The sequence below is a fragment of the Populus alba genome, chromosome 7, assembly GCF_005239225.2.
Source record: "Populus alba chromosome 7, ASM523922v2, whole genome shotgun sequence".
NCBI lineage: Eukaryota > Viridiplantae > Streptophyta > Magnoliopsida > Malpighiales > Salicaceae > Populus > Populus alba.
Window position 1 is genome coordinate 8,363,962 of NC_133290.1, and position 60,948 is coordinate 8,424,909.

The window sequence follows — 60,948 nt, forward strand, 5'->3', positions numbered from 1 at the left end:
TGGGCTTAATTAAAACTTTGTTTTGAGCTAGAGTCCAAGGCTTGTTTGGATCAGGTTATGGGCTTTTCAGTTTAGGGTTTTGGGCCGGTTTTGAGTGGACCTCATATAAGTCCACATAAGGGGTCCATTAGGGTTAATTTTTCAAGAACTATTTAAACTCATGTACGCCAAAATTTTGGCAGCTTTGATGATTATTATTCTGAATTTTTTCAGTTTTAACGTGTGAGAGTGATTCTTGCATTCTTCAGTTCTTGAACGAACTGAATCTGACTTATCGAAGATTAACTGGCTTCGTGGTGTCATTCTACTCATTCCAATAGTGTTGGTGCCTTGGGGCAGGTTTCCATTGTGTCACACTCCTATCAGACTTGTTTCGGCTTTCCGGGATCAGATCTCAATCTTGATTGTGGGTTGCGTGACCACGTGATCACGAGGTTCGCATCAATTGGTATCAGAGCTAGACTCCGAAACAAGGTCATATCATTCTGTTATTTTTGTTTTCTTTCTTTTCTTTAGTGTTCCCTTAAGTTTCTCAATGTTTGCGTCCATCTTCTTGTTCTTCGAGTCTGCGTCATCTAAGCAATATATATATATATTATATTTCATTTGGTTACTGTCTCTAATCATATCAGTATATAAAATAATAATAAAAAAACAAATAAAGAGAGTTAAAGAGGGATTAGTTGAAATTTGTAGGATCATTCACTTTTTGCTGCAGAAACACAACTCTTGATGAACCATAACCAAACCACAACAGAATCAATTGAAACTTTATATTCAGTCTATTGGGAGTGAGATCACATCACATTTCCAATTTAGGCTTATTCTGATGTCTTTTACTTGAGGTTTTAATTCGAGATTCAATTCTGCCGCTGAAAACCTACTCCTAGTGAACCATAAAAAAACCACCTTGGAATCAATTGAAAGTTCATTTTCATTATATTGGCAGTGGGATAGCATCATATATCAAAATTTTCCTTATTCTGATATTGTTTGCTTAAGGTTTTAATTTGAGGTTCAATTCCGCCGCAAAAACACTACTCTTAGTGAACCATAAGCAAACCACCTTAGAATCAACTGAAACTTCATATTTTGTGTATTGGGGATTATATTGCACAACATATTAAATTGGGGCTTATTTTGATATCGGCTTCTGGAGGTTTTAAATGGAGGTTCAATTATGCCACAAACTGATCATACAAAGGGTTTTGGCACCTAGACATAATCTAATGCCCCATAAAGTTCGATTTGATGTTTGTTTAGTATCATAATACTATATATTAAATTCGAGGTCAGTTGGATATCGGTTTCTTTAGGTTCCTGAATTGGGTCTTGTTTTGTCGTAACGGGTCTGTTTGGTGTTATCTTTCAAAACTTGTTTTCTTTCTGTTGATTTCGTTCCTGCCATTATACTATAATCATATTTTGATATTTGGCTGTTGTTTGAGTCATTTTCATCACTTTCACATTTGTTTGTCTTTTTCGATAAGTTCTGGTCCAAACAAAAGTCAGATTCGTAATCTCGAATCTAAACCACAGTTCTTCTTATTATAAACTCTATTCTTCTCGTCGTCTTTTTTTTTTTTTTTATCTGTGTCATGTATTCACCAAGGGATAGGGAACAAAGGAGGATTGTAGATCAACGATGCGAAAAACTAAGCCATGGTTTAGGGGTTTTAGAACGAGAAGTTGACAAGTGTAAAAGATTATTCTATGATCTTCAAGCTTCATGGGAAAAAGAGGTACAATGCCAAAAGGATGAAAGACGAAGGAGAGTCGCTATGGTTATTATTCAAAAGTATCTATGCAAGTAGTTAGTACGGCGTGCTTATTTGAAATTTTTGTCAGTCACTACTTCTATACAGTGTTGTTGGAGGAAGGTGTTAGCAATAAGGGGATTCCGAAGGCTTAAACAAGAGGCTACTAAAGTCGCTATTAATCCTATTCAAGATTCGAGGGCGAATCTTCTTTAAGAGGGAGGGAATGATACGGTTCACCCCTGTGATACGACCCAAGTAAGGTCAGATTCAAATTTTGGCGTAAAAAGCGCAACAATCATAATTCTCAATCCGACCGTTGGATCGGGTTAATATTTTATGTGGACTCTCCAAACATGTTCTACTACCTTGAGTTACAAATTCAGGTTAATCGGAGTTTGAGAAGGAACCGCAATACTGGTCAACGAAGGCTGTACGGATTTTGTTATTTACTTCCGTTCGACTTGTGGGTTTTCTATTTGGTTAGGATTCTTTTCCTACAAGGATGTGACAGCTGGTTTTGGGAATTTCCTAGTTCCACAAGGATCTTTAATGAGCTGCAATATAATCTACAAGTGTGGCGGTGATTCATTAATGTTTCAGAATCCTTTTCTTATACGGATTCCTTATTCATCCTAGCTACACAAGGAAAGAAGGGATGGTGGTATTTAATGACAAATTAGTTATTTTTATTATTTTCTTTAATGTTTGGGCTTAATTAAAACTTTGTTTTGAGCTAGGGTCCAAGGCAAAGGAAAGGAAATGAAAAGCATAAACAAGATATTAATGAAAGCAAAACTTAAGAATTACAAAAAATATATAAAGAGAGAAATAAAGAGCATGAACTTGATCTGAACAACCAAGCCCTCAAATGCCTCCTTTTATAGGCCAAAATTCAGAATTATTGATTTGATGACTAATTGTTGAGTTGGTGGCTAACTTTTGACTTGGTGAAAATCATTATCTTCGTGTCTGAATAAAAAAAAAATGTTATCATCCCAACTGGGTCCACTAGAAAACATGAAAGTTGTAGGAAATTGACTTAGCTTTCCAGGAAAAAAAAATGGAGGTCATTTGGACTTCTAGAACTCCAGATATGGGCCAAACACTGAACAATGTTCGGGCTGCAGGACAAATTCAGACAAATTCGAACTTCTTCGTTGTTGCTATAATTTGAACTTGAAAAAGGGCTTCTTAGATCTTGATGAAAACATGAAAGTTGTAGGCCTATTTCTTACTGAATCTGTGTAAAAATGTGAGATCATTTGGACATCTAGAACTCAAGATATGACCCAATTACCGAACAGTGTTCCAGTTTGGACTGCACCAACATCTCTTTTCTAAGTTTCACCCTCTCTTTATCTTCACAAATTTTAGTAGTTGAATTCATCAATCAATCCTTTGATTTATGTGATAGGCCTGCATTTAAGATGAACATTTACCATATATTAGGGCATTTTATAGTATTAGACTTGTTATTATAAAACATGCTTTAGTTAAGGAGTTATTGATACTTTAAATGCAACATGATGATATAAAACCTTGATAAATATGCACTTTTAAGTACTAATCACCTCTCCTTTTGAATCCTCCTTTTCTTTTGCCATAACAACTCATCAAAATACATAAAATCCCTTTGATTTCTAGGCTGCCGAAAACCTTCCCAATAGCTTATGGTCCCATCCTTAAAACCACCATCACCATTATCATCAACGTCCTCAAAATCCTCATAATCATCCCACTTTGGCCTTTCAGCCCCAACCTTTCTCACATCTTGAGTACATGTTTCAGCCACATTACCATGTTTTGCCACCTTCTCAAGTCTATCACACACGTTCCCTATCGTGAAATTCATTCTTTCCATCATCTTCGTCATGACTTGCATTTGGAATTTAAGTTCTACATTAGGAGGGCACGGTGTGTTGTTTTGTTTTGACATAGTACCTGTAAAAATTGGTTAGTGGAAAAAAAATCCTCACATCGCTCGTGTTTCGCTCAAACACTTTTAATATCCTCACATGCTTACACCTCTCGTCCCACCTTCTTGTGGTTCTTGCAGAACTGAAACCAACACCAAATATAACTAATCTTAGCAGCGTAATCCAAGTATGTATATATGACTCAAGAGGCAATAAAAACCAGAAAAACAAGAAAAAAAACAAAACTGCGATGATAGTCTCGCGAGTAGCAAGCGAGTCTATCTGAAATATGAACTAAACTAAAGACTCGAATAAAAAAACAGAAACAAAATATGAAAAATGATGAAACAACACCCAGATATGTTGGATATGATGAAAATAAGCTTCAAGAAACGAAAACAACAGAAAGAAAGTGAATTTCAAAAGTTGACGCAAAACATACTCGTTTACGACGAGTTAAGTCCGAATCTGGAACCTAAAGTCAATGATGTCCAATTGAGCTAAAATTTTAGATATAGCGCTCTACCAACCCAAATAGACTTAATTGAAAATTGAGCAACTTACGACAATGTTTGATAGACTGACGTAAAAATATTATGAATCAGACCTAATTAGACTCGAATTTGAAACCCAAAGTAAACGATATCCAATTGACCCCAAAATCAATATGTGGTGTGATTAGGGTTCTAGTAATAACAGAATCAAATTTGAGCTCATTCTGAGTTGATTTGGTCAAATTTTCCTTTGTTTAGTTTTCTGCAGTAGAAACAAACGAATGCTTTCTTGAATGATTTTTTTTTCTTTTTTCTCTTTTTTTTTTTATTCCATTGATATATTTTGGTCAGGAACCAATCGAAATAACCTTTTTTTTCCTGATATGATACCAAATCAAGAGAAGAAGAAATTGGACACTAAGGAATTTGTTTTTTTTTTTTACGGAAACAATAAGAAACGAAAATTTCAGAAGGATATAACCTGATTAATGGAGTCAAGCTCTGATACCAAATGATGCGAACCTCGTGATCATGTGGTCACGCAACCCATACGCAAAGACACTAATTCCTGGAAAGCCAAGTAAATCAGGTTTGATAGGAGTGTGACACAAAGATAACTTGTACCTAGGCACCAGTACTATTGGAAAGTAAACCCCCACTCAACGAATATTGATTCGCAAACGAGAAGTATAAGGATGACGTCACGAAGCCAGTTGTTCTTCGATAAGTCGTTTTTAGTTCTTTAAAGAACCAAGAAAGAGAGAATATCCTAGCAACACATAAGTGCTGCAAAGAAGTCTATTGATCTAAAAATTGCGTAACCTTACATGTTTGGTTATACCTTTATTTAAACTGACTCTAGACTTAAAGAAACCCTAATGGACCCCTCTTAGGTGGACTTATATGAAGCCCACTTACAATTGACCTAAATAAGTAATAATAACTCAAAAACTAAGAAGAAAATAATAAAAATCCGAAAATTACCATCCTAAATATGCTAGAATCAAATTTGTGTTGCTGCCCCCTTTCCTTTGATGTCCTTGATTAGCTTGGATAAATTTCCTTCTTTGTTGCTGATTTAATTACTTTCCTTCCTATGTTATGAAAAACATTAAATAGTCCTCCCCTCTTTAGGAATAAGATATGGCCAACTTCCTTACTTAATTAGGAGAATAAATTGCTAGCTTTTTATCCTTGTAGCATTAGGAAAAAAACAAGCCTAACAAGGCTGGTATTGGGCCGGACATATCAACCCCTTGTTCCACACGAATTGGGCTCTTCTTGGACCTAAACTAGATGAATTAAAGGTTGTCCTTCATGCTCTTTAAATGTCTCAAGCCCTTCTAGATCCATCTTGCTCCATAAGTTCTGAACAAGCCCATTCAATGCTTCTTTAAACTTCTTTGCCCTAGCTCTTGTGATTGGCCCAATTGGCACCTCCAATGAATCGTTGGTATGATTACGCTTGGTGTTGGATTGATCCGCATCAGATTATATTGAGAATCGATTCATGGGTTCAAATAATTTGAATTTTTGTCGTTTTCTATTACATATACAGGGTAGTAGTACTGCTTTATTTAACAATTTTATGAAGAATTTCGGGACTCAGGCTCCTGTTATGCAGGGACAAGATTTTTAATTTCATTGAAATTCATAGGGATATAAAGTCTATGGCTAAAGGAAATCACTTATTGGGTGTGACCTGTACATGGTTTTGGCAAGTGTTAGATCTTTGCTTATTATAAATTTCTGTTGTGGGGTTATTCTAGTCCTTTTGCAAGGCCATGTTTGTTTCTTGTTTTATCAGTTCTTTTTTCTTTTTTGTATATATATATATATATATATATATATATATATATATATATATATATATATAAGGGGAAAAAAAGAAAAAGAAAGAAGAGGTATGAGCTCTTCACATGTCTGAAAATAGTTGCAACTTGATCTGCCCTGAACTGATAACAGATTATTTATTTTTTTGGTTGATGATTTTGTGATATTGGTGTTGAGAGGTATTTTTGGAGCTATACTGGATTATTGGCTTCAAACTGAGCAACCCAGATGAACAAATCTCAGTCTTTCGGCTACTACTCTATGGAAGCACAACATGCAAACAAGGTGCATAAGCTTTGATTCCATAGGGGCATCTGTTTCCCATAATTTACAAAAGGAATAAAAACTACAAGATTAGGGTCCGAAAAGAGAGTTGAAAGCATCAAGAAGTCTGTCCTCGAGAAGGAACATTCAATGCCCAACTTTGCTGCTCCATTTCCCTGATTTTTTCCTTTTCCTTCAGCTCGTATGATTAGAAACTAAGAAAATACAGGTCTCAAGTTAAAATGTTACATTGTACATTGAAAAATTAATGGGAGGACAGCACCTTCTCCTCTCCCTCTCTTGAAAATTGTAGCAGATACCATCATGGAAGTTTTGAGAAAGGATTCAGCCCATGGTACAACAGTATTAAGTGCCACCTTCATTAGGTGCTATTACGTTCCATTGGTGTGGCACAGGGAGCTAGAGTTTTTACAGGTAGATGAATCCCACCCCCTATGACAGACACAGAAGGCCCTTTGACTGTGCTTGCTCTACAAACCTTCATGTTTTTTTTTTTTAAATATTATTCAATCACTCAATTTTAATGAGTATGTTTGATTAAATACCATTCAATTTTCTATATATATATATATATATATATATATATATATATATATATATATATATATATATATATATATTTATAAAGAACAAAAATTATTCAATCACTCAATTTTAATAAGTATTGTTTGATTAAATACCAATCATTTTTTGTTTATTTCTTAGAAAGTTTATAGCATTATGTTTTTATAATATTAGGAGGTGTTTTTTATTTTTTATTTTTTACATCTCTTCAAAATGGTTTTCTTTTCTTAAATCTTATTCGGTGGCTTTTTTGTGCATGCCAAATTTTATTGTCATATGGTTAGAAAACAAATTCCAAAAAAGATTTAAGAACATTCTTTTCACAGTGGTTTTCCTTCTTTGCTTTTTTTTTTTTATATGTATATGTTCGGTCAAAACGGCGACGTTTTGGTTAAAACACACTGTTTTATTTGAATGAAACGATGTCATTTTAGCTTCTAAGGTTTTAATTTAGGGATTTGGTCAAAGTTCAATTTGGTCCTTCAACTTTTAATTTCTTTCAATTGTACCCCTAAATGACCATAAACTTTCAATTTTATGCAATTTTGCCCCTGTTGAACTTCAATGTTAGCCTTAAATTTTAAGTGTTTTTTTCACATTAGTCCTTAGTCTTGAATTTATGCAATTTGACCCTCAATTGACCATTAAACTTTTAATTTTATTCAATTTCACCCTTAATTTCAATTAATTGAGTCTCCATAGTTCGACATCTTTGAAAAAATGTTCATTGGCTATGAATTGCTTCAGTTTAACCCTTAATTAAACCAAAAACTTTGATTTTCTTATAATTTCACCCCTGATTTGAACCAACTGACTTTGTAAAAATTATGTTTCCTATAATTCTAAACTTCTCAATTAAGTCTAAATTGGGCTCCAAAACTTAATTTTTCACTAATTAAGCCCCTAATATAATTAATTTTATCTAGTTAAAGTATAATTAAGTCCTTACACCTAATAAGAAAGAGCAAGAAAGAAAGGATTTAGAGCATCTCTCTCTAAGCTTTCTCTCTCCCTTTTGAGAGTTTATTTCCCGGTAGTATCGTCTACCTTGTATTTTAGTCGGGTTGCTTTATCTGGCTGAAAATTGCTTTGTTTGATGTGCCTATGGCTAAATCAAAGAAAAAGACATCATTACTTTGATTTGCACAACAAGATTGTCCCTGCTAGATTCCTCGTTCTTCACCTCCTTCTTCTCGCAAAACTAGGGCTTAAACTCAAAAGAGTTTGCTTGTCTTGCAGGATTGCCAAACTCCCACCTTAATCATGTCTCCCTCACGAACCCTTGACCTTCGTTGTTCTAGCTCTGGTGGGATTTTCCCTAATATGGCTTCGTCTAGTCGTATTCCTCTAGGTGCTGACCCTAAAGGGTTGGGTCCTTCTTCAGACCATCTTCTAGTTGAATCTTGCTCAGAGGATCATGTCCCTGAGCCTAGTGACCACCATAATTCTAAACATTATAGTGTTGTTGCCCAACCTCCTCTAACTCCGTAACCCTCAGTGGTTTCTGCCTTCTTGGGTGTTTCTTCACCGAACGATGAGAATCCTCAAGATTGCAACGAGGGCACTATTAGGGTACATGCTTCTCCAAGTGGTCCTAGTTGGGTTTTACATGCTTCTCCTAATGGTCTTAGTTGGGTTTTACATTCAAGCCATGTTGTTCCTTCGCCAAGTACATCTCTACCCCTTGTTCATTCACACTCTACTTTAGTTCATTACCCATATTTCAACAATGCAGCATCGTGTCCCTTGTTGGCTGCTGATCTAGGGCACACTAGAGACATTTGAAAATTGTGTATTATAGGCTATGTTGCAGGTAAATTCCTTGGCTACACAACTCTAAACAACCTCATTTCCAGTGTATGGAACTATTTTTCTAAGTTAACTATCCATGATTGTGGATGGTTGATATACACTTTTCACTCTGAGGCTGATAAGTTTTTTGTTATATCTGGAGGTCCATAATATGTTTTTGGAAGGCCACTGGTCTTAAAATCTATGCCATAATTTTTTGATTTTGCAGCTACTAACATGTCTATAATCCTGGTTTGGGTTCGTTTTCCCAATCTCTCGCTCCAGTGTTGGTCCCTAACTTGTATGTCCAAGATTGCAAGTGTTCTTGACAAACCAATTTAGTGTGATCTCCTCACCTCCTTTATGTCAAGCTCTCCTATTCTAGAGTTCTTATTAAGGTGGATTTGCTCTCCGCTTTACCAACCACCATTAACATTATGTTGCCTAATGGAATGCCCTTTCTATAATCTGTTGTCTATGAATCGCTCCCTCAATTCTACAAGCATTGCCACTTACTTGTCCATGCTAAATCTTTGTGTAACAGGGAGGGACACATAAGAAAGGGAAGTATTATACACCTAACTCTATTTTTATGCAAGTAGGTCCAGCTGCTTCTGGTTTGGGGCCATCTGCAGAGATAGCTATAATGGATCATCAGCATTTGCAAGATAGTGGAATGCCTCAAGGTGAACCCTGTATGGATTCTATAAGTGCTGAGGTTGCCACAGTGGTTGATAATTGGGTGGAAATCAGAGGGAGAAAAAAAGGCTAAGCTTGCATCTGGTGCTCCAAATATGCCATCTCTAGTGTGTGTTTCTCTGAATGTAGTGCATCCTGCTATGGCTGAGAACAGGGATGTTAATCAAGGTCGGAGACATTACATGACTCGTAGCAGAGCTAGGAATCTAGCTGCTGACACTGCCATTATATCTACAAGTACAGGTTCAAGGTTTAAGCCTGTAGTTGTAGTAAGATTATGGAAAGGCTTGTGGACTCGAATCCTCCCTCTCCCTCATTATGATCCTCTTGTTTGGTTGTTGGACGTTATTATTGGTTGCTTTCTCTATAGGCTCAATATTTTGTTGTTAATGTTTGGTTTCTATTGTTATAATTTGTACATGATTGTATCCTCTTTTGAGTAGTGGTTTCCCACGCTTCTATTACTAGTTGTGTTGGATTGTATGTTTGCGTTGTAGATGGGTTCTTCTAGTCATGTGCTGATGACTATGTTAGTGTTCTAGGGAGCATGTTCTATTTATTTGTAAATGCTTGTATATTTTGACTTATTGGTTCCTAGCTTAGTTTCATTTTGGTCTATAAAATTTCTTACATTTGATCAAAAAAAGTCCTTACACCTAATTAAATCATTTAATTAGAGCCAAATTAATTCTTAAACATAATTAAACTTTAATTTGGCCACTGATTAAATCAAATTGGCCTATTAAAATCTAATTATATCTATAGGCTTAATTTTTATGCAGATTTGTCCAATAATCATGTAACTTGACCTTGAATCTGCATTGTCTCTCTAGTTTTGGGTGAAATGGAGTACAATTAGGCTCCCAATTCCATCCAAAATTACAGCTTGATTTTTTACATTTAAAATCCTCCCAACTTGCTTTTGCTAAAATCTTAGTCTTCTTGCTATTATTATTTTATTTTTTATCTTTGGAGAATAACCTAAAAATGGGTTATGACAGTTGTCATTTCTTTGCAATGCTTCGATAGAAAGTCTCGTAAGAGACTTTAGATTGTAAGCTTTGTAAAGAAGAAAAAAGAATGAGAGCTAACGGACTCACCAGATCAAAAAATGGTTAATCCTTCTGAAAGTGTTGAGGTGAGGGCTCAAGAGCGCACTCAGAAGAAAAAGAGATAGGGTTAGGAAGACCACTATCCGAAAGATGAGGAATGGAAAGCATATTAAAGGAAAATGAGATAGGGTTTGTAAAAAAAAAATGATCCTTGTGAAAAACTTAAAGAATTTTTGAAGTGGAATGGTTGTACCAGACAACTTGCCTATTGGTAGAATTCAAATATTTTGAAATGATCAAATTGTCATAGGTGACCTGTTTAGATGAAAAATACAAAGGTTTTTTTAAAGTGGTCTCAATGTAATGGGTGACCTATCCAGGTGGAAAAATACAAAGCTTTTTTTGAGTGGTTTCATTATAATGGGAAACCTTCCCAGGTGAAAAATACAAGGATTTTTAAGGTGGTTTCATTGTAATGGGCGACTGGTCTAAGTGAAAAATATGAAGATTTTTTTAAATGGTTTCATTGTGATGGGCGACATGCACATGTGAAATGCTAAGATTTTGCAAAATGGTTTCATTATGATTGACGATCTATCCAAGTGGAAAATGCAACTTATCTGGTGAAAGGATTTGGTTAGAGATGCCTTGAAGGGATGATATGATAAGGATTGAAGGTGCGCTATCTAAGAGATGAAAGCTCAAACAAGCACTCATAGGAAAAATAGATAGGGCTTGAAGGCGCATTATATGAGAGATAAAGGCTCAAAGGCGCATTATATAAGAGATAAGGGCTCAAAGGCGCGTTTAAAAGAAGAAGATAAGGCTTGAAGGTGCACTCAAGAAGAGATGAGATATAAAGATAGAGATAATGTTATAAAACATGTTATCTGAGAAGCAAGTGCTAGTGAACTCAAAAGAAAAAAATGAGATAGGGCTAGAAAGCATACTATCTAAGTAAGGGCTTAAAAAACCTACTAAAAAAGAGATAGCTTTAGAAAACACACTATTTGGGAGATGATGGCTCAAAGACGCACTTGAAAGGAGGTAATGTTAGAAAATGAACTACCTGAGAGGTGATGGCTCAAAGGCGTATTTGAAAGGAGGTAGATAGGACTAGAAAACACTTTATCTAAGTGACAATTGCTAAAACATATTCTAAAAAAAGATAGGGCCTAAAGGCGTACTATATAAGAAACGAGGGCTTATAAGTGAGCTCAAAAGAGATTTGTTCGTGAGACACTAATCTGTCAAAGATCAAAGTATAATCTATCATGATTAATATGCATGTAATTACTTAAGAAATATAGGTTCCTTTTCTTCATGGACTTTTCTCCTTTTTAAAAGTTTGAATCTTTATAGTAAGCTTTGATGGCTTTTCCCTTTTGCTTACTCGAGTCACAGTTTCTGATCTTGACCTCTAGGAAGAGTTTGATATCATCATACTTCTTTCCCTACAAACCCTTATCTCAAAGGTCATGAACTCTACCCTATTATGTGTTTTTTTGGAGTGCCCCCCTAGCTTGATCCTATCCCCAAGTCTTCAATTAAAGTTTTTTTTTTTTTTTGGAAGAGGCTATGCAAAAGAAGATTTGGTTATTTTCAAAGATGTTTTCATGGAAAATTTCTAGAATTTCAAAGCTATTCCAAACACAGAAACCATTTTGATGTTAATTTCAAGCAAATTATTCTAAAAAAATTCAAGTGATTCCTATGGGTAGGTTTAAAACTCCTTGTTCTGCCATTTTGGTAAAAGCATGAATTGATATTTTATTGGTCAAAGTGGTTCAAGCTTTAATTTAAAGGTTTTAGAGAACCACTCTCCAAAGCATTCGCTTTGTTTGTATGAATAATGGAGCTTGCTTCTCATGAGGAAGCATTGCCTATCGATCCAGATTGCCCATCTTTGATAAGAAAGGGCTTGGTTGGGCACATAATGTAGGCTTTAGCTCTTGGTTATGAAGAAAAAAGATATGTATGGGCTCGAAAGGTGTTTAAGGGATTTCAAGACTAAGAGTCACTAGTGCTTGTTTCCTGGCCTCTTTTGGTCCATGTATTTTTAAACCTTGCAAAATGGTTCATCGTATCCCCAGTTTCAGGCTTAGGTTTTTTCTCGTTATTTTTTTCATTTGGTTTTAAACATCGTTATATTAGTTATTTTTGTGGTATGCTCAAACCTTTTAGATCTTTTGGATTCTTCCATGCCCACCAACTTTGTTTGGACACTTTTAATCATTTAAGATTATTTTTTTTGCATATTTCTTGCACTTGCCCTCTAGTGTGAGGTGTGATCATAGTCAGGGTCATTTTCTAAAAAAAGACTTACTCGACTCAATAGGGATTGCAATGGATATTTTATAATTGTGAAAAGATAATCAAAGATGACCTTTCCTCATTTCAAATGCGTGCGTTTAGGATTGGTAAGCTTTGCTTTTCTATGCAAAATTATTTGTTCAACAAGCATTAGTGACCTTGTCTTTGGGTGTAAGATCACCTTTCAATAGTGTAAACACCCGAAAGAATATATATATATATATATATATATATATATATATATATATATATATATAATTGATGACTAGACCGTCGCTGCTGATTTTGGAGAGAAACAAATTAAACTATCTTAAAGAGCTGGGACGGAGGGGTAAAACCGGCTTTAGAGAGGCTGACATAATGATAAGAACACATCTAAACCAACCCCAAACAACCTACCTCATTTAATGGGGAGTATAAATACAAGGAGGAGAGAAGGTGACCCTTCCTCTTCCCAAAGTTGTCTACAACAGCTACATGTCTAGTTGCATGTTGCTTTTCCCTTCCTCCTTCCCAACAGAAACCTAAACCAAACCAGCAAAGAGTGTCATGTGAATGTGTAAGTGAGAGTTGAGACCTTGAGAGAAGATTGGACAGCTGCCTAGAGGGAAATGAAAAGGGGGCTAGAAAACATGAAAGGAAGAAAAAGGAGGAGAACCAACAAGAGAGGAGAAAGAATACTATCAAACCTTCCCCAAACTTACTTAGATTTGAAAGTTATAGGTCATGAAACTCCCTTGCTTTTGTCCTTAAGACTTAGAACCGGAAATGAAGAAGAAAACCCTAAGAAACTTGACCTAAGACCTAAGCTAGTTGTGAAGGAAACTAAAATTAACTAAGAGGACAAGGGAACATAAATAAAATGAGGCCAATTCCTAAAACATATAACAAAGAAAAATGAATAAAATGGAAAGAACAAATCATGGTAGAGGGTTGGCCTTAACTATGGGGTTGGCCAACATGCATGTGTGTGTTCTGCTGAAATTTGTTGAAAGATTTTATGTTGGAATTGATGGTTTTAATGTGTGTGTTCTGCTGGAACTTAGTGATAATTTATGTGATGGGGTTGTTACAACATGTGTATGTGTGTGTTCATGCCAAAAATGTGTGTTTTGCAGCGAATTTGTGAATTGCTACCAACATGTGTCGTCTACAATGAATTAGCATTCGCTGCTGAATGGCATGTTTGGCAGTGAATTTTTGATTCGCTACTGAAATTGAGTTATTTGCAGCGAAAATATGATTCACTATCGAAACTGAATTGCCTACAACGAATTAGTATTCACTGTTGAATCGTGAGTTCTGCAACAAATTTGTGATTCGCTACCGAATTGTGTGTTATGCAGTGAATTTGTGATTTGCTGTTAAAGTTGAGTTGTCTGTAATGAATCTGTGATTTGTTGCTAAAACTATGTCGTATGTAGCGAATTAGCATTCACTACCGAATTGTGTGTTCTGCAGCAAAATTGTGATTCGCTGCCGAAACTGAGTTGTCTGCAAGGAATTAGCATTCGCTGCCAAATTGCATGTTATTTAGCGAATTTGTAATTCGCTGCTGAAGTTAAGTTGTCTGCAATGAATCTGTGATTCGCTGCTGAAACTGAGTTGTTTATAGTGAATAAGCATTCGTTTCGAATTGTGTGTTTTGTAACAAATTTGTGATTTGCTGCTAAAATTGAGTTGCCTACAATGAATTAGTATTCACTGTTGAATTGTGTGTTCTACAGCGAAATTGTGATTCACTGTTGAACTTGTATTGTTTGCAGTGAATTTGTGACTCGCTACTAAAATTGAGTTTTCTGCAGCGAAGTATCAGTCGCTACCAAAAAACATGTTGGCTACATGAAGTAGCTTTCATTGTCGAAATTGTGGCCCCGACAGTGAAATAGTTTTCACTGTCGTATGGCAACCTGCAGTGAACCAGTTTTTGCTGCCTAATTGCACAACTTGTAGCAAACCAACTTTCGCTGTTGATTTCTACAATAAGCCTCCTAGGCAACAATGACTTAAATGCTAGTAACAATTTCATGGTATGATGGTGTAAAATGTGGAACACTTGAATGTGAATATATGAACTCTTGAAATAAGTATGGTGACGAATGTGATTGAAAGATACAAATGTACTGATTTGTGATCATTGATGTCTTAGGTTGTGCGGTCAGGATCGGACCATCGTCAAGACAAGAACAACCCTCATGTAGAGCAAGTAGGTGACTTTCACCTTCCTTTTTCATACGTTGAATAATGAAATACTTTATCATGAATATTATCGTATTGTGTTAGAACAAATATCAAATGGTCAAATGCTTAAATGTTGACATATGGTTGATTGGCTTTGGCTAATGGCATCCAAACGGATGACTGGGACAAACAATTGATTAGCTTCTATTAATGGCATCCAAATGGATGACCGGGACAAATGGTTTTTTAACTTCAGCTAATGGCATCCGAAGTGGATGACTATGACAAACGGTTGATTAACTTTGGTTGATGGCGTCCGAAATGGATGACTTAAGAGGATAGCCGAATTTAAGATTATGGTTGATTGCAAGAATTGGTGCATCTATATGCACTACAAGTTTTTTATACCAAGTACATGAAGGAACTATAAATGTCACAATTCAAACATGGGATAATGTTAATACTTCATTAAACTGCTAGATCATTTAATTATCATCATTATTATTAAGTAATTGCATTCTCTTAAATGTTTTGTACTGCAGCAGGGACATCATACCAACGAGGTGCCTAGGAAACCCAATACATGGTAACCTACTTTTGCAATGAATCATGTAGTTGCATTCTAAATCACGATGTATTTTGTATGAATCAATGTATTGAATGTATAAAAGCTATTATTAGATCCTTTTGTTTAAATTTGTGATGACTATTAGTAGTATAAGAATGCAAACTCATGTTTATATATATATTTTTAATGTGAACTTCTAATCATGCAAACATAATATTATGTGTTTATGCAAGATTCACTTTTAAATGAAATATTGACTGTTGTTGATATATGGATTGTATCTTGATGATGTGAGGGAACAGGTTCGCCGATTACCGACACGATGTGTGTCAAGTACCAAAACAAAATTAGCATTGTTTTGGGCTTGAAAAGCCAGGTTATTACAAATAAAGTCACTTGAATTCCCAAAACTCATTTGCTAAAACAAATACCAATTTGACTTTTGCTTTGTACTAAAACTTTCATTTCCCAACAGTTTTCGAGAAAACATAAGATTATGTATAGTTTTTTTTTTTAAAAAAGGAAACACTATAAAAGAGTGTTGGCCAAACTTCATTTTATTGATTGATGGGAATAATACATCAGGCATAATATTCCTTTACAACATCAGAGTTTACAGGTCTAAATAGATCTTCTCCATCTATATTGGTTAGAAGTAAGGCTCCTCTCGAAAGAGCTTTTCTCACCACATATGGTTCCTCATAGTTTGATGATCACTTACTCTAATCTTCTCTTGAGGCCAATGAGATCTTCTTCAACACTAAATCTCCTTCCTTAAACACCATGTGGAAAATGGTTGCTAGTCTCTTTTCATTGATCAAGTTTAACTACTCTAATCTTAACCTTGCCCACTCTAAATCTTTCTTAATTCATAGTGATGGAATCTCTGTTTCTAAGAGCATAACCACCTCTATCCCATATGGTTGCATTTATGGAAGTTCTGATGGTGGTACGGTATGCATGAAATGTGTACAAGATCATCTCATGCCAATTTTTGTAAGTGGCCACCTTTTTCTAAATGATCTTTTTGATATTCTTATTAGCCGCTTCGACTGCTCCATTCATTTTGGTTTGTAAGGGGACGAGTTAAGATGTTTAATCTTTTGGCTGGTGCAAAGTTCAGCAATCAACTTTCCATTAAAATTTTGAGTGTTATTAGTTACCAATCTTGTTAGTAAATCATAACAATAGACCAAATCCTTTTCAATTAATCTCTTGATTACTTTTCGTATTATATGGGCATAAGAATTGGCTTTTACCCATTTAGTGAAGTAATTGACAACCACTAAAATGAATTTGTGCCAGTTGCTTGTTTTAGGATTGATTGGCCCTATGACATCCAAACCCTATATATCAAAATGCCAAGGCAGGGTCATATTGAACAACAATATTAGAGGTGCATTTATCTTATCACCATATATTTGACACTTGTGGCACTTTTTGACATATCTAAATAGTCTCTCTCTATGGTCAACTAGAAATACCATGATCTTTGCATTTGCCTTGCCATCGTATAGCCATTAACGTGGGTGGCACAGATCCCCTCATAGACATCCTTCAAGGCTTGCACAATTTCATTTTAATTTAGACACCTAAGTAGAGTCTTATCAAATGACCTCTTATATAGGATTTCCCTATCCATGTAAAAGTTCATGGCCATTCTCCTCAAAGTCTTCTCATATGTCTTAGAAGCCTTTTGAGGGTATTCTCGGTGCTGGAGAAATCTCTTGATGTCATTGTACCACTGTTTCCCATATAGTGATTCTTTAATTGTGCAGCAGTGAGCTTGGAGGTTTCTAACTTCGATATCTATTGGTTGGATCCTGCCCTTAGTAACAACTTGTGCCATTGAAGCTAAGGTTACCAAGGTGTCAACAAATTGATTCTTCTTTATGCTCATGTGGGTGAATTTGATCTCTTTAAATTCATTGGCCAACTTTAGGAGATAGTGTTGATATGGCTTCAACTTCTTATCCTTGGTTTGTCATTTCCCTTTTATTTGACACATGTTTAGCATGAAATCCTCGAAGACTTCAAGCTTCTTAACTTTAAGTTCTAAAGCGGCTTCCAAATCAATGATGCAAGCCTCATACTCAACTGTATTATTGGTACATTCAAACTATAGCCTTACTAAAATAGGGTACTACTTCTTTTCTAGGAAAATTATTACTACTCCAACCCCATTTCATGATATATTTATTGCACCATCAAAGTAAAGGGTCTACCAATCACTCTCCCCACTGTCATTCTCGATTACCAGCACATCTTTATTAGGAAGGTCAAAATTTAATGGCTCATAGTCTTCATGGTATGATTTGTGAGATGATCGACAATTACACTCCCTTTTATAGCTTTTCTTGTCATAAAGACAATGTCGTATAATACCAACAACACTTGCCAACTTACTATTCTTCTTGAAAAGTAAGGCTTTTCGTAAATGTACTTGAATGGATCCACCTTCGAGATCGACCAGGTTGTATAGTACAACATATAATGTTTGAGTATTTTTGCAATCCACACCAAAGCGCAACATAGCCTTTCAATTGTTGTGTACCTAGACTCATAATCATTGAAATTTTTACTCAAGTAGTAAATGGCTTGCTCTTTCCTTCCTGGCATGTCATGGTAACCCAGCCTATAACTATTTCCTTCACTGTCAAATACAAGTTCAAAGGCCTTCCTAATGTTGGAGGTACTAACAATGGTGAATTTTACATGTACCTCTTTATCTTGTCAAATGCTTCTTGACAATCGTTGTCCTATACTCTAAGATTTTTCTTCCTGAGCAATCAGAAAATTGGCTCACGTGTCATCATTAGCTGAGATATGAACCGAGCTATATATAGTTTAGACGCCTAAGAAAACTTCTTGCTTCCTTCTCTATCTTGAGTGCTAACATTCCTTGGATGGCTTTAGCTTTATCTGATCAACTTCTATTCCTCGACTATTTACTATGAAATCCAACAATTTTCTCGTCCTTACCCCAAACGAGTATTTTGCAGGATTCAGTTTCAGCTAGTATTTTTGGAATAGGGTGACCATTGCTCTTTGATATATACCCCTGGCATTCTTCAATCTGAATGACATTTTATAGTAGAATGTTCCCCAAGGCATGACAAAGATGGTGTTCTCTTTGTCTTTTTTCTGTCATTCTAATCTGGTTGTAACCAGAGAATCCATCCATGAATGTGGCATTCTTTGCATCATTATCAACCAGAACATCTATGTGAGGTAAAGGAAAGTCATCATTTAGGCTTGCCTTATTCAAGTCTCTATAATCCACATACACCTGGATCTTGCCATCCTTTTTTGGGGACTACAACCATATTTGCTACTAATTAAGGATAATGGACCACATCCAGAAATCTTACATCCTATTATTTCTATATTTCTACCTTTACTTTGAGTAGCATATTTAGGCGCATTCGTTTGGTTTTCAGCTTAACTAGTTTACTTCTCTTTACCAAGGGAATCATATGTACCACTATGTCAGTGTCTAGACCAAACATATCTGCATAAGTCCAGGTAAAAACATCTGTATACTTATGTAAGAGAGAGACCAGCCTATTTCTTTCCTTGGCTGTAACAAGACTGCCAACTTTTTATTCCCTCTTTTCTTGCTTGGTTCCCAAATTAATAACTTCTAGCTCCTCACTAGTAGGTTTCCATGTTTTCAAAGTTTTCTATTAACCTAGTAAACTCTTTCATATATATTTTTTCCCATTCTTCATCGCCAATTGCAATAATATTATCAAAGTTTGGCCAATTATTCTTAGTGCAGTGGTTTTATGAATCATTGGGATTTTCAAGATTCCTGAAAGTGTAAAGTATGCTCGTGTAAGTGTTTTGTTTGCAAAGAGACAAAAGGGTGAAGGCATATTATAGACATAACAAAAATACATGATCTTACAAAAACAATCATTTAACATAGAAAGTCTTGCAACATTATAAGTTAAATTACCGACAATACTAGAACAAGTCAAAACATTCAACATGATCAAACAAGAGCAATTACTTTTTGAACACAATAGAAGCAGGCTCTATTTTCCAGTTCTGGTACACCTTCCATTCAGCTAATCTCTAAACAAAAATTCTTGTAGAGATCCTTGACTTCGCCCTTGATTTCCATCTTTACTTCCTATATTCATCCCTCTTCTTAGCACTCTAAGGTGCTAATGTGAAGATCTGTTATACCAGAACTAATCACTTTTATACATCTTGGAAAAGAGGCTTGGAGTAGTAGGATGACAAGTTCCTCTTCCTCCAGCTTTCTCCCTTCAATCCTTGACATTCTTGCCTCCCTTCTAATCTGGGCAACCCGCTTGTAATCATCTTTCTTGGGCTTATATCCGAGCTCAAACTTTTGATCTGCACATTTTAACCTTATCATATTGATTCGTTCAAGCATTCTAGTATCGGGATCATACTAGAAAGGAATCTCATTCTTTAAAAAGCATTTTGCAGCCATCCTTGTTGCTTCTAGAATTCTTGGCTTTCTCAATGATACTCTCAGGTACCCATTCAACATTCATGATTTCAAAGGTGTGAATATCCCCATCTCTATAGTCTTATACTTCGATTAAAGTTATGGCCATGTTTCTGATCATGGAAACTGTCTCCTCAACTTTAGCAGTTATCAACATCCCATTCATGATATATTTCAAACACTAGTGTAGTGAAAAAGCCATTGTTGTAGCTGCATGAATCCATAGCCTCCCCAATAATATGTTGTAGGAAAGGTGAATGTCCATTACTTACAACGTCTCCAAGAACATCTGTGGCCCTACATATAACTCCACTTCTAAGGTCCCCTATTATTTGCCTCGGTGAACCATCATATGCTATCTCTATCACGATACTAGGTTTCATATGCAACTTATTGACAAACATTTCTTTCAACATATGCCTAAATAACACATTCATTGCAAAACCATTATCGAATAGTACTTTTTTGATAAAAATGTCTTTACACCACACCATGATGTAAAGTGGCTTGTTATGCCTAGTACCATTAGGACCCATTTAATCTTTAATGAAGTATATATAATTTAAGGTCTAAATTATTTCTATTGAATGTTCTATGGCTTCTTGATTGATATCTTGAGGCATGTATGCCTCATTCAACACTTTCTGTAAGGCCTTTTTGTGTGGTTTGGAGCTCAAAATCAAAGACAATAGTGATATCCTAACAGAAGTTTTCTTAAGTTGTTCAACAACATTGTATTCACTGTCCTTTATCAGCTTTAAGAATTAATTGGTTTCTTTTTTCTATAATAGGTTTATTTATTTCTTTTGTCATATCAATCACTTCCTTTCCCCTTGGTTTTCCTTTTTTGCTCCATCTTTTCTAAAATGAAACATCTCCCACTACGGGTTAAACCTTAAATTTCTACTTGAAAAATAGATGGTTGTTGAGTGATTTGGAAGGAGTACCCGTAGTTATGGTAGGGCACTATAATCTCTTTTATATGTTATTGTTGGTTTAGTTAGGACTAACTTGGGTGGCCCACTTACAATGAACCGTACTCGACACACTATTATTAGGTGCCCCCATCAGAAACACCTCTTCACTCACTGCCTTTTCAACTTGAAGCAAACCTTGGTTCATCAACTACATTACTTCATTACGGGAGATGTTGTTGCTCATTTTTAGGTCCCCACATAAAAAAGAGAAAAAAAACTAATAAAAAAAATTATCAGAACAAAACCAAAAAATATATAATAGTGAGAAGAAGACACGGGGGCGCCCTAAAAATGATCAAAGATTGGTTGTGAAAGTTCAAAAATACAAAGATTGAAATTTGACAATATATTTTTTACTAATGAAAGCCCTATTAACAAAGAAAATTCAATTTGAGGAAAAAAGGTCCAAAATCAAATGTTTAAGGACTCAATTAAATTTTGTTGAAAGATAAATTAAGTTTATGAAGGGTTTGATTGCAAGAAAAATTGATTTTTAAGTCAATTCAGGCTTTAATTGGAAGAAATTAAATTTGAGAGTCAATTTGGTCAAAAATTGGAAGAATTAATAAGTTTGGGGACATAATTAAACTTTGATTTAATTAATTAATGCAATCAAGGACTTAATTGAAGAAATACCAAAGTTTGGGGCTGATTTGGGTCAAAATTGCAAGAAATTAATGTCCAAGGACCAAAGTTAAAAGGTAGTGATACTATAGGGAGCTTAAACTTTGATTTTTCCCAGTTGGTCTTAGGGCATTAGGTGTTGAGACACCCCTACGAGCTTAGCAACTCGGGTTGCAGATACTGATACGTAGATAGTGCAATGTTTGATTCCCTTAAGCTTTTCTCCTAAACTCATGTAACAAGCTTTGGTCCAATAGCTCCCAAGTCAGTTGACTTTAGGGTATTAGGTGTTAAAACACCCCTTCGGGCTTAATTGCTTAGGTTAAGGAGGCTACGAAACTAAACTTATCTACTTTTTTATTATCATCAATATTATCAAATTTATTTTTTTTGCAAATTATATACTATCCATTTCCCTTAGTTGTTACCTTCAACAAAAGAACATAATTAATGTACTAATCCAATGTGCAACCCACGATCATATGTTAAAGTGTGTGTGTGTGTGTGTGTGAATGAAGGTTTAAGAATACTTGTTAAATGAGTATATGAGCATAATCAAGTGATAACAATGCAAGAATTTGTAAACCTGAATATTTCAAGAAGTGTTATGATAAACCTTGTTAATGATACTTACTAAGATACGTCTCTAGAGTCAATAAAATTTCCTCCTTACTCTGGCATCCTAATAAGGATACTTACTAAGATGCGTCTTAAGAGTTAATAAAATTAACTCCTTACTCTACCATCCTAATAACAATTTTGTCAAATGGTTTTAATAATAGCAAAAACAGTTAGTAAGTTAGTTTTTTTTAATAATAGCAAAAACGAGACATTGTCTTCAATGTTTGAAGGTAGAAAGATAGAGTATATAAGACATCACCTGAAATAGCGAACAATGACAAACCTGAAACACACTTAAAAAAATATAAGAAGTAACAAAACAAAATAATATGCTATTAATAAAACCAAAAGACACAAGGTTTCACAAATGAAGGCTCAAATCTAATCTAAGCTTTTTACGGCTTTCCTTAGCTGACCAATTTAGGCGACTCATGCAGGGATCAATGATAGGGATAAAAGATTGTAGTTGGTCAATCAATTGTTCAGCAGTAGCAGCAAAGATTACGATTTGTCGTGTCGAAGATGTTAGAAATTCCTGTTCCACAACTTGATCAAGGAAAAACACCAATTTATCATAAAAACCATTAACATTTAACAAACCTATAGGTTTATGGTGAATGTGTAGTTGGGCCCAAGATGAAATATGAAAGATCTCTTCCAATGTGCCCAGACCACCTGGTAAGTCAATGAAGGCATCAGCATGGTTAAACATGGTATTTAGTCGATCAGACATTGTAGGGACTTGTAGTTCCTCTCCAATTGTTTTTTCAATGATGTCCCCATTTGCTAAAGCTTTGGGGACAACCCCCAAAACTTGACTGCCTCCTAAAAATGCAGCCATTGACACGCCTCCCATTAACCCAAGGTTGCCTCCCCCATACACTAAATGAATCTTTCTCTCAACTAGTACTCGACCAAGATGATTTGCTGATTCTAAAAACTCTTTTTCTTTCCCAGGACTGGATCAACCAAAAACACAAATATTTTGTATGTGATGACTTGAGAAACCTGCCATTTCTACACACTTCTATATTTGATGAATGTATGGGTTGAGTAGAAATGAAGGGAAGGAAGAGAAGAATTTATAGATGAGAAATTGAAAATGCAACCATATCACTTATATGTAGAGCATAAACAAGAGATTAATATAACATTAAATAAAACTTAAACATTACAAAATACAAAGAAAGAGAGCAAGAGCATAATCTTGATCTGAACACCAAGATGCCTAAATGCATGGCAAATGCCTCCTTTTATAGGCCAAAATTTGGAACTATTAATTTGATGAATAATTGTTGAGTGGGTAGCCACATCTTGACTTTGTGAAAATCATTATCTTCTTGTCTAAATAAAACGTCATTGCTAACATCAGAATTGGAACCATATATACTCATGAAACTTCTAGGAAATTCTCTTAGCTTTCCAGGAAAAAAAAGTTGAGGTCATTTAGACTTCTAGAACTCAAGATATGGGCTGAACACTGAACAGTGTCTGGGCTGCAGGATAGATTCAGACTTCTCCATTGTTGCTATAATTTAGACTTGAAAACGGCCTTCTTAGATCTTGGTGTCCACATGAAAGTTGTAGGCCTATGTCTTACCAAATTTGTGTAAAACTTTGAGATCATGTGGACATTTAGAACTCAAAATATGACCCAATTACCGAACAGTGTTCCAGTTTGTACTGCACCAACATCTCTTTTCTAAGCGTCACCCTTCTTTATCTTCAAAATTTCAGAAGTTGAATTCATCAATCAATCCTTTGATTTATGTGATAGGCCTGCATTTAAGATGAACATTTACTATATATTAAGGTATCTTAAAGTATTAGACTTGTTATTATAAAACATGTTTTAGTTAAAGAGTTATTGATACTTTAAGTACAAAATAATGATATAAAACCTTGATAAACATGCACTTTTAAGTACTAATCACCGATTCATAAATCGGTACCCAAAAATGAGTCATCGCCAATTTAAAAATTGAGAGCAAAATTGCATCACTGCCGATTCAGAAATATCAGCGAAAAATACGCCGCTGTCGATTCAGAAATCAGCAACCAAAAGTTTTGCCGCTATCGATTCTGAAATCGGCAGAAAAACTATATCGCTGCCCATTCAGAAATCGACAGCCAAACTCTGTCGTTGCCAAATCAGAAATCGGTAGCAAAATTGCAACGCTGTCGATTCAGAAATAGGCAGCCACAAACTGCATCATTGCCGATTCAAAAATCGACAGCGATGGTGGAGTCATTTCGATTTCACTTCTCTTTTTTTTTAGGTTTTTACAATTAAGGTCGGTTTTAGGAAGAGGAAGGTCACCTTCTCTCTTCTTCTCAACTCTCGACACACTATTCATTCAAAAGGGCTTGCATGTAGATGGTCTAGTCAGTTTTTCTTAGGGGGAAAAGAGGTTCAGTTGCAACAATGGCTGCAACTGTTTCTGGGGTAGAGGAAAAGTCACCCTTTCTCTCTTATTCTATTTATAGCCCCTATAAGTGTGTTTGGGTGTTTGGGCACTAAACCAAGGCTATCCTTGCCCCCTTTTAGGTTATATTAGGTTGGTTTTTATTCCAATTCTCCCCTAGGTTAGGCCGATCCAACAATAATTTTTTTTTGTTTTACAATGGCGTTGCCGATTCAGATATTGGCAACAAAAAACGATGTTGTTGTTGATTCAGAAATTGACAACCAAGTTGTGTCACTACTGATTCAAAAATCAACACTGAAGAACTACGTTGCTCCTGATTTAGAAATTAGCAGCCAAAAACTGTGGTGCTGATTCAGAAATCGACAGTCAAACTATGTCATTGTTGATTCAAAAATCAGCACCAAAGAACTGTCGCTGCCGATTATGAAATCAACCAAAAACCATGTCGATGCCGATTCAAAAATTAGCAACGACGGTGGAGTAATTTCTGGCTTTAATTTACTTTTTTGGGTGTTTACAAATAAATTGATACTAGCACCCCATGAAGTCTGATTACTTCATTTACAACAATTTCGCCAACTTATCCACCGAATCAGTAGTCTTCATAGGCAAAAAAAAAATAATAATTGTTAGCCGATCCATAACCACCCATATGACATCATTACCTTTCTTTCCCCTAAGTAATCCCTTCACAAAATCCATAGAAATATCTTCCCATTTCCATTTTGGGATCGATAATGACTGTAATTCCCCTGCAGGTCTCTGATGTTCTATCTTTACTTGCTAACAAATCCCGTAATTCAACATAAATTCTAATATTTTTCTCTTCATATTTGGCCACCAATAGTATTCCTTTAAATCTGTAACATCCCTTGTTCCGAGATAAAAACAACAATCTCATTTCATCCCTCGTTACAGATTTTAATATGATTTTTTTTCTATATATATTCATGGTCTTCGTATTAAAATCTACCAAAATTTCAATAGAGTCTCCCCTATACCTGAAGGTCCCAAGTTATCGACATTTAACCTGTTTACACTTCTAATAACTTGCATCTCCTAACTCAATCCCAATCCAATCATCCTAGGTTTCAACATGTCGCACGTGTGCGACGTTGCGGCGATCGCCCACCACCCCCCTTTCATGAAGGTGTGGTATGTATCTATCTATTGCAGAAAATATGGTGAGACAAGGAATTCATTGTCTCTTGGCGGTAAAAAATGTATCGGGAGTCGCCACCTAGTATTCTAGTTACTAGGAACCCTAACTGGTCTTTAGAGATCAGGTACGGAGATTGGTTGCGTAAAGGGAATGTATTAGCACCCCAACTACGCCTTACCTAAGGTAGACTGCATTGTTTTGTCTAATAAAATCTAAAGTCATGTTGCGGTTTCTTATTATTCAGAATAAGCATTACGTGTAATGTCATAACCCGGGTTCTATTGGTCGAAAAAAAGAATTAAATATCTGGAATACGCATTACGTGTAATGTCATGTCCTAGATACTAAGAGATAAAAAAAAATTGTTGTTTTTGAAATTTTGGTCAATGTTCTCTTGACTTTAATAAATTGGATATTAAAGCTAAAATGTATGTTAATCATTGATTTTTGGTATATAAAACATAATATGATTTTTTAGCTTAGAGACACTTGGCTGTATGCAAAAAAAATTTCTCTTTTTAATTTTTTTTGTATTTTTGAAAGTTTTGACAAAAAACGGGTATTTTAATATTGGATTTTTGTATTAATCGAAATGACATAAAAAAATACGCGGGAAACTTGTAAAGTTACAAACAAATAATTTTTGAAAAAAAAAATTACAAAAAAAAATATAAAAAAATGGGCTAGATCTGGCCCAACCATCCTGCCTGACCCGACCCATATACTGTGGGTTGGACTCAGCCCAACCACGTGGGCTGGGTTGATGTTCCAGCCCGTGACCAATAAAAGGGTTGGTTACTCGCACATCATGGTAACCAGCAAAAATATAATTAGCTAGTTATTGTGCACAACACAGTAACTAGCTAATTATCTTCATTACATTCTGCATGCAAATAAAGCTGAAGCGAAAAACAGATAGGGGAGGGGAGAAAGTTACCTGGAGCGATGGCAATGCTGGCGGCAACGGATGCGGTAGGGGTGGTGGTGTAGGCGGCGGTTGTTCTCCTTCCTTCTCTCCTCTGTCTTCTTCTTCGGTTCTCAGTTTTCTCTCCTTTGTCATCCCCAAATGTTCCCCCCCTTTTCTATAACACTTCTCTCAGGTGGTTCCCAGCTTCCCCTTCTCTCTTCAGTCTTTCTCTCTTTCGGTCTCTTTAACAAAATCCAGGTTCTCTCTCTCGGTCTCCCTTAAAAATCATTCCCAACTTCCTCTCTTTTTCTCTTTTCTTTCCCCCTCCCTCTCGGCACTCCCTCCTTTGGTATTTATAGACAGAGGAGGGGAGGGCCACCTTACCCCTGTCATGGCGCAGGGTAAGGTGAGCCGAGGAGTTGCTCGTAGGGTATGGCTCACTTGACTTTTTCATCATTGTGGCATGGTGGCAGGGTCTGTGTGGGCATGGGTTGTTGCTGGTTTTCTTGGGAAGTGGGGTGGAGAGAGAGAGGGAAATAGTGGCGTTGTAGGGGAACATAATAGTCTCTTTTCCCCCTGTCCTCTACACGTGCAGGGGAAGAAGAAGACTTATGGTGCCATTCAAAACGACACCATTTGCTTCTTTCTCCCTTTTTTTTTTGAATAGTACATGAAACGGCATCGTTTTGCCAAAAACACGTCGTTTCATTTAAAAGGAAATGGCGCCAAAATGCATCAATTTCATATTAGCCCTTCAATTTGTGCGCTTTTTCATTATAATCCTTGGTTTTGGATTTCTTCAATTAAGTCCTTAATTGGTCACCAGACTTCAATATGCATACAATTAAGCCCTTGATTTGACCCAATCAACTCTAAAAAATATAATTTGACCCCAGAACTTCAATTGTTTCCAATTAAAACTCAATTTGACTTAAAAATCAAATTTTCTTGCAATCAAACCCTCAAATAATTCAATTAAACCTTCAATAAAATTTAATTGAGTCCATAAACATCTGATTTTGTACTTTTCTTTCTCAAATAAAATTTCCTTAATTAATAGGGCTCTCACTAGTTAATGATATACTATCAAATTTCGATATTTGTATCTTTGAACATCCTTAACCAATTTTTTTTACTGTGCTTTTTTTTTTGGTGCTCTAGCATCCTCTTTTCATCGATATATTTTTTGATATATTATTATTATTATTATTATTATTATTATTATTATTATTAATTTAATTTTTTTAAAATAAATTTTTATTTTTCTCTTTTCTTATGCGGGGACCCAAAAATGGGTTACAACACAACCCCACAAATATTATCACACCTATCAACCACAATATTTATGATAAAAATATAAAAATATAACTAAATATCATTATGGATGGATAAAAATATAAACACACATACATGAAATATAGTTATATGAACTACAAAGTTAAATTCATTTAATCAAGTTTAAAAATTAATTATACAAATTAAGTTATACAAACATTTCCATGTTTACAAAATACAATGGTATATGATTGGTACTTAAAAGTGCACATTTATCAAGGTTTTATATCATCATTTTGCACTTAAAATATCAATAACTCCTTAAATAAAACAAGTTTTATAATAACAAGTCTAATACTATAAGATACCTTAATATATGGTAAATGTTCATCTTAAATGCAGGCATATCACATAAATCAAAGGATTGATTGATGAATTCAATTATTGAAATTTTGAAGATAAAGAAGGGTGAAGCTTAGAAAAGAGACGTTGGTGTAGTACAAGCTGGAACACTGTTCGGTAATTGGGTCATATATTGAGTTCTAGATGTCCAAATGATCTCACATTTTTACACAGATTTGGTAAGACATAGGCCTACAACTTTTATTTGGATATAAAGATCTAAGAAGGCCATTTTCAAGTCCAAATTATAGCAGCAACAGAGAAGTCCGAATCTGTCCTACAGCCCAAACACTGTTCAGTGTTCAGCCCATATCTTGAGTTCTAGAAGTCAAAATGACCTCATCTTTTTTCTTCTTTTTATTTTTCTGGAAAGCTAAGAGAATTTCCTAGAACTTTCATGCGCACATATGGACCCAGTTCTGATGCTAGCATTTTTTTTTATTTAGACAAGAAGATAAGGATTTTCACAAAGTCAAGAGTTGGCCACCCACTCAACAATTAGTCATCAAATCAATAATTCCGAATTTTGGCCTATAAAAGGAGGCATTTGCCATGTATTTAGGGGCTTGGTTGTTCAGATCAAGTTCATGCTCTTTATTTCTCTCTTTATATTTTTTTTGTAATTTTTAAGTTTTGCTTTCATTAATATCTTGTTTATGCTTTTCATTTCCTTTCCTTTCCTTAGTTAACTTGTATTTTTTTTATGTTCTTGTTTTGTTTATTTATGTTTCTCTTCTTCATTATGTTTAGCTAAGTTTATTATGTCAAGGTGAAAAGGTTACACTAATAGTGTAAGAATAAGTATGGTGTAAACTCAACATGGACCTTAATGTTTAATATTAACATGTCTTATCTTTTTATCTTACTAATTCTTAATACCTTGCTTGTTAAATGGTTAATCTAGATTTGTGTTGTATAGCACTTGGTACAACAAATGCTTAGCACTCTCATAGCCCAACCGTATGGTATTACCTACACCTGGGCTATGAAAGGAACTTGATTTGTTGTTAACATCAGTTAACATCATGAATTCCTGACAATATTTAAAAGTTTGGTGTTATGTAATTAAGATAATTAATATGATCATGTTAATAATTTATAATGAGCTATTAATAAGAAATCATCCGATTGGAACCTCCTTTGTGTGTGGTTTCCAGTTGAATAATAAGAGTTTATATTATACTTGTTTGAAATACCATTAGTGGATCCTCTAACCTTGACATTTGTTTTTATCATTGTTTAATCCTTACATTAATCTTTCATCTCAAAGTTCTCGTTAATTTTCTTCATCTTCTTCTTCTTTTATTATTATTATTATTATTATTATTATTTACATTTTGTTTATATTATATAATATATCTTTTTTATCTTTTTATAAAATCAGTATATAGGCTGGAAACCTGTGACCTGATCTTTTAGATCATTCTCAGGTATAACAACGCCACGTACTGATTATTATTATTATTATTATTATTATTATTACTACTACTACTACTATTGTTGTTGTTGTTGTGTTGTTTTTTATAATTTATACAATTAACATCTTTGTGGTTCGACCCCGGTCTTCCCGGGTTATTTATTACTTCGACACTCCTGCACTTGGGAGAAGACATCAATCTTTTGGTCGTGTCATGATTTTGGCGCCTTTGCCGGGGAGGTAAATTCTTGTACAAATTATAGTATTTATTTTGTTTTCTCTTTTCACTTTTCTTGTATCTAACTTTGTTTCTTTTGTTTTATTTTTTATTCTTTTGTTTTCTTCTTTCTTTTATTCTCTTTCTATACGTGCATGAGTGTTTAGTCACGTACATTAAGTGGTAAACTTTGTAGGGTATCCTCATCATTTTCAAAAAATATGGCCGAAGAAGATAACCAATCACTTCATAATGAGAATAACCGTGTTAGGACACTTAGACACCACATGAATCCTATAAAAACAAGTGCACCCTCACGCATAGTTTTCCCTCCTGATGCATTCCATTTTAACTTTAAGCCAGACATTATTCAACTTTTACCTTCTTTTCATGGCTTAGATCTAGAAAATCCATACTTGCATTTGAGAGAATTTGAAGAAGTTTGTAACACCTATAATGACTTAAATTGTAGCATAAATACCATTAGATTAAAGCTTTTTCCTTTTTCATTAAAAGATAAAGCTAAAACATGGCTACAAAATCTTAGGTTAGGATCCATTCGTGCTTGGGATGAAATGCAACAACAATTTTTAAAGAAGTTTTTTCCATCTCATAGAACTAACTTTTTCAAAAGACAAATCACCACTTTCACTTAAAAACCAAGTGAAACATTTTACCAATATTGGGATAGGTATCGAGACTTGCTTAATACTTGCCCTCATCATGGTTTTGAAACATGGAGATTGGTTTCACAATTTTATGAAGGGTTAACACCTAAATACAGGCAAATGGTTGAATTAATGTGTAATGAAACTTTTGAAGATAAAGACCCTAATGAAGCAATGGAGTACCTAGACTTGCTAGCTGAAAATACGCAAAATTGGGACACTACAGGCACTTATGAGGCACCAATTATAACCCAACCTCATACATCTAGTGGAGGTATGTATAACCTTAGGGAAGATCATGACCTCCAAGCCAAGATTGCATCTTTAGCTAGAAAAGTCGAGGCACTAGAATTGAAAAAGAGAGGTCAATTAAAATCTGTTCAAGACATTGTGTGTCAAATCTGTGAAACAAATGAACGTGCAACCAATGACTGTCCAACTTTGCCTTCTTTCAAGGAATGCCTCCATGAACAAGCCCATGCTTTAAACAGTTTCCAAATGCCCAATCATAACCCATACTCGCAAACATACAATCCTGGTTGGAGAAATCACCCAAATTTTAGTTGGAAGAGTGATAACAATAATGCACAAACTTCACAGCCATCGTTTCAAGCACACCATAATTTCCAAAATTCTCATGGATATGCACCTCCTTATGCTCCACCTCCTAGAAGAAATCTTGAGGAAACATTGCATTCATTCATTGAAAAGCAAGAGATAATCAACACTCAACTTGCTCAAAGCATGATAGGTTTTAAAGATACTCTTGCAAAGTTAACATCTGCTCTCAGTTTTCAAGAGAACGGTAAGTTTTCATCTCAACCACAACAAAATCCAAAGGAGAAATACAATGTAAATGCAAGTAGTTCCAGAAGTCAACACATGGATCAAGTCAAATCAGATATCAATCTTCGCAGTGGTAAGGTTATTGAAAAACCCACTCTTGAACCTTGTGAGAAAGATGATGAATCAATCTCTGAGGGTAAGGAAGGGGTTGAATCTGAACATTGTAAAGAAAAGACTGATTTCCCACCAGCACTTCCATTTCCTCATGCGATGACCAAATAGGAAGCAATCGATGATGAAAAAGGCATCGAAAATGTTGTGGTGGATCATTTGTCAAAGTTGACAATAGATTCGACATCTGACATCATACCAATCAATGATTACTTTCCTAATGAATCTTTACTTTCTCTTAGTTCAATGCCTTGGTTTGCTAAAAATAACAATTTTCTTGCTTCAGGATTTTTGCCAGCTCATTTGGATAACCAAGATAAAAGAAAGTTTTTGAGCGACGTGCAAAACCTTTATTAGGATGACCCTTACTTATTCAAATATTGTCCTAATCAAATATTTCAAAGATGCATTCCTGACAATGAGGTAAGTAGTGTCATTAAATTTTGTCACTCTAAAGCATGTGGAGATCATTTCTCGTAAAAAAAGACGACTGCAAAAATCTTACAAAATGGATTTTATTGGCCCACCATGTTCAAGGACTCATATGCATTCTGCAAAACCTGTGAAAATTGTCAAAAGGTAGGATTTATTTCAAAACATAGAGAGTTTAGATAATCTTTATTGACTCTTAAGTCTCATCATAGTGGAGATGTGCATCGGGCAATTCATGATTTATGACCCCATTTTCATAAAGAACAAGCTCATCATAGTCTTGGGAATCTGACTATATAAAAAAAAGACCTTGTTTGCCAGTTTTTAAGAAAATTGGATGGGAAGCCTATCCCTAACCCATAGAGGGTGTTTAAGCCGTTCTTGGACGTAAAACCAAGGAAAGATGTGAGCCATAATCACTACTACATGTACATCCATATTTGTTTTTTCAAAAAAAAAAAAAGGGAGAAAGAGAGAGATACTCCAACTGGCTTCCATATACGTGATATGATTGCATTTTCTTTTTCTCATCTATAAAACCTTCTTCTTCTTCCCTTCATTTCTACTCAACCCATACATTCATCAAATATAGAAGTGCGTAAGTCAAGCTCTCAGTCAGTCGGCTTTAGAGAGAGACACTCTCGGGTTTAGAGTGAGAAATCTTCTGTGTGCTGCACAGTGATCTGCTTCTCACCACAAGCGCCGATTCTCTTCTTTGCTTCGACGATCTATAAATACAGCTCTTATGGCCAAATCAAAGAAGCTCCATATGGAACGACAATCAGGAGGCGGTGGCGATTTCAAGCTTCAGACTTTGGCTCGTGACTCTTTCTGACAACACCAATCAACTCTTCGGAGCATGTCTCCCACACAATCGGACTCCGAGTCATCCCCTCAAGCTCTTCCTCCTAGACCCAGACTAACATTTGGGGAATTTGCCTCCACCCCTCGAGCGGTTAGGGTTTCTTCTCATCCTTCCAACTCCAGTTCGGCTTCTTCGTGTGCACGCAGAGGGGATTCAAAGGTGGTTCCTCAGAAGGATCCCATGGCTTGCTCTAATGGTTCTAGGGTTTTGCAGCCGGATGGATTGGCCTCTGGTTCGCCACCTTGTGTCAACCTCCCAATAGCTCAACTGGTTGTTAATCAGGATGCCCCAGACTCCCTTCCTCAATCTAGTCTTGTTCATTTCCCCATACTTACTTCCACAGCTTCTTATAAGTTTTCGGCCTCTGATTTATCACCATCTGATGAATCGTTGAAATATTGCCTCATTGGATATATTGCGGGTAAAAACCCTGGGTATTCCAGTTTATCTCAATTTATGGTTCGTAATTGGCACCATCATGCTAACCTTGTTCTACATGATTCGGGGTGGTTGATCTTTGAATTTCTTTCAGAAACTGCCATGTTAAGCACATTGCATATGGGTCCTTATTCTGTGTTTGGTCGGCCTCTGATTCTCCAAATCATGCCAGAATTCTTTGACTTTACACCCCCTGCTTTTACTCATGTTCCCATCTGGGTTCGGTTCCCCAACCTGCCCATCCGTTGCTGGACTCCCTTGTGTCTTTCCAAGCTTGCCAGTGTGTTAGGCAAGCCATTGCGGTGTGATGCTTCCACAATCCGCAAGACTAAACTATCATTTGCACGGGTTCTCATTGAGGTGGATATTACTAGTACTCTCCCTGATTTGATAAATGTCCAGCTCCCCAATGGCTCCATCTTGGGCCAGCGGGTTATATATGAATCTCGTCTAAAGTTTTGCAGGTCTTGTGATTCATTGGGGCACTCAGCTTCCTCTTGCAAAAAATGGCACTTCTAAGCGCAAGCCAAGCTCCTCAGCTAGGCATACGGACCCTTCGTCTTCTTCGGATATGTCTCCAGTGGAGCATCACTATCAGCCTGGGTCCTGCTCTCTTGGAGTACCCATGGTGGACAAGTCTACTGAATCTCCTACCTTTGGGAGACAGTCTTCCCCCGGGCGTAAAAGACATAAGGTCATCCCAATCAATGCCATGCCACCTCCTATACTTCCTGGCCAGACTTCCCATGGTCTTCCAGCTCTGAGACACTTCCCCTCCTGCAGCTCTGCTCCACAGGATCCACAGCAAATCAATCTCCAACAGAAGAACTCTAAGGAGAAGCTACCTACTTAGCCTTTAAAGTCCACCCTCCTTTTGATGTTTTATTTCCTGTTTATTGGGGATATATCTCACTTTTGGGTTATCTGTTAGCAGGTTGTACAACGTTGCTAATATATTTCAATCAGCTTCTAGATGGGCAGTTTATTTTGGTCCTCTCCACATATGTTGTAGCATTGCGGAGTAGCTTGGTTGTTGTTATTTTCGAACTGATGGTTGCCTTTTGTATCTTTTTGTAAGGCTGATTTGTCCCTGCTTGTCCAGGTGGAACTTCCCTGTGGCCTGCTTGCTTTTGTGGATTTGTGGTCCCGCTACTTATTGGGTACTATGATCCAGTTGGCTTTGTCTCCTGCTTTATGCTGGTTGCTTCTATCTGCATGGCTCATGCATTTAGTGTTCCTTTTTGGCTGTTTGGTCCGACTCCTGGGTCCCTCCCCTGCATGAGGGATGTTCATGCTTTTCTTTGTACAATTTGGTTTCATGGTATCCTGTTTATGTCTGCTAATGCTTTGCTGGGCTCCAGCATTCTTAGTATGTTCTGTATAACAGTTGGCCTACATGAGGGCTGTCCATGTTAATGAATTTGCGTCCTTGATCTGGATAGTGCTAGGGAGTGTGTTCCCTGGTACCTCTCTAGGAACTGTACTCTGTTCAGCTGGTCTCCAGCTTGTACTGCAAGCTTGCCTTGCAAATATTTTTTATCCATAAATTTCTTACATTCGATCAAAAAAATATAGAAGTGCGTAGAAATGGCAAGTTCTTCAAGTCATCACATAAACAATATTTGTGTTTTCGGTGGATCCAGTCCTGGGAAAGAAAAAGAGTTTTTAGAATCAGCAAATCATCTTGGTCAGGTACTAGTTGAGCGAAAGATTCATTTAGTGTATGGAGGAGGTAGCCTTGGGTTAATGGGGGAAGTGTCAAAAGCTGCATTTTCAGGAGGTAGTCAAGTTTTGGGGGTTGTCCCCAAAGCTTTAGCACAAAGGGACATCATTGGAAAAATAATTGGAGAGGAACTACAGGTCCCCACAATGTCTGATCGACTGAATGCAATGTTTAACCATGTTGATGCCTTCATTGCCTTACCAGGTGGTCTGGGCACATTGGAAGAGATCTTTCATATTTCCTCTTGGGCCCAACTGCACATTCACCATAAACCCATAAGTTTGTTAAATATTAATGGTTTTTATGATAAGTTGTTGTTTTTTCTTGATCATGTTGTGGAACAGGAATTTGTAACATCTTCAGCACGACAAATCATAATCTCTACTACTACTGATGAACAATTGATTGACCAATTACAATCTTTCATCCCTGTAATCAATCCCTCCATAAGTCGTATAAATTGGTCAACTAAGGAAAGCCGTAAAAAGCTTAGATTGGATTTGAGCCTTCATTTGTAAAAACTTTGTATCTTTTGGTTTTATTATTGTGTTTTGTTGTTTCTTATAGTTGTTTAAGTGTGTTTTAGGTTTGTTAGTGTTCGTTATTTCAGGTGATGTCTTCTATACTCTATCTTTCTACCTTAAGACATTGAGGACAATGTCTTATTTTGGTTGAAGGGAAAGGGTAGTAGTTAATATTTTAAAAAAAAAACTGTGTTTTCTAGTTCGTAAATTATTTGCAAAACTGTTGTTATTAGGATGGCAGAGTAAAATGAGTTCTTTTGTTAAAGTGACTCTTGAGGCTCATCTTAGTAAACATTCTTAACAGGGTCTATCAGAATACTTCTTGAATATTCAGGTTTACAAACTCTCGTATTGGTAGCACTTGATTCTACTCATATGCTCATTTAACAAGTATTTTTAAATCTTCATTTTCACACACACACTTTAACATATGATTGTGGGTTGCACATTGGATTATTACATTATTTATGTTCTTTTGTTAAAGGTAACAACTAAGGAAAAGGGATAGTACATAATTTGCAAAAAAAAAACCAAAAACAAAACCAAAAACAAAAAAACAAAAAAAAATAATGATAATAAAAAGGTAGATAAGTTTGGTTTCGTAGCCTTCCTAACCTAAGCAATTAAGCCTGAAGGGGTGTTTTAACACTTAATACCCTAAAGTCAACTGACTTGGGAGCTATTGGCCCAACGCTTGTTACATGGGTTGAGGAGAAAAGCTTAATGGAATCAAATATTGCACTATCTACGTATCAGTATCTGTAACCCGAGTTGCTAAACTTGTAGGGGTGTCTCAACACCTAAATGCCCTAAGACCAACTGGTCTGAGAGTCATTAGCCTAAAACTCGTTACATGGGTTAAAGATGCATTGTGTTTCAAGTTGTATGTGTATATAAATAAATAAATAAATAAATAAAAAGAAAAAAAATAATAATCCCAACCTAAGGAAGTTAGCCTTAAACATTAGAACAAAATTTTGTTTTTCTTCTAAGTAAAGCCCCATAACTATATGTTGATATTTTGAGCAGAAAAGAAAGGTTTAGTAATATCTTGTTTAAGAGGTATTGAGCAGATATATGAATTTAATGAGAGTTTGTTTATCTGGATAAATTAAAGTAAGTTGAATGATGAATGCCTTGCTTTATGTAATTTGCAAATTTGTTTTCTATTTTAATGCTTTGATTACTAGGGACTAGTAATAAGCTGGTTGGGGGTGTGATTAGTACTTAAAAGTGCATATTTATCAAGGTTTTATATCATCATTTTGCACTTAAAGTATCAATAACTCCTTAACTAAAACATGTTTTATAATAACAAGTCTAATACTATAAGATACCTTAATATATGGTAAATGTTCATCTTAAATGCAGGCATATCACATAAATCAAATGATTGATTGATGAATTCAACTACTGAAATTTTGAAGATAAAGAATGGTGAAGCTTAGAAAAGAGACGTTGGTGTAGTCCAAACTCGAACACTGTTCGGTAATTGGGTCATATCTAGAGTTCTAGAGATCCAAATGATCTCAAATATTTACACAGATTTGGTAAGACATAGGCCTACAACTTTTATTTGGACATAAAGATCTAAGAAGGTCATTTTCAAGTCCAAATTATAGCAACAACAGAGAAGTCCGAATATGTCCTACAGCCCAGACATTGTTCAGTGTTCAGCCCATATCTTGAGTTCTAGAAGTTTAAATGACCTCATCTTTTTTTTTTTTTTCTGGAAAGCTAAGAGAATTTCCTAGAACTTTCATGCGCACATATGGACCCAGTTCTGATGCTAGCATTTTTGTTTTATTTAGACAAGAAGATAAGGATTTTCACAAAGTCAAGAGTTGGCCACCCACTCAACAATTAGTCATCAAATCAATAATTCCGAATTTTGGCCTATAAAAGGAGGCATTTGCCATGTATTTAGGGGCTTGGTTGTTCAAATCAAGTTCATGCTTTTTATTTCTCTCTTTTTATTTTTATTTTGTAATTTTTAAGTTTTGCTATCATTAATATCTTGTTTATGCTTTTCATTTCCTTTCCTTTCCTTAGTTAACTTGTATTTTCTTTATGTTCTTGTTTTGTTTATTTATGTTTTTCTTCTTCATTATGTTTAGCTAAGTTTATTATGTCAAGGTGAAAAGGTTACACTAATGGTGTAAGAATAAGTATGGTGTAAACTCAACATGGACTTTAATGTTTAATATTAACATGTCTTATCTTTTTATCTTACTAATTCTTAATACCTTGCTTGTTAAATGGTTAATCTAGATTTGTGTTGTATAACACTTGGTACAACAAATGCTTAGCACTCTCATAGCCCAACCGTATGGTATTACCTACACATGGGCTATGAAAGGAACTTGATTTGTTGTTAACATCAGTTAACATCATGAATTCCTGACAATATTTAAAAGTTTGGTGTTATGTAATTAAGATAATTAATATGATCATGTTAATAATTTATAATGAGCTATTAATGAGAAATCATCCGATTGGAACCTCCTTTGTGTGTGGTTTCCAGTTAAATAATAAGAGTTTATACTATACTTGTTTGAAATATCATTAGTGGATCCTCTAACCTTGACATTTGTTTTTATCATTGTTTAATCCTTACATTAATCTTTCATCTCAAAGTTCTCATTAATTTCTTCATCTTCTTCTTTTATTATTATTATTATTATTATTATTATTTACATTCTGTTTATATTATATAATATATCTCTTTCATCTTTTTATAAAATCAGTATATAGGCTGGAAATCTGTAACCCGATCTTTTAGATCATTCTCAGGAATAACAACGCCACGTACTGAATATTATTATTATTATTATTATTACTACTACTACTACTACTACTACTACTACTACTACTATTGTTGTTGTTGTTGTTGTTGTTGTTGTTGTGTTGTTATTTATAATTTATACAATTAACCTCTTTGTGGTTCGACCCCGGTCTTGCCGAGTTATTTATTACTTCAACACTCCTGCACTTGGGAGAAGACATCAATCTTTTGGTCGTGTCAGTATACTTCCTAGAACCTAGATTACAAGAAGGGAACATAAGCTAGGATCTACTTCTGTCGTGTATACGATGGTCCTGAAACAAAATACATATTATTGAAACATGAATATCACAATCAATATAACAACATGAATATTTAACAATTTAAAAATGGTACCATGCATTCATATTTTGTTCGCTTCTCCTTTCTGGTTTTCATTAGAATATCTTCATTGTTCAACTATTAATAATCGTTCCCTCTCCCATTATCAACCTCTATTTCAAATTTTATAAGATCAATCATGATTATTTCTACTTAACACATTATCGATACCAATTTCACTAGTATCATCATCATCACCCTGTAGGAGTCGATGCAAGATGATTCCCTTACCTGAGATCCTAACATACAATAAATATATAATAACCAATACATGGTGATCCCTTTACCTAGGATCCTAACATACACTAAATATAAGCTAGCCAATACATGTTTGATCCCCTTATTCGGGATCCTAACATACACTAAATGTATGTTAGTCCAAATATAGTGATCCCCTTACCTAGGATCCTAACATACACTAAATGTATGCTAGTTCACGCCCCAAATCACACTTCTCATATTTTCTTTGTCAACGATAATTTCATCACTTAGTAATTCACATAACAACCTTTCACCTTGAATACACATATATTCAGTAATTCACATTTCACATCGGTAATATATTAAATCATGAAATTTAACTAGAAAGTATAGGTGTGATTCACCTACTTACAATACAAGCTCTACTTGTGCTCCCCTGCTGTTGATGTTGCACCACACCATGTGGTCCTTCCAGCAAATTACAAGTTTATCTCATAAATTTTCCTCACTCAAGGATATGTTTTATAATAACAAAGATCTTTAATGGGTTGCAACATAGTTTCCAAGTATGGCAAGGATTTATAAATGTTTCAGAATCCTTTTCTTACAAGGATTCCTTATTCATTCTAGCTACAAAAAAAAAAAAGATTTCAAAATTAATTCCACCTTCAGATTTGATTCTCCTAAAGCATATGGGACTTCTAAAGGGCAACAACTCTAATCCTATCATATTTAGGATATTAAATTCAGATTTATTTATTTCATTTTTATTTTCTTATTAGTTTAAGGGTTTATTTATATTGTTTAGGTTTAATTGTAAGTGGACATCATATAAGTCCACATAAAGGGTCCATTAAGTTTATTTTAGTTTGGAGTCACTATAAATAAGGGCATAACCAAACAAGTAAGATTAGACAATTCAGATTAATAAAACTTCTTGTTTGCCGCACTTTGTGTGTGTGTGTTAGTGAGATAATCTCCCTTCCATGGTTCTCTAAAGAACTAAAAAACAACTTATCGAAGAACAATTGTCTTCGTGGCGTCATCCTTATACTTCTCGTTCACGAATCAATATTCGTTAAGTGGGGGTCTCCATTTCCAATAGTATTGGTGCCTAAGTACAAGTTATCTTTGTGTCACACTCCTATCAAACCTTATTTACTTGGCTTTCCAGGAATTGGTGTCTTTGTGTGTGGGTCGCGTGATCACGAGGTTCGCATCACTACAAGTTCTCTGAAGGAAGGAGAACCCAGTTCTGCCTCCAAGATAGTCAAAATGGCTCATCAACAAACATTTAGACTGTTATTGTCCAACTGTTACTGTCTTGTTTTTGAACCATTATTGTCCGACCTCTTCTCAGATATTTAACTATATCTAGAGTTACAGAACTTTGTTTCAAGTGAGATTAGTCTAATTGGAAAGCTAAGATATGAGGCTACAAGTTCTCTAAAGGAAGGAGAACCTAGTTCTACCTCCAAGATAGTCAAAATTGATCATCAACAATCATTTGGACTGTTACTGTCTAACTATTACTGTCTTGTTTTTTAACCATTACTGCCCGACCTCTCCTTAGATTTTTAACTATATCTAAAGTTATAGAACTCTGTTTTCAACGAAATTAGTCTCGCTGAAAAGCTAAGACATGAGGCTACAAGTTTTCTGAAGGAAGAAGAACCCGGTTCTGCCTCCAAGACAATCAAAATTGCTCATCAACAAACATTTGGACGGTTGCTGTCTTGTTTTTGAACCGTTACTATCTGACCTCTCCTCAGATCTTTAAATATATCTAGAGTTATAGAACTCCATTTCAAGCAAGATTTGTTTCATTGGAAAGCTAAGACATGAGGCTACAAGTTCTCTGAAGGAAGGAGAACCCAGTTCTCCTCCAAAACAGTCAAAATTACTCATCAACAAACATTTGGACTGTTATTGTCTAGACATTGAACTATTACTATCCAATTGTTACTATCTAGACATTGAATTGTTACTATCTAGACATTGAATTGTTACTATCCAATCGTTACTGTTTAGACATTGAACTGTTATTATCCAACCTCTCCTCAAATTTTTAACTATATCTGGAGTTATAGCACTTCGTTTCAAGCGATATTGGTCTCATTGGAAAGCAAAGACATGAGGCTACAAGTTCTCTAAAAGAAGGAAAACCCAGTTCTACCTCCAAGACAATCCAAATTGTTCATCAACGAACCAGACCTACTACCCTATAAGGTCTGTCATGACCCAATCTCAATTGGTTACCCATAACTAGAGTTCTATAACTCCAAATTGAGTAAGACCAATTTATTTAGTTACTCAACATCCAAAACTACAATTTCTATAAGGAACCTGATCCTAATTTCTTCATCCTCGTACCCAAAATCCCTCTGAAATCAAGAGATGACACTGTCAAGATTCGTCAACCTTTTCATTGACACACAACACATGAAGTTATTTAATTTAGCATCTAATAGTTTTTCCTCAATTTCAGTCTAAGAACTCTAATTTATAATTCAACATCCAAACATCAATTCATAATCGACTTTGAAACAACTCATAAGACCATGTTTAGAACACCTTACTCGGTATGAATCAAGGTTTCGATCTTCAACTCCTTGATTTTCTTTCTAATGACAGTTGGTCCTCCCCTCTTCTCTTCTTGATCAAATTTTCTTGTTAATTCATTGCCGACTAGTGTTTATTCTACCTATAACCCTTAATCTTGGATGGGTTCTTGAAATTTTGGTGTTCCTCTCTTGATTTGTACTGACCTAACTCTATTTTGCTTTCATTTTCTTACTCTTTTTTAGGAAAAGAAAATGGATACAAAAACTCCATCTTTTCTTTCTTTACGATAGCTGCAGATTTTTGGTGAGAATAGGAGTGTTTATGCTCTATAATTATTCTTATTTGCATTTATGCCTCATTTTCTTTAAGTGTATTTTTTTTACCCCACATCTTTTTAGTTTAGTTTTTTTTTTAATTTAATCCAGCCTTGATTTTTCCCGGGATTTACATTATAACTTTTCCATAATAATTTTAATTTGAATGAAATAAAGTTAATATTCTATAAATAGAAAAAAATATTAAGATGATTATTATAAATTATAAATTATGATTTTGGTTTTGGTTTTTTATAAAAAAAAAATAGTTGCAATCTTATTGCATTTTTTTTTTTTTGCAAAAACTCATTTTTGTTTTCAACAAATGAACATGTTTTACTTTTTTTTTTCTTTGAAAAAGGAGAGAAGAAAAAGAAGAATAGAAAAGGAAAATATTTTTTTTTCTATTATTGAACTTACCCTTAATCTCTTTCTATCTCTGTTATTGTTAAAATAAAAATAATGTTTTATTAAGAAAGCATTTTATTTTATTTTTTCCATCAATTCTTAAGCGTAGCCAATATACAAGTCCAACGAATAAGTGAAGATGAAACAACAAGGTGAACAAAAACAAAACCCAAAAATGAAACATCAAGGTGAACCAGAAAAAACCTTTTAAAAAAAAAAACTTGAAGGAGATTTTTAGATGACAAATGATGCTTGAGCTAGGTTTTCTTTTTCTAATTTTGTTTTCCTATCTTTGTAAAGTCACTCAGTTCAGTTTATCAAAGAGCTCGGATTTGATTAGCCTCATTGTTTGTTAAGAACAAAAAATAAAATTCCAAATTCAAACTCCACTCTAATGAAATAATATGCTATGAAAAGCATGTTATGCAATGAATCCTTCAACTTATTGGGACGTGTTCGGGCTATTATATGGAACCTAACAAACACTGTAGCAAGCCTTGATTTTGATGGTACATCAACTTTCTTAATATTTTAATAATAAAAAGAAAATGCTTGCTATCCATAGTTTAGTCCATTTTGTTAGGGGAAAAAAAAAAGAATAATATAAGAAAAAACGTGATATAGCGAGGTAATTGGATATAAAAAATTTAAAAAGAGATACCATGCATTTATTATTTTTGGCAAAGAGAAATGTGAATCAGAGTCTAATTGCTTGTTTATAAATATATTAGTAATTGTTTTTTAAAGTGATTTTATTTAAAAATATATTAAAATAAATTTTTTATTTTAAAAAAATTATTTTTAATATCATCATATTAAAATAATAAAAAAACATAACAAAATAATTTGAAATAAATTTATTTTTAAAAAAAATTTCAAAAATACAATTCAATATAAACACTTTATAGGAATTATAACTTGTTTGTTTTTGTGTTTTTAAAGTATTTTTTTTAAATAATTTAATTTTTATTTTCTGTAATTATGCTCATAAATTTTTTATATTTTAATGTATTTATTGTATTAATATTAAAAATAAATTTAAAAAATAAATAAATATTATTTTAATATATTTTTAAATAAAAAATATTATTCTTCAAAACATAGGACTTACGACATAAAAGAATGACGAGATTTTTCTTAATTTTGAGATGAATCACTTACTTACACATACAAAGATACCGTTTGTCTCTGTGTTTGCACTTGTGTTTGGTGCAAATTTGAATTTTTTTTTTGTTAAAATTAAGTTCGGTTTGTATTTTTTGGATCGTTTTGATGTGCTGATGTCAAAAATAATTTTAAAAAAATGAAAAAACATCATTGATATATATTTTGACACGAAAAGTTATTTGAAAAATAACAGCTACTACAGTGTCAAACACGCTCAAACAAGGGAAGAATCGTTAAAGAAAAGGAAGAGAAAGAAAGTATCCGGACACACAAGTGGAAGCCTGAACTAGCTAATGCTAGTTGAGACTTGAGAGAGAGAGAGAGAGAGAGAGAGAGAGGCAACTGAACTGATCTGAACTGAGAGTGCAAGAAAATATACGGACAAAACTCCACATCGTGCCCAACACAACACGCTTTTTCCCGTCTCCCAATTAACATTTTCAGTCCCGACTTTCGAAAAATAACCTAAAAATCAAAACAAACTATTATCCTATCTACCTTTACCTCACTTTGTCACTCTCTTAACTATTAACGCTCTACAGATCTCCTTTTTAGTGGCACTGAATTTTCATTTCTTTGTAGATTTAGAATACCCTGATCATCAAAATGGGTAAAAATTCCAATCTATAACTAAATTCTGTAACTTTAATGATTAGTTTGATGTAAGCAAATCTGATTTTGATTTTTCTTGACGTGTTTTTTTTTTTTTTTTTGACAGCGAATGAAAATCCTTTCAAGTCTATATTGAAGACACTAGAGAAACCTGGTTGTGAATTTGGCAAGTACTATAGCTTGCCTGCTCTCAATGACCCCAGAATTGGTTAGTGATTATTTTTTTCCTTCTAATTGTTGAGCTTAAGTTTGGTTACTGAGAAAGGAAAAGAACAGATAAAGTTTGAAGCTTTATGCGATTTATGTTTGTTGTTGACTTTGTCAAAGAACAAACATGCTTGTATCTTCATTTCCATGTAGCCCATGAGCATGGTCCTGCCTGGTGTGGTTGGTTTTAAGTTACCAGGAAAACTTAGAGATGGTGTTACAGCCACCGATTTGGTTTTGACAGTAACTCAAATGCTGAGAAAGCATGGGGTTGTTGGCAAGTTTGTGGAGTTCTGCAGTACACCCTTTTATACTTGGTGTGCATTATTTTGTGTTTTGATCACTGTGTAATATATTTCTTTATCTCACATTGGATTTCGGCTTTCGTTAATGTATGCAGGTGAGGGTATGAGTGAATTGTCACTAGCAGACCGTGCTACTATTGCCAATATGTCTCCTGAGTATGGTGCAACGATGGGTTTCTTTCCCGTGGATCTTGTCACACTGCAGTATCTGAAACTGACAGGCAGAAGCGATGGAACTGTAAGTTATAAAATGATATTGTATTTCATTTCATATGGCCATTGTATATACTAATTCGGGAACCTAAGAAATGCAGGTCTCTATGATAGAATCCTATTTAAGAGCTAACAAGATGTTTGTGGACTACAGTGAGGTAAACAATAAATGCTTTATTCATCACGTGTTCATTCAATGTATTTTATCGTGTCATTGTGAAAACATTCTCTTTTATCTAAAAATAATTATGTCGTTTTGAATTTTTTCTCTGAACTCAGCCCCAGATTGAAAGACTGTACTCTTCTTATATAGCATTGAACCTTGGGGACGTGGAACCTTGTATATCAGGACCCAAGAGGTGATGCTGATAAATATTTTTAAATTTCCTTCTTTGCCTGAATGTTTTATTCCAATATTTCGTGGTCAACCCTTTAATCAGATTATTGCAGGCCACATGATCGAGTTCCTTTGAGAGAAATGAAAGCTGATTGGCATGCATGCTTAGACAACAAGGTTGGATTTAAGGTGAGAATTGTATCAACCTAAACAAGGCCACATAAAAAGACATCATTTTCATGGAGGCTACTTGGAAGGTCATCAAAGGAAAGATGGCAGAAAACAAAATTGAGGAAGCTCTGCAATTTTGGCTCTAGTCAAAGAAGAATGGTAGATTTTTTTTTATAACATAAGAAGTCAGAAATCAAGGGGTGGTCCTTTTGCATTTTCTCTTTTGCATCACCTTACAAGTGACTCAAAGTACATTGAAGAAAAAACTGGAATTTTTTTCCAAAATAAACCAACAAACCAGGCATTCATTTCTATCCAAATGATATTATTTCTGGTTGTAAAATAATTTAATATCTGTGGTATGTCAATTTTCTGTCCTGAACCAAACACCCATGCAATCTTTCTCTTACCTTTCTTGCATGTCATTACAGGGATTTGCTATACCAAAAGAATCTCAAAGCAAGGTTGCTGAGTTCAATTTTCACGGGACTCCAGCCCAACTGAGACATGGTAATGTTGTTATAGCTGCTATTACTAGTTGCACAAATACCTCAAACCCTAGTGTCATGCTTGGATCTGCTTTGGTTGCAAAGAAAGCTTGTGAACTAGGATTGGAGGTTGGATGTCTCTCCTTTTAATTCCTTTTTCTCCCCTTTCAGCTTAGCTACCCTGATTATAACAATATCCAACTGAATAAAAGGTTACAATTGCAAGATCAGATGGGCATAGTAATCCCTAGAGTTAAGTATAACAATATTGACAAGCCTAACACAGATGAAGTGCATTATATTTTTATTACCTACTCCAGAGCTAATTATCAAGGAATTGTTATCTGACTTGCACTGTTGACTCGATTATGAATTTTGTATCTTATCTGTAATACAGTGTGATTTGACTAATAATATTGGTGTAGCTTCCCTTGTTTATTTCTTTGTTATGTTTTCAAGAGTAAAATTTGTGAATGTAATAAATTCTGATCTGTTCTGTTCATGGGATTCCAAAAGCTTCAGGATGCTAGACTCCAATGTAATGCTGGTTTAAACTGTTAGCTTAAAAAAACTTAAAGGATTATGCTAGTATCCTGCATGCTTTTCCTCCAGCTGAATACCAGTACCGTTAGAAAGGCTTAACTTTATCCATTAGCTTTTTTAGATTTTCCAGATTAATGACACGTGAAGCTTGAATTGGAAAATGCCCTGGCTGATTTTCTAAGTATATGATCATGGTAGAAGATCATATCACATCAATTTGATGAGTTAATGGAATGTGATTGGATTTATAAGTTCATTCTCTTATCAGGTGAAACCATGGGTTAAGACAAGCCTTGCTCCAGGTTTCTGGGGTTGTAACCAAATACATGGAAAAGAGGTATCAATTAAAACTATGATCTCATGTCTTGAAAACTTCATGCAGCTATGGCAACACGTTTCTGATTTTGCCACTTCCTCTGCAGTGGCTTGCAGAAATATCTGAATCAGCTAGGGTTTCATATTGTTGGTTATGGATGCACCACTTGCATTGGGAATTCTGGAGATATAGATGAAGCTGTGGCATCAGCCATCACTGAAAATGGTAACTTTCTAAACACAATTATTTTCCTGATATTCCTCCTAAGAATCTCTTGAGCTGATGATTTTGATTTTGTACTCATATACAGATTTAGTGGCTGCTGCTGTGTTGTCTGGGAATAGGAATTTTGAGGGTCGTGTCCATCCTTTAACAAGAGCTAATTATCTTGCTTCGCCTCCACTTGTGGTAGCCTATGCACTTGCTGGAACAGTACTCAACTTATGTACTTTATGTTCTTAAAATCATTTTAGACCCATTATTTTACATGTATAGTTTCTCTTCCTTGTGGGTACCTCATTCCTTTTCTGGTTGATTTGCGTACTCTGGACAATGTCTCTCATGAGGGCACAATACTGCAGGTGGATATTGATTTTAAAACTGAGCCAATTGGTGTAGGAAAAGATGGAAAGAATATATTTTTCAGGGATATCTGGCCCTCTAATGACAAAGTTGGACAAGTAAGCATCAGCTTCCTATAGTTTGATTTTGAATTGTCTGATTAGACTATAGACCAGATATCTCATTGTTTCCTATGCTTAATGACCTGCAGGTTGTCCATTCAAGTGTGCTACCTGATATGTTTAATGCTACATATCAGGCAATCACCAAGGGAAATCCCATGTGGAATCAATTATCCATTCCTTCGGGCACTCTGTATGATTGGGACCCCAAATCAACTTACATACATGAGCCACCATATTTCAAAAGCATGACTATGTCTCCTCCAGGACCACATGGTGTGAAGGATGCTTACTGCTTACTCAACTTCAGGGACAGTATTACAACTGATCACATTTCACCAGCTGGCAGCATCCACAAGGACAGTCCTGCTGCTAGATACCTCATGGAACGAGGGGTTGATAGAATGGACTTCAATTCATATGGAAGTCGTCGTGGTAACAATGACGTGATGGCAAGGGGCACATTTGCTAACATTCGAACTGTCAACAAACTGTTGGGAGGAGAAGTTGGGCCTAAAACAATTCATTTTCCCACTAGAGAGAAACTATCTGTGTTTGATGTTGCCATGGTAATTTCTTTCAAGTTACTTCATAGACTTCATGTACTATGAAATCAAGTCCTGCCTTATGTTTTGACTGAAAAAGGCCGGGGGGGGGGGGCTATAATAGGCAGCCACAGTTCAAAACAGTATTGTTCTGGGTTAAGTCTACTCTCTACTGTGGTATTAACAATACATCCATAAATTTTAATCAGATGTCTTCAGTTGCTAGTTTCATGTTGCATGGATGTAGTGCTTGCTTTAGAGTTTGGGTTCTTAAGTACTGAAACAAATTTATAAAGAATTCATAAACAAGCAACACGTTTCTTGTGTTGGGGCCGTAATGATGCTGTTGCTGGGTTTATTGCATTTGTCAACAGAGGTACAAGAGTGAGGGACATGATACAGTCATTTTGGCTGGTGCTGAGTATGGGAGTGGAAGTTCTCGTGATTGGGCTGCCAAGGGTCCAATGCTACTGGTGAGTCTCTGCCAGCATCTGAAACCCGTCTGATTTTCCAGATGTCTTTTTAAGGTTTTGTAAAAAGTAATCCTTTTAATTGTTATGGGACCAGGGTGTGAAAGCAGTGATAGCCAAGAGCTTTGAGCGAATTCATCGTTGTAATTTGGTGGGAATGGGTATCATTCCACTTTGTTTCAAGTCCGGGGAGGATGCTGAGACACTTAGCTTAACTGGGCATGAGCGCTACAGCCTTGATCTTCCTAGCAACGTGAGTGAGATTAGACCAGGTCAAGATGTTACAGTGGTGACAGACAATGGCAAGCAATTTACATGTACCTTGCGTTTTGATACAGAGGTAGGTGGTGATGATGGAAACTCAACCTGGCTTTTCATGAATGCTTTGATTCCTTGGTATGCTAGTGCCCCTAAGTTTAGCCACTTGCGTGCAGGTGGAACTGGCTTGCTTTGATCATGGAGGCATTCTGCAATATGTCATCAGAAACCTGATTCACACCAAACATTGAATCAGCTGCAAACAAACCAGTAACAAAAGATTGTGGCAGCACAGGATATAATATCAGTTCTAGTGCTGAGCCGGTTATATCATTAACAAGTCAGAACCGAATAGTATTTTTCCTGCTCTGTTTCAAGTGCACGCCGCTTGTTTTGGTTTTCACAGTATCCTTTTGTTGCCCTCAAGGATGCATTAAATTTGGCAGGCATGGGAGGCCACAACGTCCTCTATATCTCAGTTGCCTGTGACCCTGGAGTGAAGAAACCAACCTAAGCTCGACTCCGAGGGTTTAAAGGTATTATTATTATCATAGTTTTGAAACCCGGACCGGCTCGGCGGGTCGACCCGGGCCTAGAACCGGTCCGGGTCTAAGTAAAAACCTGTCGAGGAGTTGGCCCGGTGAAACCCGGTCGACCCGGAACCCGGGCGACCCGGTTGAGACCCAGCCTCATTGTTTTTTTATACATACAGAGCCAGGAAACAACGTCGTTTGTTTTGGCCATTTAAAGTCAAAACGATGCAGATAAAGGATGAACAATGCAAAATTGCAGACAGATAAAAAAGAACATTTATTTGTGATTGAAAAGCTGGAAAGCAATTTGAAAGTTGAAAAGCAGATTGATGAGAAAGAAGGATAAGAGAGGGGAATTGTATTTATTGAAGTTTTTATTTGATTTTTTTGGGTTGACCCGGATTAGCTCGAGTCAACCCATCTGACCCATAACCCAATTATTAGACCGGGTCGATCACCGGGTCGGATTTCAAAACTATGATTATTATGATCATATGAATACAAACAAATCCCTTGTACTTGATGCATTACCATGCTTGTCGTTTTAAAAAAAATTGTGGAAGCTCTTAACAAATCCCAGTTACGTGAGTGCTGGATTGATCCAGTCAAGACATTCTGGTTTAAATCTGAGATTGTCAAATAACGGCGAGATGCACATAATCCACAGAACTTTACAAGGAATTGGATAATGAATGCATCTCTTTTAGTTCTAATAAATAAATAAGGGCACGTGTCTCTCTAACAGCAGCTGAAAATGTGAAGGAACCTCACTCTGCTGGAACAGTGAAAAATTTCGGACTAATTTTATCAGACTCCTGAGAGCATGGGGTGCCATGCCCCAGCAGTGGAAATTATCAAAATTTACGGCAATAAAGTGATGGTTGTATACAAAGATTGCATATTCAAGTAAAAACCGTCAGCAGTGCTTGAGCATCTACATTGGGAAGCGCAAATTACAGGAATACAATGTGGTCACCTGCACGAAGGAGAAGTGGTAATGTTAGGGAGAAAATACCGATTTCATCGTGCATGGGCAATTTTGTTTTGTTCCAAGATGCATTTAGAATGAGTCCAACACCAAAAGAGGCCCTTTGTTTTGTTAGTCACATGTTATTTATTACACGAGAGATATCATGCTGAACCAGGCTAAGATTGTGGCAGAAAATTTAGAGCTTAACAACAATTTGTGAGCTGATCACATGCCCACCCAGCCACCACCCAAAAAGAAAAGGAAACGCACAGAAGCTTTACAGTATTTAAATAATAGTCTGTTAATAAATGCCATTGCCACCGGAGGATATTATTACCAACCAAAACAAGAGCAACTGTTAACAACCACTACCAGTCACTAAGGAATATCTTCACAAATGACATTGTTAATAGTCTCTTTTGGGTATAGTTAATTACCTTAATGATAGTATTTCAGACCTTGTACTCATTCACACGCATCCATTTGGTTGATGACCACTTATTACCTCGAATTACAGGACAACCGCCTGCATGGAAGAACAATCCACCACATGAATTATTTAAAGATTGATATCATTAAAACCTGCAAAATCAAATTATAACCACATGTAGGTATGCCCTCTTGAAATGATGAGGTACTGTCAGCTTTGTTATACTAAAACCTGAACTACACATGTTCAAGGCGATTAGCTGGTTGAGAGTAACTAACCATGCAAACTTGATGGGTCTAGAGAGGCATCAGGTTTCATACTCCAGAACAGCAATGCATCACCCATCTTTGGTTTAACAGAGAGGCCCCCCTTTCCACATTCAGATAACTCGTTCCACCAAGGCACTGAACTAATGTTCCCCTTGGCAGAAGGAAACACAGTCTCGCCCCCTTCCTCAACGTCTGAGCTGTGTAGAATAGTGAAAGCGAAGTATTACAAAAGAACAAATGCAGGATGCGCTGGAATTCAAAGAAATTCTACTAGCAGATAGGATCTCACTTACAGGTACATGAGAACAGTGGCTATGCGTTGACCCCCATTTTCGGTGTTATAATCATCCATAAAGTAGTCAAAGTGAGGCTCATACTTCTGCCCAACTTCGTAGTGGAGAATTTGAAGCCCTTCGCCATGCTCTGCACACCATGTCAGCTTGGTAACAGGTGATGAATCAAACTAGAAGGCAAGTTACTAGGTGGTGTTTCCTTTGAACACTAACAGATCTCTTCTTTCCAAAATTGTATAATTTTCTTTTTCCTTAAAGATGCATTAGGGTGAAGTTAACCATGATGGACCCAAGAATTTGGATTAAACCTAGTTAGCTTTGGTTAACTTAAATTTGTAAAGTACAATTTTTTTGTTATACAATGACTTTTCTTGATTTTGTGATGCTGGAGGTGGTGGAGGTGCTACAAAACTAGTCCCAAATAACTAATAACTACTATCTCTGGCACCAAATAAGAAAAGTGGAGGTGCTTAGTGGGAACTGGTGATGCTTTGGCTGATTGCACATTGTGGTAGTCAAGTGGATTTATAGAGGTGGTAGTATAACAAAGTTGATATAGATTCCACTACAGAAGCACCAGAAACAATGTATCAGCCGGTCATGGTTCACTTCTGCAAACACATGAATGAATAACAAAGATGTGAAGGCAATGAAGTACTGCAATAATTAGTTATAGCGATGCATTAGGATATGAAGTTCGAAATTATGTAAACCTGTGCTTATGGTGGCAACCTAGCCTTCAAAGTAAATTAAATTTCCAGTCGTCTATTTGATATTAAAAAAAAAAACAGAAAACCAAACAAAATTTCACTGATGCTGATATTCTATCTCATTCTTTCGGTGGTCCTTCCAAATAAATGAAGCTCAAACAACATACCCGCAGGAATAAAGCTAAAATCAGCAATTCTTTTCTCAATATCTCTAATGATTTTGTCACGACTTCTCGGTAGAAATGTTCCAGAACTCGTTCGCACTCTAAATATCAAAAAGCATCATTAATTCCAATTAATATCAACAAAGTATACAAGCAAACTAATTGAAAGAAGCGCAACAAGAACATCCATCCACAAAATTCAAGAACAAGAGTGTACAATTTAAAGAAAGAAAAACCCACCTACTATCTTTACTCTTCCCGGATGAACTGTCAACAACCATCGACTTTTGCATATGTGGCTTTGCAAGATTGATTAAGTATTCACATTCCTCTTTGGTCTGTCCAAACAAGCAACAAACTAATTGGTTAATCATTCAATCAAAGCAAAAATTTCTTACGCGAAAAATGCTACTAATCAATAGCATTTCATCACCAAGAAACAAACCATTAAATAAGAAAATATGAAAAACTAAACATCAAATAAGGGAGAAAAATCCTAAAAAACACTATCATATATAAATGTTACAGAGATCACATTGCATTATTAATTAAATCTTTTTTAATCACTAAATACAAAACTAAGATAAATCAAATAATAATTCAAAATTAAAAAAGAAATCCCCAAAGAGCATCAAAGTAAATACAATCAATTATTATTTTACTAATTACAATTAAAATAACACTTAATTCAGTTAAACAAATATAAACATCAAATTAAATCCAATCCAAAATCTCTATAAAAAAAACTGACCAAAAAATTATGATAAATAAAAGCACGAGGCTCCCACGAGATAACCTCTACCCATTGCTCTGCTTTGCCTTCATCATCTCCACTCCTACAAAAACAATGAAACCAATCAAGATAATTACGACCATGTCATCCAATCTCAAACCAAACACTAATCAACAAAAACACGACAATCAATCTCACTCGTGAATTTTGCTATTATGAGCGATGGAGCTGAGATCGTTAGCTTTACCCGACGAATCAGAAGAAGAAGTGCTCGGAATCGAGAGAATTCCAAGAGCGAGAAGAATTAAAATCACGAAAGTGAACGTTAATAGAAGAGTTAGTATAAGTGTCGAAGACGGTGATTTTCGTGCTGAAATTCGTGAGTATCTCGCTTTCGCCATTTTCGTAAAAAGTCGGAATCGGGGAACAGATCGGTGAGAGAAATGGCAGCAGTCTAATTTAATATTTGATAGACTTTTCTGATCTTGTCTTTTCTTTTTAAAAATTTTTAATAAGAAAAGAGACGCGGTTTTGAGAGACGCTGACTCTCTTTTGTTTGTTGTCTATACACTTTACACTTGGTTACGTCCAGGATAAAAATAATAAACAAGGGAAGCTCCTCGTATTTAAAAAAATGCTTAAATATTTGAAAATTAAAAGAAAACATCTTTAAAGTATCTTTTAGTTACGTCCAGGATAAAAATAATAAAAACAAAAACATATTAATTAAATTAATATAAAAATAAATATAAATAATTTTGGAACAAATTTTTATATTTTAAAAAGAAAAGGTACAATATTTATTATTATTTTTTTATTTTTTATTTAAGTGTGCAAATTGGAAGAGAAAGTGGAGAATTCTTAACATTGGTTGAAAAGACTCACAAAATTGGATCGATTGGTTATGATAATAGGTTCTTTTTTCAATTAATTGTTATATAAACTTCAATAAAAATATCAAATTATGTAGACTTGTAGCAAATTGGAGTTGTGAAGACATGAATAAAGATTGAATGGGAGAAATTGAAAATCGGTTTTTAGAAAATTAAAATCTTAAGTGGTCAGCCATAATTAGGTAATTTGATGGAGTTTGGAAATTTGATTAAATTATATTGGTTTTACTATTTTAATGATCTTGGAAATGAAGATTGATTATGAAGGATGAAATATGGATTGCTAAAATTTACTTATTAAATGAGATCGGGTGTGTATTGAATTGTGGTAAAGATGACGGTTTAAAGTGTTTTTCACTTAAAAATACATCAAAATAAAGTTTTTTTATTTTTTAAAAAGTATTTTTAACATCAGAATACGAAAACAATCTGAAATCATAAAAAAAATTATTTTAAGCACAAACATTTTTAAAATTTGAGGGAAACACACCTAGAGTGTGGGAGATTAAATTGAATTGATTTTGATGTTTTAATGATGTTGAGGATATTGAAATTGGTTGTGAATCTTATAATAAGGATTGCCAAGAATTTAGTTGAAAATGGAATGTGAGGCCAAGAAAAGTAAAAATTCATGTCAAGATAATGGTGAAAGAAGAACATTAGATTTGACTCATTTTAAATCAATAACTAAACCAGTTAAAAGTGGAGGTAAAACTTGAAGAGTGAAGAAAATAAATATGAGTGATGATTATTGTGTAGAACAATTAAGGAAATAACCAAATCTGGGTGAGTTCAAATCTGTATTTTATACTAATAAGCCAATGATTTTACTTATGTATAAGGAGGCTTGCTTTAATGCTAACATTCTTGATTATGATGTTCCTAGTGTGGCTGTTTTTTTATTGCAGGAGTTTAATAATGTATTTCCTGAAAATATTCATAACGATTCACCACCATTAAAGGGAATAGAACATCAAATTAACCTTGTACCAGGAGCTGCAATTCCTAACCGACCAGCTTATAGAAGTAATCTCAAGTAGACAAGTGAACTTCAAAGGAAAGTTGATAAGCTGATGATGAAAGGATACATCTATTAAAATATGAGACCTTGTGTTATGCCATTGTTACTTATGCCTGGAAAAGATGGAACATAAAGGATGTGTGTTGATTGTTGAGCTATCAATAACATAACGATAAAGTATAGACATCAAATCCCTAGGCATGATGACATGCTAGATGAGTTACATGGATCATGTATTTTTTCTAAAATTGATTTTGAAAAGTGGGTACCATCATAGTAGGATGAAAGAAGGTGATGAATGGAAAACTACATTTAAAACTAAGCATGATTTGTATTAATGGTTAGTCATGTCATTTGAACTTACAAATGCACCTAATATGTTTATGAGGGTAATGAATTATGTATTGCATGCATTTATAGGTAAATTTATGGTGTATTTTGATGACATATTGATCTATAGGAAGAGTTTGAAAGAGCATCTTGATCATTTTGATCCAACCAACATTGTTGAATTATTCTTTAGAGAGATAGTACGACTTCATAGGGTTCCTAAGAGTATAATTTCATATCATGATGTAAAGTTTCTTAGATATTTTTGGAAGGTTTTATGGGGAAAATTGGGAGCTAAGTTGTTGTTTTTGACCGTTTGTCATCCACAAACTAATAGTCAAACAAAAGTAGTTGATAGTACTTTAACTACACTTTTACATATTATCATTCAAAAGAACCTTCAGAATTGGGCAAATTGCTAACCATTCATTGAGTTTGCTATAATCGTAGTGTGCATTTTATTATTGATTTTTTTTTTTACCATTTGAGATTGTTTATGGCTTTAACCCATTAATTCTATTAGATTATATTCCTTTACCTGTTGGTGAAAGGATTAGTCTTGATAGTGATAGAAATGCACAAATAGTGTAGGCACTTCATGAAAGTGTAAGGCATCATATCGAAAAGAAAAAAAGATCAATATACATCCAAGACAAATAAGGGACATAAATGCATTATTTTCCAACCAGATGATTAAGTTTAGGTGCATCTATGCAAGGAGAGGTTTCTAGCCTATAGAAAATTAAAATTGCAACCACAAAGAGATGGGCCTTTCTAAATAATTGAGAAGATTAATGACAATCCTTTTGAGGACAGAATGGATGATATAGACCAACCTGTTAACACAAAGGATGGTGAGAATCAACAAGTATTACCAAATAATCCTTTAAAAGTTAAAAGTTACTAGAGTTTTTACTTGATCCAGGATGTGTAATGTATATGCCATTTCAAAGTGATGTATGAATTGACTAATAATTCATTTGATGGCAGTTCCATTTATCACTTTATTGTGAAAGAAGAGATTGGCTTGCTCGGCCATAAATACCTTCATATTTTGATGAATAGGGCTCGACAATAGATTTGAGTTAATGCTTGGAAAACTTTCTTTTCTCAATTTTGATTCACGTAGAAATTTAGGAATTATAGTCCTAATTGTACCATAGAGATTTGAATTCAGACCAATGCCATAAAATCACTTAGCTTAGATCTCTATGATTAGATGTAGGTGTTCAACATCTTAATCTAAGTTAGTTATTAGAAACTTTCTATTATATGGGTAAGTCTATTATATGGTCTGGACTTCGGCATACCAAAACACGATTTTCTTTTTGAATAAGGTTTTGGCTTCATTTATCCTGTAAAAGTCCTATGATACTTTAGCTGGTTGTCTATACATACAGACACCACCAACCTTTTTGCTTACGTGTTCATCCCCACCACAAACACCTCTCACTCACAGCTCTAGAGAGAGAAAGCAAAACTCATTGTGAACTACGTTATAGTCCTTGTAGATTCAGATATATTCTATTCTAGCCTTATAGTTCTCATTTTTCTAACTTTAACCTTAAAGTCCTGTAAATAATTTATAATGGCATAAAATAACTCAAGTTTATAATTTGAATAAATTACCTCTACACAAGGATACCATTAAGAACCAACATATACGTAATAATAATTTCAAGATTGTGAATAAGAGAGTTTATTTGACTAGTAAACGTCTTTTTTTTTTCATTCGATTATATCCCACAAAACTTTAAGATATCTAAAAAAATTCTAATAAAAAAAAATTCAAAAACAAGAAAAAAATAAGCTCACCATAAGTTTTCATCAACTATTTTATAAACCATACTATTCCAAATTCAATATTAGTATTTGTTTTTTTTTTAATTCATTTAAATCATGGGACTCTTTGACTAGTAAAAAATTAATTAAAGAGAAAAAAAAAAAAAAAGCATCAGCCTTTTCATTGTGGACTGCACTGTGCAGTCAACTATCAAAGACATAAAAACAAAAAGAAAAACTAAAGGTATTAGCCGAGAACTACTTAAAAAAAAATTTAATATTAATAAACTACATTAATTAAATAAAATTAATTAAAAAAATAAAAGAAAAAAACCTCTAAGAAGAAAAAAAAAAAAACTAAATAGAAAGAAATTTAACATTAAGAACATAAACTAAATGAAAAAAATAATTAAAAAGCAAAAAAAAAGAAAACAAAATCCAGGTTAACTTGTCAAACCAAGTTAACCTGTTAAACTCGAGATTCGTGTCATGAATGTCTGGCAACTAAATAACAAAAAAAGTGAACATTAACAAACTGAACTAAACAAAAAAATTAATTAAAAACAAAAAAATTAAAAAAAAATTCCGGGTTAACTCGTCAAACCATGTTAACCCGTCAAACCCAGGATCTGTGTTATGAAAGTCTGATAACCAAATAAAAAAAATAACATTAACAAACTAAATAAAACAAAAAAATTTATGATAAAAAAAATAAAAATTGACTGGTCAACCCAGAATTAACTGGGTTCACCAGTGAAACTAGGTTAACCTGTGAAACTCGGGATATGTGTCATGAAAGTCTAATAACTAAATAAACAGAAATTTAACATTAACAAACTTAATTAAAAAAAATTAATTAAAAAGAATAAAAAGCAAAAAAAAAAATTCTAGGTTAACTTATCAAACCAGGTTAACCCGTTAAATCCGGAAAACATGTCATGAAAATCTGATAACTAAATAAAAAAATTTAATATTAATAAACTAAATTAAACAAAAAAATTTTGTTAAAAGAAAAAAAAACAAAGAAAAAAGCAAAAAAAATCCTAAAAGGCATAAAAAATAATACAACTTAAAAAAAAAACATAAAGTATCTGTGTTAAAGGAGTCAGTGTTTTACTGTGGACTGCACAATGCAGTTCACAGTAAAACACTACTTGTTTTAGCTATTGACTAGTTAGATGACTCGCACGATGTCGCGGGTCAATTTATTTTTGTATAAAAAATATTAAAAAAACAAAGATTTAAAAGTGTTAGGTCTTTCTACAAAGCTATTGGCTACAATGCTTGACCTAAGAGTAATATTAATAATATTAATAATAATATTAAACTTGTATGATCCAAGTTTAAGTGCGTTTGACTGCAATATCAAACCCAATAGCCTTAGATGTGGGTTTGGCTGCAAGGTCGTATCATAAAAGTATGATAATTAAATAGATTGAGTAAAAAGAAAAAAAACATAGAAAAAAAACTAACTTAAAGAAAATAACTAATAAAGAAAAAGAAAAAAAAAATCTAAATTAACTGGGTTAACCCATCAAACATTTAATTCGTGTCGTGAAAGTTTGATAACTAAATAGAAAAAAAAAATGGACGGGTCAATCCAGAATTAACTGGGCTAACATGTTAAACTCGGGATGCGTGTCATAAAAGTTTGATAACTAAATAGAAAAAACATTTAACATTAACAAACTAAAATAAACGAAAACAATTAATTAAAAAGAAAAAAAAAAAACAAAAACAAACAAAAGACATCGATTTTTACTATGGACTACACTCTGCAATCCACAGTCAATGGCATAAAAAAAGCAAGAAAGCAAAAAGAAAAAAAACAAATTGGGTTAAAAGAAAAAAAAAAAACCCTATAGGGAGAAAAATAACTAACGAAGAAAAACAAAAAAAATCTAAAATAACTGGGTAACCCGTCAAACCTGAGATTCGTGTCATGAAAGTCTAATAACTAAATAGAAAGAATTTTAATATCAACAAACTAAACTAAAAAAATTTTAGTTAAAAAGGGAAAAACAAAGAAGAAAAAACCTATACGAAGAAAAACAATTAATAAAAAACAAGAAAAAAAATCTGAATTAACCGGGTTAAACTGTCAAACATGAGATCCATGTCATGAAAGTCTTATAACTAAATAGAAAAAAATTTAACATAAACAAACCAATTTTTTTTAAAAAAACTAAAATGTAAAAAAAAAAAAAAAACGCATCAGCCTTTTTACTGTGGACTGCACTGTGCAGTCCATAGTCAAAGACATAAAAACGGCAAAAAAAAAAAGAAAAAAAAACTAAAGGCATCAGTCGATAACTAAACAGAAAAAAAAAAATTAATATTAATGAACTAAATTAAATAAAAAAATATTAATTAAAAAAAAACTATAAGAAGAAAAAACTAATGAAGAAAAAGGAAAAAAAATCTAAATTAACTGGTTCAACCCTTTAAACCAGGTTAACCCATCAAACTTAAGATTCATGTCATGAAAATTTGATAACTAAATAGAAAAAAAAAATAATGGTTTACCCAGAATTAACTCGGTTAACCTGTGAAACGAAGTTAACCCGTCAAACTCGAGATATGTGTCATGAAAGTCTAATAACTAAATGGAAAGAAATTTAACATCAAAAAACTAAACTAAACGAAAAAAAATTAATTAAAAACAAAAAAAAGCAAAAAAAAAATCTTCGGGTTACCTTGTCAAATCAGGTTAACTCATTAAACCTGGAATTCGTGTTATGAAAGTCTAATAACTAAATAAAGAAAAAATTAGTATTAACAAAAGAAAAAAAAATGGATGGTTTAACCCAGAATTAACGGGGTTAACCCGTAAAATATGAGATATGTGTCATGAAAGTCTCATAACTAAATAGAAAGAAATTTAATATTAACAAACTAAACTAAACAAAAAAAAAAATTAATTAAAAAGAAAAAAAAGCAAAAAAAAAAAAAAAAACTTCGGTTTAACTCGTCAAACCAGGGATCTATGTCATAAAAATCTGATAACTAAATAAAAAAAAATTAACATTAACAAAAAAAAAAAGAACAAAAACAAAGGATGGGTTAACCAAGAATTAACTGGGTTAACCCGTGAAACCTGAGATATGTGTTATAAAAATCTGATAACTAAATAGAAACAACCATTAATCTTGCATACCAAAAATCTTGTCGTGGGTCAATTATTTTTTGCATTTTAAAAAAAAACTAAAATATAAAAATGTTAGGTCTTCCTGCAAAGTTATACCCAGGAATCTTAGGTTTCGTTGCAACGCCTGATTTAAGAGTAATGTTTATAATATTAATAATAACATTAAACTTGCATGACTCAAATTTAGTGGGTTTGGCTGCAATACCAGACCCAATAGCATTGGATGTCGGTATGGCTGCAAGGTCGTCTCATAAAAGTTTGAGAATTAAATAGATTAATTAAAAAAAAACAAAGAAAAAAAACCAATAGAAAGAAAAAAACTAATGAAGAAAAAGAAAAAAAAATATAAATTAACTAGGTTAACCATTCAAACCAGGTTAATCCGTCAAACTTTGGATTCGCGTCATGAAAGTTTGATAACTTGTAAAACCCGCAATCTGTGTCATAAAAGTTTGATAACTATATAGAAAAAAAATTTAACATTAACAATTTACAATAAACAAAAAAAAAAAAACAAAAGGCATTAGCCTTTTTACTGTGCCTTCACTGTGCAGTCCACAGTCAAAGGCATAAAAACAACAAAAAACACAAAAAAAAAAAAAAAAAACTAAAAGCATCAGCCAAGAACTACATAGAAAAAAATTTAATATTAATAAACTAAATTAATTAAAAAAATAAAAGAAAAAAAAAGAAAAGAAAAGAAAAATTCAAGTTAACTCGTTAAACCCAGGATCTGTGTCATGAATGTCTAATAACTACATAAAAAAAAGTGAATGTTAACAAACTAAACTAAATGAAAAAAATCAATTAAGAAGAAAAAAAATCCAGGTTAACTCGTAAAACCATATTTACCTGTTAAACTCAAGATCTTTATCATAAAAATTTGATAACTAAATAAAAAAAAATTAACATTAACAAATTCAAATAAACAAAAAAAAATATGAAAAAAAAATCGACGGGTCAACCCATCAATTACACTGTGGACTGCATTGTGCAGTCTAAAGTCAATGGCATAAAAACAAAAAAAAAAACAAAAAAAAAGCTAAAAGCATCAGATGAGAACTATATAGAAAAAAAAAATTTAATATTAATAAACTAAATTAATTAAAAATAAAACAACGCC

The 60,948-nt window shown here is 34.3% G+C and overlaps 2 protein-coding genes across 2 annotated transcripts; one reads left to right on the forward strand and one right to left on the reverse strand.

The window, feature by feature from the left end:
* The first annotated feature begins 44,246 nt into the window (after window positions 1-44,246).
* LOC118030570 (aconitate hydratase 1-like) lies at window positions 44,247-48,952 on the forward strand. Its single transcript, XM_035034724.2, is given in 15 exon segments — window positions 44,247-44,518; window positions 44,621-44,763; window positions 44,840-44,896; window positions 45,018-45,097; window positions 45,189-45,264; window positions 45,678-45,863; window positions 46,546-46,581; window positions 46,583-46,614; window positions 46,700-46,818; window positions 46,904-47,025; window positions 47,175-47,273; window positions 47,366-47,845; window positions 48,196-48,294; window positions 48,389-48,631; window positions 48,726-48,952. Coding segments are annotated over 15 exon segments (1,989 nt in total). The 5' UTR covers window positions 44,247-44,376; the 3' UTR covers window positions 48,801-48,952.
* A 743-nt stretch (window positions 48,953-49,695) lies between these two features.
* On the reverse strand, window positions 49,696-53,233 carry LOC118030572 (probable prolyl 4-hydroxylase 10). The gene is made up of 8 exons (XM_035034727.2): window positions 52,850-53,233; window positions 52,670-52,754; window positions 52,159-52,256; window positions 51,922-52,019; window positions 51,045-51,174; window positions 50,761-50,948; window positions 50,490-50,578; window positions 49,696-50,058 (listed from the first exon to the last, which is right to left on the reverse strand). The coding sequence occupies exons 1-7, from the start codon at window positions 53,050-53,052 to the stop codon at window positions 50,505-50,507; spliced, it is 876 nt and encodes a 291-aa protein (XP_034890618.1). The 5' UTR covers window positions 53,053-53,233; the 3' UTR covers window positions 49,696-50,058; window positions 50,490-50,504.
* Between the last annotated feature and the right edge of the window lie 7,715 nt (window positions 53,234-60,948).

Excerpts from the sequence above, each read along its gene's own strand:
- LOC118030572 (XM_035034727.2), bottom strand. The coding sequence starts at position 53,052 with ATGGCGAAAGCGAGATACTCACGAATTTCAGCACGAAAATCACCGTCT. Across the intron at positions 52,755-52,849 it reads CATAATAGCAAAATTCACGA|GAGTGGAGATGATGAAGGCA; the intron begins GTGAGATTGATT and ends TTGTTTTTGTAG. Across the intron at positions 50,949-51,044 it reads GCCACTGTTCTCATGTACCT|CTCAGACGTTGAGGAAGGGG; the intron begins GTAAGTGAGATC and ends TATTCTACACAG.